This window comes from Rhyacophila brunnea, unplaced genomic scaffold (assembly GCF_057557595.1).
Source record: "Rhyacophila brunnea isolate RB1 unplaced genomic scaffold, BYU_Rbru_1.0 scaffold_62, whole genome shotgun sequence".
Classification (NCBI taxonomy): domain Eukaryota; kingdom Metazoa; phylum Arthropoda; class Insecta; order Trichoptera; family Rhyacophilidae; genus Rhyacophila; species Rhyacophila brunnea.
In genome coordinates, this window is record NW_028233299.1 from 585,451 (window position 1) to 657,539 (window position 72,089).

Consider the following 72,089-nt stretch of genomic DNA (forward strand, 5'->3'; position numbering starts at 1 on the left):
TGCCTTTTATATCCGAGCTAATCACTTCAAATAAAGGATATATATTTTTTTCTGGATTTGTGATATGTATATTGTCCGTAAGTATAGGAATCAAGTTATTTTGATGTCTTTCTGTGTTTTTTGATTTACTTTCGGATTTATCAATATCTCTTTCAATATAGTTATTTTTATCGCAAATATTTTTTCTGAAGTTTGCACTCTTCATATTTTCATTCGTTTCTCTTGCTTTATAACTATTTTCACGTTTTTTTCTATATGCTTGAATATCGGCCTCAGAATAAAAAATTTTAAAATGAGAACAATTATTTTTATACCCTGAAACAGTCCAAAAACTTTCTGTACAAAAATGAACGCCAAATTTTCTGAAAAAATCTTCTTGTGACATTTCTATTTTGATCAAAATTACTGTTGGACTCCATAAATTATCGATTATGTTTATTCTGGCAATTTTAGGCTTTCGGTTTAGCATTACACATATTAAATCATTTTTGTTATAAATTAGAATTTCTGAAAAATCTTGATTTGTTGATCGTTCTATGATGCTTTCGTCATCAATCTTAACATATTTTCTTTCTGTTGGCTTATATGTTCTACTTTTATCCTGATTGAAAGAAGAAACAATATGATTTTTTTTACTGTTTTCAAAATAAAACAAGATATAACTTCCTAAGTGTATATAAAACAAATTTTCAGATATATTTTTAACTCTGGATATCTTTTTAACAGATTCTTCGATTTTATATACCTTCTCGAATACGTCCATGTGGTTCGTAAAGCATGCAAAATCCTTAAAACCCTGTATGATTCTCTCCATATTTTTAATAACAAATTTTTGGTCACAACATAAACTAAACTTATATAGTGGTATATTGTATTTGAAAGTATAGTATAAGATTTTCATTTTTTCTTTTACTGTTATTTCGGACTCATTATAATAGTTCATCATATTCGTTTCATCATCGTGATTTTCACGTGTAAAAGAAATATCTTTTTCAGTATTATTTTTTTTGTATGTTGAAAAAGCATTTTTATTGCTAACACTATCGATATTTTTGTAAAAATTTCCTTTTTTAAAATCATTTAAGAGACATAATATATCCGGTATTTCATCTTCTCTCAATAAAATGTCTTTGAATTCAACAGATTCAAAAAATAAATCAAGAATGCACTCTTCTTTGTAAATAAAATCGATTCTTTCCTGCCAGAGCTGCATGGTTTCATGTGATAGATAGAAATGGGATGCTATTCTACCTATGGGTGTGGATTCGAATGTAAAATCATGATACAAATTTTCAGAATCGGAAGTATTTACGGCTAGATCATATATGGAATTATTTTTGTCGAAAATATATTCCATATTGGTTATTTCGTTCTTTTGGAAAACATTTATAAGTCCATATTCTGCTAGTCTTCTAATACCCAGATTAATGTACTCTTCAATAACTCTATCGGTCATTTTATTTTCAATCTCCTTTTTTGAAAATCCGTATACATGAGGAACACGGCACATCCTTACAAAAAGAAAGGTGCCTTTTATCCATTCTACAGCACCTCGAACATCATGAATTGTGCCTAAATATATTTCAGCGTTTAATACATCAACCACTTTAGCCAATAGTTGGGATTCTATCAAAGAATTATTTTTAATTAAACCCATATAATGATCCATATTTCTTTTTTCGGTAATTAGATATGCGATTCCTAGTCGATCGAATTGTGGTCTTCCAGCTCTACCAAACATCTGGAGTATATCAAGTATTCCGAGATTCTCAATTTGGCATTTCTCAGTATTATAAACTGATGTGCCTTTGATTATTACGGCTCTAGCTGGAAGATTGACGCCCCAAGCTAGGGTAGATGTTGAAACCAAAACATCAATGTATTTTTTTCTAAAATTATGCTCATTTTTGTGCCTTATAGATCGAGGAAGGCCTGCGTGATGTATATCAAAAACAAATGAAGGAAATTTTCCGGAAAGATGTTTAGATAAAAATGATGTTTCTTTTCTAGAAGTGACAAATATTAGGACTTGATGTTTTTCTTTGAGTAAATCATAGAGCTTCTCTTCAACAATTTCATTCATGATGTTATTTGTTTCTCGTTTTGAAATAGGCCGGTGGTTTTCATTTTTTATATCATTTGATTTTTTGTTATGAAATTTTTTACTGCAAGAAATTACTTTCTTGTAATTTTTTTCAGCAGTAAAATAATTATCTTTTTTATCCTTAGTCTCTATTTTAAATATATCTTTGAGGAAAAAATCCTTTTCCGGTTCTAGCTCATTAAAATCTAATTTTTCTTCCATACAGGTTATTAAGCTCTCAGTGTGTTCATTTTTTATTTTAACACCAATTACGCTAACATCCAATCGAACTGGTCTGTATTCAGGTCCAAAGGAAAAGGTTTTTTCAGCTCTTATAAATCGCCCAACATCATTGTAATTAGGTAGTGTGGCACTTAGTCCAACAATGCGAATATATTTTTGATAAATTTCAATATAACGAAACATTCTTGATACAATAGATTCTATAACATGCCCTCTTCCTGGATCTCTCAATAAATGTATCTCGTCTATTATCAATAGCGAAATTTTTAAATTACTCGATAACTTTCTTGTGGTTATATCTATCTTTTCTGGTGTGCATACAAGAATATCAGCATCTTTCAAAATGTGTGAAGCAATTTCTGTATCCCCGGTGTATTCTAATATCTTAAGTTTTCTTTTTTCTGTTATTTTAGAAGGACCCTTTACGTAGTTATTTTTTTTTGGAAACGTTTTATTAGCATCTGTCGTTTTCGATTTATCTAGATCAAAAGTTTCATTTATTTTTTCTTTTACATAATTTTCATCATTCAATTCTGCGTCATTATGGTTTGATATTTTTGCATTTTTCGTTTTTGAACTAATATCGTCTATTTGTATTTTCGAAAAAGATTTGTCAAGGGAATTATTATATTTTACGGCCTTTTCATCTTTGCCAGATAGATTCTCTTTCGTAGATTTTCTATTCTCGAACGATCCATCACTAAGTTTTGTCATGGTATTGTCTTTTAATTTTGAGATATCAGAGTTATCATTTACCAACTCCAAGCAGTTGAGTCTTTTTTCCAATTTTCTAACAATTTCGCTGGCCAAAGCTTTCATTGGGACAACAAAAAGAATTTTCCTACGTTCCTCGGCTTCTTCACTCTTACTATTTTCTTTGAGTTCCCTAAGAATCGCCAGCAAAGCAATGTCTGTTTTGCCACATCCAGTAGGTGCACAAACCAGAAAATTTTTATTGGTTAAATATGCTGTTTCAAACACGGATGATTGAACTGCGTTAAAATTTATGTATGATGAAAACGCACCCTGTTGATAAGCCTCTACATTTGGCTTGATTGGCAACAAATTTTGGTTAATTATTTTTTTTCTTGATGTAGGGAGTTTTATTTCAGTATAAAATTTATTGTCAGTAATTTGTGCGATTTCTTCTTGAAATTCGTTGCATATATCCTCATTTAGTTTTATCGTGTTGTTTTTATCATCAAGTGTAGAAGTTCTATTTATTTCTTCACTTGTCGTATTCAGTTTAAATTTATTCGTATTGTTTCCAGAAACGGAAATAGCCAATTCAGAAACCTTTTTAAGGATATATTTGTCTTCCTCTATGTTATAATTTTTGTTTTCTCCATCAAGAAGATCTTCAGTGATTTTTTTCTCGACTTCAATAGTATCTTTTATGGTTTCAAGATTCTTAAAATTTTTTCTTGTTTTTTTGTGCTGCTTATATTTTATATTTTTATCCTTTCCTTCTTTTAACTTCATATCTGTATTCTTTAGAAATTCATTTTCATTGGTCTTTATTTTCAGTCCACTGAAATAGTGTTGATTTTGAATTATAAAAGCCACATCGTCGAAATTATCCATCCCAAGTAGATTTACAAGTTCATTTTCGTAATTAGAATGGTTCAATAATGATCCAATTAATAAAACTAGCTCATTGCGGGATATTCCAAGTTTTTTTGTGTGTCTTGCAATCACCAGATCCATTTTAATGGATGTAAAATTTTAATCAAAACACATAGATCTCGGATAAATAGAAAGTATTCATTATTTTTCTATATGCATTAAATTTAGTATATAATTACTAATTATCATTTTCTTAAGTAATTCTACTGCATCATTTAAATAAAATTATGGTTATAGCCTATGAAGTGAACAGTTTTTGAATCAAGTATAATTATTGGAGTTGAATTATGGGAAATATTATTATTAATCTATGATATCAAATATATGTACATATCCAAACTATAGGACAGAGGGAAAATTTGAACTAATATGTTTTAAAAGAAGAGAGGGTGTAATGGAATAAAAGATACCCAAAATTAAAAATAAGATATGCTAACGGAGAACTAATCAAATTAACCTTGATAGAATAAATGTAAAGCTATAATAGTAATAATGTAGATATTTAAACTGTAAATGTTAACGCTATAATAGTAATAATAGTACATATTTAAACTATAAATGTTAACCTATTATGATTAAATTATTTTCATAATGATCCTAAAGTCATACATAAATATAATATTAATTTTTTTTTATTAAAAAATGGAATATCCAATAAAATTCGAAAGGAGATAATCTTTGAAATCGAAATAAATTAAAACAAAATTATCAATGGATTTCAATAATTTTATTATTTAAAGATATCTTATTTTTAATGAACGAATTCTTGATTCTTTGGCTCACAATTTAATTAACCAGATATATTGAAAATCATTCTTTAATTTATTTAAAGAAATGGAACTGTAAAATTTACTAAAATCATATCCGTAAAATTATATCACAAATTTATAAAATACATTTTAGTTTTCTTTGTCAATAAAGATAGAAACCCTGACTGATTATAAACGATAAAGGTTTTGAGTTTTTCGCTATCACACCCTTTGAAGTATTTATAAAATCATAAACAGATTTATGGCTTTAATACTGTTTGCTTTGAATTTTCAAGGATAGTTAATTGATTAAAATTGATCCAAATTATCATATGAATTTATTTTAAATTAATTTGATCACAAGAATTTTGTATAATATTATATGCGAGTTTTGTAATAAATGTCACAACATTAAATTTGCTATATTCATCCAAATTTATCGGAATATGTGTATATTTTTGTATTTGTTTAAAAAAATTGCAGAATTACATTGCAAAAAAAGAGATTTGTTTAGAAATTATTTTTAAATGAAAAAAACTCTTTTATTTCTTTGCTAAGTAAATAAAAAATTTTATTTAAACTATTTTCCATCTTTTTGGATGCCTAAGGGTGCAGCTTCATATATTAATAGAGGCGAATGCGGGTCGAAATTTATGAAACACCATAATATTTCTGCATAAATTAGTTTTTTATGTACATAGTAATATTTCCTGAATGAACAGCTCGTCAAAAAGGCATTTCTTTTATTATATTCTTGCAAAATTAGAAAAGCATATTCTAATTTAAAACATTCTGAAAATTATTTCCTGTCCTTTTTTTATTTATAATTCAAATTAATCACAATAAAATTTACTCCAAAATCACGCTATAAATAAGTGCAGAAATTGCCCACGCATCATTACTAAGTTTTCGACCTTTTAAATGTGAAAAAATCAGATCATACAAAATTGATGTTATTTTATATGCTCACGCTACTTTAATAGTTTTCGGCCCTTGAAACAAAAAAAAATCTGATGATACATAATTATTTTTATTTTATATGCCTCGTTTAGTTTTAGAATGCAGAAATAGCAACTTATTTTATTTATTTTTACTCATAACCAACAAAATTATTGAACATAATTGCAAAATAATTTTGCTCCGATACTTAGTTTATACGGGTTTTAATACGTATGGTTCTTTTGCTTATTAATTTCATTAAAATATATATGTGGTTTATTTGTATACTTTTGCTATTATAAATGTTTAAACTACTTATTTTTTTTAATATTTCAGTTACGCTGTGATTAATTCTTTTTATGCGTTAAATATATATTAATCCTAAAGATTATGATTAAAAATGATAAAATAAAAACAATTATGATGTTATATTAAGAAATTCATATTACATATATTTATATTGTAAGTAGTTGTTCTGATTTTTGACGAAAGAGCCTAGTTATAATCAATAAAGATTAATTTACTATCAAACAAAAATATGTAAACTTAAAAAAAAACACTAAATTTTAAAAAAAGTTTCAATAAATAAATATAGGGGAAATATCATGTCTATTTAGAAAATATGTATGTTTAAAGCAGAAAAAAATAATACTATTTTATGGATATAAAGATGAAATTCCATAAAATATAAAAATTTTATGCGATATTAAGTCTAATGTATGTAAAGCGCCTTTATGTATTGGTGAAGTATCTTTTGCCTATCACATTTTATAAGAATATATCTTATAAATGGTTATGGTGATAAATGCAAATAGTTGTTAGCTACAAAAAAATGGTAGTAATAATCTTTCCTCATTCAAACATATATAAAAACTATCAATCAATTAAAAAAATATGTGGGTCTAATTAATAACAATAGAAATAAGTGCGCGAGTCTTATCAGGTAAGCTTAGTTTTACCGTTATAGTGCATTAAATATTCTATTTGGATAAGTAATATACGTAATTCGCGCAAGAGTATTTTATATGAAGCTCCAAGTGTTCTCTTTCTTATATCACTTAACATTAAATGATTTTAAAATGTAATTTATGAAATCAAAACTAGATTCAAACTCTTTGTGACAGTAGTGAAACTTGAATACACTTTTTCTTATATTCGGAAATTTATGCGTAAATAGCTTTAAACGAAATCAATTTGTTCTACTGAATAAAATTATCTAAAATAGATAATTTTAATTAAGAGAAATAAATAATCATGTCATGTTTAATATTCGTTAGAAAAAAATACTACTTAATAAATTTTAAAAATAGTTTATTGCATATAAATTTCATAAATTAGTTAAGAAATATAAAATACGATCATAATATTTAATTCGCGAAATTCTTATTCTCTCAAATTTACAAATTATACCCTATTGTATTTAAATCAGCCCATAAATAATGTCAGTCGATAAATCAATATTTAGACAATATAATATATTTTGCGCATCAATGTGACAATTACTGATGAATTTAAATGTTTCAATTTATGTATTTCCAACTTATTTTCTATATAAATTTATAATGATTTTAATAAGTTTAAAGGCTTCATGGGTCATTATTATCTCCATCTACAGATCTTCAGTTCAGGGTAAATTTATAGAAAGTTTCTATTTTTTTAATAAAAAAATGCTTACCTTCAAAGCGTTATCTTAAAATAAAGAAATATATGCTGGATAAATCAAAACTGGTTTAACCTCATATACCTCCCGACAATAAAGGTTTTGTGTATAAAAATTTGTAAAATTTACTGTGCAACTCATAAAAAGTGTGTTGATTGCTTTTAAATAAAGATAATGCGATTAAATATTTTATAAATGGTGATAAAGTTTCCTTCATATTACGCTAAAAATATCTATCATGATCCATGCTCTTTCAGAAAAAAAGAGATAAAATGATAATTTAGATAATTTGGTTTATACAGACACCTCGAATTTACAATAAAACATTTTGTATCGTCACACATGCTCTAAAAAAAACATAGCCGCTTTTATCTCTCATATGAGCTCGATTACCGTAGATATTGAAAAAAATTAAAAAATTTTGTTGGTTAAATGCCAGAAATTATATTTACGACATAACCTGTTGTATTTAAAAAAATATCCGATAAATTTAATCAGTTTGAGTCAAACACCAGACGACTTTATAGATAAAAAAGCAATGCGTCCCTGTATCTAAATTAAGATAAAAAAATTAAGGGTATAGAATACAAATTATAATGGCAATTAAGTCTATATCTTGGTATATTCACAGAAAATAAGAAATTATGCATCCATATGATTCTAATATACAGCGATTTTTATGATTTTATTTACAATTTTTTTTTAATATGATAATTATTTTTGATTTCAAGATTTTTCATAATGAATTTTGACTTGTGCTTAAATTATCTTATCTAAAATGCTTCATGCTAAAAAAAACTTAAAAATTCTCTTTCAATTGCGTGGAAGTTTAATTATGATTAGTACATTATTTTGATTCTTATCTATATCAAATATTATGATAAATTTATACTATATTTTAATTATTTTTAAGATGTTTATCTAATTAAAACTCTTATATAACTATTAGTGTATTTGATTGAATTAAAGTTGGTTTTATGTATTTTGATGTGTCTAATATGATTTTTTGTCTTTTATTAGTTATTACTGTGCTCTCTATTTTTTGCATTTTTATTATTTATGTATTTGATTTTTTGTTTACGGGTCTGTTAGAATTAAGGGGTGATGATCTATTAATTATTGTAAGACTTTGATAATTAAAAAAAATCAACCATATTTTTTCTTATAAGTATTTATTCATTTCTTACTAAGGCATAGGCTTGAAAAAATAAAATTTAAATCTGAAAGAATACTCTTACAGATACTGAAATCACTAGATTAAGAAAGAGTACAATCACCATGGAAAGCGGTCCTTCTAAAATTTGAAAAGACAACGAGACGTACCTTGTCTTAATAGATGATTTCATGAAGACAAAATCTAGAATATTAAACCTAGATCTTTCAGAGCTCGAATTAAATCAAAAAGAAAGTTTATTGTGTAAAATAAAAAAAACAACACTACATTAAAAAAATCTTCAAAGTGCAAAATAATTCAACGCTAGAAATACTAGTATCATCGAAAGGCTTACAATATGGAACTATAAGACCTTAAAGAAGCTAGGTTCTGTAAAATTCAGGATAGAAACATTATATTAGATAAAAGGGAAGATACCCGGACTGTAACGAATCCTTTAAAGCCGTCAATAACTTGGCAAGCATATGAAAAAAAATACTTGGCCATGACTATACAAGAATACATAACGAAATAGTACCTTATCTTCACTTTAAGCTAGAAAGGAAATAATATTTCTTAAAAAATCTGCAGACACACAGTTCAAGAAATAATGGAAAATGAATTCACGGGGATCAAATTAGATACAAAATTAAAACCCATATAAAATTATCAAACGAAAAATCTGTAATTTTTTATATATTATAAAAAATACAACTGTATCACTCTCATAGAAATCGGTGTGACTATTATTGAAAAGATAAGCATAGTTGAAAACGAAAAATTAGGAAAGTATGGTCTGCTAGCATTCGAGCTGTCATTAATTTACGATTGCACGGCAAAAAAATTCTATATGTTATAAATTGGTACGGTGTGGCAATATAATATCATATATGGTAACTGAAAGAACTCAAAGTAACTAACCAGACTGAGTCATATATACAAACCTTATGATTGATAAAAACCCTTGAATTAATAAGTTTTGAATGGAGGAGAGGCATTAAAGAAGACTTCAGAGAGGAGAAAATAGCCGAAAGCATTAATACGCTGTGCGAACGAGAGATCAAGCATTTAGTGCTCAAGAAAAAAAACCAAAATAATAACGAATAGTTTAGCCCTAAAATCAATAAACGATTTTATTCGTTTCTTCGCTTATATTATTTTATTTGATATCCATATTAATGAGATGAAGACACAAAATTCTCTGAAGGGGTTTTAGTTGATCTAAGAAATTTCTTAAATGATTTGAAAATTATAGCGCATCTGGTATTTTACACATAAGAATAAGCAAACTAAATTAACCAATTTATATCACGCAATTTATACACACTGAAAGTCTACTAGAATACAATTTATATATTCAAATATATGTTAGAATAGGATTATAAGTGTATAAGCATAGTAAAGGGATCGAATCACAACAAACCAAATATCTGCTAAATTATATTTTGATATCGCTACTATCGGTAAAGCTCTTAAAGCAATCTAAAGACATCTTCTAGGTCTTATTTTTTTAGATATAGGAAAAATACCGCCTAAAGATTTGAAGGATCAAAATTATCTTCAAAGAAAGTAATATGTAAGGCAGGCAATAAGGAGTTTTCGTTTTAATATTTGAACGAACCAATGCGATGTTGAATTTTTAATAATGAATTTAAGTAGAAATAAGAAGAACTATTGATACTTTTTAAGAATTTCGAACTATAGAGAAAGCACCTGTAATCGTTTTAATGTTCAAACAGCCGGTCGATTAAAATTATAAAAAACAACTAAATTTATATATAGTTAACATGTTAAAATCATTGGAATGTAATATATAAATTTTTATAATATAGAAATTGAACACATAAGAGTTTATTTGAACCTAAAATAAGTCATGTAGAGATTAATAACACGAGACTTAATTATGATCAAGAAGCATAAATACTTTTACCCATTAATCTAATTGTCTTTTTCATACACCTTCTTGTATATATGCAGACTAAAGTTTTTGTTGCCCGACTTAACAATTTAAGTATGGAATAAGAATCAAAATCAATAAAATTATATTTAATGTACTATCCTATGTTTTCTTTGTCATTTATTATATATCAATGTAGTTTTTTATTTCATCTGTATATTCTACATTGCCCTCATTAAACACTCTCATAAAGACAATCTTTGGCGCTCTAGTTCTATCAAAAAAAAACGGCAGTAAATTTTTTCTAGGCAATGCAAAAATATCTACGAAAAACAAGACCCAGTTTTTATATATTTACCTTTTTGCAATATGACTTAACCTCGTGGTTAAGTATTCTTTCATCGGCTAAAATATTGTAGACAGGCCTCCTATTATAACTATATTTTTGTTTTAATGTTTCGTACTTGGTTTATATATCTCACGTATTAATCGCACAGAGGATATTTATTTCGTGCTAACGATTTCTCATATATTTCTTTGTATATAGCTTTTCTATAGAACAACAAAAGCAATCTTTCAATATCAATTTCAATTTTCTCTGCCTGAAATCTTTTCTTATAGATATAAAAGTGGTGTATATTGCTGTTGTGATTCATAAAAATATAGTTAGTAACATAAAAGCTGTGTTTTGGTGCTTTTAAAAACGATTTGTAACATTGTATTCATACAAAAACCATACAACTTCTATTTATACAAAAGTTTTTTTTTGAAACGAGAAATCAAATATAAATTCTTTTTCACTTATAAATTATTTAACAAAAAATGTGTATTTTTTTGGGTTTTTTAATTCATTTATTGTTTCATAAAGATATGTTGTAAAACTCATACTGCATCGAAAGGAAGTAAACCTTATGAAACGATAAAACTCATGTAATACCGTAATTCTGGGTATGTAGAGGTTGTAAATTAATTTTATACTATACATCTGCCCTGGTTTTATCCATTGGAAAATATAATGAAGATGGATTTGACATTTTAGGGGTGATTTGTGGTTTTTAGAAACAATTGTTCCGATCTTTTAAACACACATTTCTGTATTTGATATGATATATTGTTTTATATAAATAGAACTCTATATAAAATTCCGCGTTTCATAAAAAAAGTAAGCTAAATACAAATAAAATTCATACTAGCATAGATATCTGTGATCCATTGCACTCTTTGATGCATATAAAGTAATTATTTAAGTAGGTTTACATAATATAGAACTAATCATCTACCAAAATTTACAGATCTAATTTAAATTAAACTTAATTGACATCTTTTATACAGATTAATCTTTGGACTCAGTGGGTATCATTTTTTTATTGTGCATTTTTATATTCAGAATTTATATTTCACTATATCTCTAAAAATAATACCATATAAATTTGTATTTTATAGGTAGGTTACGGAATTTTTTAAAAAATAAAAGATTCTTATTGACTAGGTATATCTTATGTCTCAACATCAGAATTAGTAAAAATATATCTTTTAAGATGAGAAGGCACAAGAAAACCGTTAAGTGTTATAAATTTTCACTAGTGGAGCTATTAAAATCCCACAATAATAAAATTGATTTTTTGCCTTTTTGATATTTTATCATCTTATAATGACTTCATAGAATATATATTCTTTAAATAAAGCAAATGTGAAATGAAAAATATTTTTTTTTTGAATAATTTATCAATCTCGACAATTAGAATTCTAAAATGCAAAAATTATAAATAAAAATTAGTGATTTTTTAATAGGAATATGGGTAATTTGTTAATGTTCACAATATATTAATTCTTATATATATTTTCGGGTTTCTGCTTTAAAAAACATCCCCTTCATAACAGTAATGTCTTTGATTAATCACGCTTGCTTCGAGAATCGTGTCAAGTTTTTTTCGGCGCTCAAATAAAGTATATTTATAGGCTGAAAGCTTTTTTTTAACATTTTACAAAGTTTGGGAATTATAAAATAGCCCTGCGTGAGGATAATCCCAATTATAATCAATTTAAATTGTGAATTGTAGTTTCAATTTCTGCACCACTTCTCCAATAAAGTCAAAATGACTTTATTTTTCAAAGGTATACTAAATGTTTAGAGTTTTTTTGATTTGATTCATTATTTTATCTATTAATCAAAGTGAAAGGCATTCGTAATGGTTTAAAACAGAAAACAATTTTTATTTTAAACATAAACGATAAATTTTAATATTTGTGGATAATGAAAGTATAAGTTTTTATTTATTTATTTAACTGCTTATAACATAATTAAAATTTACACTACTTGATTTTCGAACAAATTATAACCCATTCTTGTCTTGTAAAAAACTTATTAATTTCTTATACTATCCTAACTAAAGATACGTTTTCACTATTTTAATTTACTTGACTTTTTTTTATAACTTATTAATTTCTTATTCTACCCCCAAAAAATGTATTTTCATCTTTATATTTTACTTGATTCTTTTATATAACTTATTAATTTCTTATACTATCCTAACTATAGATATGTTTTCACTATTTAATTTTACTTGACTTTTTTTTATAACTTATTAATTTCTTATTCTACCCCCAAAGAATGCATTTTTTTTCATCATTTACATTTACTTGATTCTTTTATATAACTTACTATTTCTTATACGCCCCTATGGAATGTATTTTCATTATTTAAATTTACTTGATTCTTTTATTTTATCATTCTTGGTGGCCCTCTCTTTATAATGTTATTGATTTATCATTTTTATTGCGGCATCCTTCATTTTATTTCTTTCATTAACGAGGTCAATTTCGTCTTGGCAATCCTCGTTTCCGTAGAATTCGTATATTTTCACTCTAAAATCTTTGACGTGATCTCTTAAAAAGAGGTAATTATTTTCGTCTGATAGTAAAAAAAGCCCAGCAACGAATATATCGACTGATTCTTCTGTTACGTTCCTAAAGTTATCTTTAAAAAGTTTTTTTACGAATTCTTTTATAGAATTTTGGTTATTTTGGCCGTTTGGATCAATGTTGATCATGTTTTGGCCTATAGCTCTTGAAACGAGTATGGCCATGGTTTTGCATTGAGTGTCGAGTGTTGATCCTTTATCTTTATCAACAATTACACCGAGGATGTTTTCGAGTGTATCGAACAAATAACTTTTCCAAAAAAAGAAATTCTTGTTATTTGAAGATATTAGCATTATTAGTGAAATGCTTTTGAGGGCATTTTCGCTTATTTCCATTTCTTCGGATACTTCGTTTAAAAGATTAGAGTAAAAGTTTTGAAATAGTTTTAAGTTGCTGAATATTGCGTTAAAAAAGTTTTCTTTGCTGTTTTCTAAGATTGTGAAGATGAATTTGTGGTATGATTTGAGTGTTTCCGTGTTTTTTTCGATTGCAGAATGGTTTTCCAGCGTTTTTTCGATTATGTTTGAGATACAGAACATGTCTCTTTCAAAAATAAATGGGGATGATTCGAGGTTGGTGTTAATGTTATCGTTTATGCTAGTGGTATTGACGTGTTGATTGTTTAAATCCAAGCTAGTGCCAAAAAAACCATTTCTGCCAAAGTTACTTGCACTATTTATATTGTCATTATTTAAACAATTAATGGTATTATTAGTTGAGGCGTTATTTCCAATTTTTCTGGAAACAAAGTTTCTTGGGGTGGTGGCTATTACTATTTCCGAGGCGAGATCGAGATACCCACCATCCATATTGATTTTATAGTCAAAAACCACTCTCGCCAGGTAAACAGATGCTAGATTAGTTAGATCTGAGTAAGAATCGATTTTGTTTTCGCGAATGATGGTGTTAAATACACCTACAATTTCATTTCTCAATAAAATCGCATTTTTTGTTTGAGTATGTTTGATTCCATCAAACAAAGACAGTAAAAGCTGGTTGACCTGGTCAAGATAAACAATTGATTCTGGAATTTTAGTAAACACAAGAGAATATGCTTTTAGAACATGGCAAACAGATCTAGTAAGTGTAGATGAATTGATAATGATGTCTGGTTGAGACATGCACTCGTTGATATTAATTACCAAATTATCTTCATTGACAATATCCTTGTGTATTCTGCTCATTAAGATAGTAATGAGTGTTTTTTTATCCGATTTTATCGATTGAACGGTATTTAGAAAACCTTCATATATCATTCTTTTCTGAAATAGTGATAATGTAGTTGTGTCCGTCACTAAATTATTTTTTAGTAAGAACAATAAGTAGTTTTCTTTTCCTTCCATCAGAGATATTATCACAGATCCGACGCTGCGGGTAATTTTTAGAAATGTGTCGCATGACATTTCTTGTACGCCTTCGTGAGATTCTTGCATGAACTCAAAAAGCTTTTTTATTACAGTTTTTGTGAATTTGTGGTTTGCCAATAGGAATTTATCGAATTGGCCAACCAAGAAAAGGATATTAGAAGCAGTAACTGCCTTATCTTCCTTTTTGTATTTGGATTCACACATGTATAGTAGCTCCCGAAGTATAATTGTAAAGAAGGAAGATTCTTCGTGGTCATCGAATGCATTTGCTAAACACCCAGCGCTCCAACATAGCTTGTTGAGTGTGGTGTAATTCCATTTTCCAGAAGATTCGAGAGAGCTTATTTTTTCTGTAATCATAGTGATAAAATTATTTTTGTACATTCTTCCAAGAAGAAGAAAAACGCTTTGAACATTTTTAATGTATTCCAGTTGGTCGGAATTTGTTACTTTTTCTTTAACGATTTCGCCGAATTCGTTTTGAGTGATAAAAACCTCTTCTGGACGAGGCATCTTTTCAATGAGAATTTCCGCTAGTGAAAACAAAGTGCTTTTAACGTGATCTCTTCGTAATTTAAACGAATTTTGAGAACTTAGGGCTTCCAAAGGTGTTGATGAATCGCCTGTTGGGTATTCTTCAAAAAGAGAAGATACATATTTCTTCCAAAATTCTAAAAGATTCTTGAACATGTTTTCGTTGTCGATTTTTGATATTTTACAGAGGTACTTTAATCCTCTTTTTAAGTTTCCAATATCTTTTTTTTCTAAAATCATGGTGTTTTCATAAAAAGCAACAAGAAGGCAGGAAATACATTCTATAAACTCTTGTTCTATGCGGGCTAGCTTATGAAAAACGATACTGAGCTCGTTTTCTCTCCCCTCAAATTTAATAAAGTATTGATCTAGAAATGAAATTACTGTTTGGTGCATAAGAACGATTCTTTCTTCAAATACTGGAAGATAATCAATATCTTCTTTTGTTAATACAGTGTCATGTTTGTCGTCCAGCTGACCATAAAGTTCGAGAACCATGTGATATCGCTTTTCCGCATCTGATTCATCACCTAACCCTGAAGATTCAATATTGTTGCCAGAAAGTGATAATGACTGAAAATTTAGATTATTATTATAAGTGTTTAGTGGTTGGTTATTAGAACTAAAGGATGATGAAGAAGGCGTATTGCTATTGTTTAAAAGGGATGATGAAAGAGCATTTCTATCGGTATAAGATGAAGTAGGTGTATTTCTATCGGTATAAGATGAAGTAGGTGTATTTCTATCGGTTAAATTGCTAGTGACTTTTATATTCCTTTTATCAACAATACGAGTCAAAACGTTTATTGCCCGAAGAGAATAGCTAGAATTAAGAAGACAAGAGGCCCAATCAAAAACACCGCCTTCACAAAGAAATCTCGGACCCATCCAACCAACAAAATTATATAGAGCATCCAAAACACTTTCCATAAGCGGGGCATCAAGAACAACCGTATTAGAAAAATGTGCCTCTAAAACAGATTTAATAAGATTATAAACATAACTAAACTCACCCCGAAAAGTATTAACCAATAATCGTCTCTTGACTGTAGTAACACTATCAATATCATAAACTGTAACCTCATCATGAAGCCTTTTCAAAATCCTAAGTGAATTAGCACAAACCGACATACCTTGAGATTGACTCGCTGCCACAATATCTGGAATAAACGTAGGATAATTTCTTGGCCAGTCTCTTTTCAGAATTTCTACTAATACCATATTAAACTTCTCAAGAAGTGATCCACCACCCGTAACATCACTCGACCGCGAAAGTATTTGAGAAACGGTGTAGTTTCGCAAACTTGTCTTTGTCTCGACTTCTAATGTATTCCATCGATGCTTTACCGTAGAGTCAAGAACTTGTACCGCTATAAAATGGCTGCGTACATCTGTTGTCGAACTGAGGATCGTGTCTACATAATGCCACGATGTTGCTGACCCAATAAACATTGTGAGCTGCCGTTCACTCTGTTTGTGGTGCGCATTCGTTGGATCAAATGCTGCATTGACAATGCTTTCAAAGGCTGGTACTGAAAAATTCTTTAGAAGATCTATATTTTCTTGCATTTCTGGGTATCGAAAAGGGTATCTTATTAATCCTCGATTTTTCAAGAAAATAAATCTTATAAACTATTATTGATAAAAAAAATTATAAAAATTTTTGGCGATTTTTCTTATTTGGATTTCAAATTATTATCGGAATTATTCTACAAATAATAATTAAATAGCTATTTATATTTGTAGAAGCAAAACTTTAGATGTTTCTATAAGCAGATACAATTATAAATCATACAATCTTTTAAAACTTTCTTTATACATATTCTTCTCTCAAGACCTGATAATTAAGTGTATTATTTAGTTAATTGTAGAATACATTTATTAGGAAGAAAATATAACAAACATTTATTTAAATCTACTATTGATCAATAAATAATATAATTGAAAATTTATTAATATGAAGGTTTATAATCATTGATAAAGCATTAAAACTAAAAATTTTTATCTACAATAAAACATAAACTTATTTTTACTTCTCTGATTATATATATTTCTATAAATCGTATAAATAATAAAAATCACACTAAACCTTACCATTGTTCAAATTTATTTTTATTGTTCATGAATTTCTTATAATAGTAAAGATGTATTAGAACCTAACTTTTTTTTATTTGACTATCGCATAATTTCATGTGGATCAAAGTTATCAAGGCTTAACTTACCATTTCTTAAATATTATTTTACTAAAACTTAAATATATAAAAAAAAATGATATAAACTCATCATTAAGTCATAAAGTGGGATGGCGCGGTCACAAGATACTATACTTCTTATATTGTGGGGTTGAAATACCAACCGTGGCAGAGCCAAGCTCGCAAACAATAGATTTGATGAATATACGTGAAGTAACAAGTCTTTAAAAGATAACGTACGTTGTTGATGCTATAGAGAAGTATGTTATTGAAAGAACTGTTAATATTTTCTGCTTTGTAGAAACATCTAAAGATATGCTTTTATCCAAAACTAACCCATATAATAGATTTTCATGACTAGCTGACATTGTAGAAGCAACTAAAGTATAGTTTTCATAAAAACCAACCCATATAAAATAAATTTTTATGTCTGGCCACTTTGTAAAAACATCTTGAGTTTTGCTTTTCTTAAAAACCAACCCATATAAAAAAATATCATGACTGACTGGCTTCTTAGAAACATTTTAAGTTTTGCTTTTTTCTAAAACTAACCCGTATAATAAATTTTCATGACTGACTGGCTTTTTAGAAACAACTAAAGCATGCTTCCCAAAAGCCAACCCATATAATATATGTTTATATCTGGCCACTTTGTAGAAACATCTTAAAGTATGCTTTTCTCTAAAACTAACCCGTATAATAAATGTTAATGACTGACCGGCTCTGTATAAACATCTAAAGATATGCTTTTCTTAAAAACCAACCCATATAATAAATGAATATTTTCTGGCCACTTTGTTAAAACATCTTGAGTTTTGCTTTCTTAAAAACCAACCCATATATTAATATTCAAGACACAAATATATGACTGGAAGGCTTTATAAAGTTATATTAAGTATTCTTTGCCAAAAAAAGGTAAAAGTAGCTAGATATCACTAATACACAGGTAAAACTAAATTAATTATTACAAAAACATTATACCCCATGCCTTAACATGGAATTTAAGATAACACAATATCGTAAAAGGTACCATAAAAAATTCGTAGTCACGAATCACATTGTGGCATATATTCAAACTATAATATTAAGAGAAAACCTTAAAATAACAGGTCTTTAATAGAGGAAAAGTACTGAAGAATATTTCAGATGATGATATAGCCAAGAGCATAGACATGATGTGCCTACAGTAAATCATGCACGTTTTTTTTATGGATAAATATTGTGTTCCAACCAAAACTATTTATGTTTTAATTTTTTTTATGTACAAAGTATTTATAAATTTATCAATTTCGTTTGCTGCCAAGTTTTTTTGGCTGATAGGTAATAGAGTAAAACCATTCAACGCATCTTTTAATATTTTATCATGATCTTTGCTCATCAACCGCTATTTTTCTCTCAAAGTCTTTGAATTCGAGTTTTTTGTGAAGTGTAAGAACTTGTATTTATCCCTTCAGTTTATCAAATTCTTTCAGCCCATTAGCATATTTTTTATGAGATTTGGAGCAATATATCACAAGCCATTTAATACTGCATATTTTTGGTTTTAACTCTCTATATTAAAGCGATTTTACAAGAAAATTGAACTTATATCATTTGACAGAGGACGAGCGTTTAACGAATATAGATCAGGGTAAGGTGTCAAAAGATGCATTAAGGAGCTGTAAAACATTCCTAATGGGTTGTCTACATCTCAGCAGATATAATTTTTAAAAGAAGAAACTTAACCCATAAATAATAATTTGAATTGTTAAACTAATTTCGTCATTAAGATGTAAAATCTCTTTAATTTTAATTGAAAACCAATGTTAAGATGGTAAATTATGTTATATCTGCTTAATCAGTGTAATTTTGTTTTCTTTTTTACCAAATAAGAAAATTTCCGAATTATGCTTGTGCCAACCTTTATCTCCGCATATTGTCTGAGCGGATCGCTTGAACTATTTGTGTTTTGATCTTTTTGATTTTGTTATCATTCAAGCGTCTTGGTAAAGGAGATATGACATCCAAGACTTCATGTTTAATCCGTGTATAATTTCTTAGATTTTTTTTTGCATCTAGTTCCCTGTAAGTCGATTGTTTTCATCTCCTCGATACAATGTGAAAACTTAATATTCCCACCAAAGAACTCATTCACGTCTGAATAAAACATAATTTTAATCTTCCTTTGGTTCAACACTACCGTCTTTTATAGACCTAGAAAATCTAAAAATCTTGATTCTATACTTTCCTATGGTTGAAATTTTTTAGATAGGGCGTTTTTCTTCTATGTTACACAGTAGATCTACTTGCTGCTTTTTCTTCTGTATATCGAATCATTGATCGTACATTAAATATATTTTTGTGATAATATTCGATTAGACTGGATATTTTTTGTATTATTTTCCTACTTTTTTTGAACTGTCTATTTAACCAGTGGATTATATTTTTTGCTTTCAATAAAATCTACATAGACCATTACTCTAGCGCGGTTCTCTTCATAAATAATCTAAGTTTATTCTTTAATTATTTATTGCACAACCAATTGATTGATATAATCTATAGAGCCATCTTTGGTTTTGCTTTTTTAAAAATAGAAAGAAGATAAAGCTAACACATCAACAATTTGAAATAAACAGACAATCTTTCGGTCAATTTTTATTTATTGGTTATTGTGTTGTTAGATGAGGTATATAATTGAAATCTATTCATCTATAATTGAAAAAGTATAATTACTTCAAATGTTAAAGTTCTTTATATGTAAAATCATTTTCTTCTAAAAAATTTGGGGAATATTAATATCGAAAATTTTCTTATTTGGAAAACAAATTTAAAAACGATTTAGCACACAAATATTGGCCTATTATGTTAATTTGATTTCAATAAAAGCAATTTCTAAAAATGAAAAACAATTAATCATTCTTCTATTTGTATAAAAGAAGTAAAAACTTTATTCAAATAAAATATGTTTCTTTTACTGCTGAATTATATAAAAGGAGGCGCATTATCCTCAACAATTGGAATTGAAAAAACAGCAAACATCGAAAATCCAGAATATCATCATGACGGAATTAATTGTAATTTTTTTAGTAAGTTTCAGCTTAAAGAATACGATGAATTTTGTCGAGAAAAAAAAATGGACGAAATTTACCCAAGCTGCCACAATATTGAAGCTGTTATACATTCTTTCCAAACTAGAATTTCATTTTTCTTAAATTCAATTTATTTTAATGAAATACCGGCAAGCATGTTTCACGCTGATTTGATTGAAGCTCACACGCACTTTCACAACATAAACTTGCTAATGCAGATAAAGGAAAACGTTCAAAGATATGACAACACATTCACATCTCTTAAAAATGATATCAATAAAGTCCTACAAAAGGTTTATATGGCTGTTGGTGTTCTTTATGAATACACTTACGGCATTTTCTGCTTCTCAACATGTAATAATTGTGCGTGGACGGATTTACACTTACCTGTAAATCCCAATCACAACTTCTTACACGACTATACAGATATAGAAACAAAGGTAAGCTCAATATACCCTGATTACCATTTTTATAGGAGAAAAAATACACACTATGGGGTTATTATTCATTCAAGCTCTATTGTTTCGCGAAATTTTTGCTTTGGTGAAAATATAATGATCATGAAGAATTGTGTTATCAAAGAAAACGTTTATATTGGATCTGGAACATTGATAAAAAATAATTGTATGGTGGGTTCTAACACAATTATTGGTGAAAGATGTGTTTTTTTTGAAAATGCCTATGTTGGTAATTTTATAAGGATCAATAATGAAAATGTGATGATGAATAATACACAGATAGGTGACTTCGAATCCTCAGAATACGTTGATTTCATAAACCAAGTCAGAATTCCATACATATATACCACATTGAATTTGTCTCATAACTATACGTATGAAGATTTTAATAACCAGAAACTATATACCTTATATATTGGATCTGGAAACGTATTCATGCCTCACTCTAAAGTAGAAAATATGTCTTATATTATGAATAACAATTTTTTTGGTGATTTTTTGTGTCTTTCGAGTCATTTAGTTATCAAATCTCATAATATTTTCTCTACCTTTATCAAAATAGGTGCCTTTACCCATATAGGAGATACAAATTTATTTGAAAATAGTGTGGTATTGGAAGGTAATGTATTGATTGGTGATTTCGTTGTTCTTAGAGCGTCTACTTTTGTCGAAAGAAACGGGATTGTTCCCTGTTTCTTTTCTAACAAAATACAACAATAAATTTTTATTTGCGTTACTTTCACCTGAGTTGTAATCAACATAAATTTATATTAAAGGGAAATTAATGTGTTTTAATGGTATAAGGTGTGGCTTTTATAGCTTATAAGATACAATCTTCCGTTATTGCATGATTTTTAAATAAAAATACAAGTAATTGCTGCTGTATTTAATATATCAAAATGATTCATCTGAAATTGCCATAGCCCATACCATAATTTTGTATGATATAAAAGTTATGATCTGCAATTTTTTTCAATATATAAAAGCGTATATATTCTTCAACCTCACCCAATACTTTCTTCGTTTAAAAATTTTGACGATTTTAAATTTTCTTTAAAACATTATAATTACAATACAACACAATTATTACGAATTCCAATAAAACCTAAATTTATATTTTTTTATTTAAATTAAACTTTACTAAATCAACGTACTGGGAGTTTCCCAATAATTTATGTTTAAACGTATAATTATTATGATTTCTAAACGTTAACTAATATTTCGTGATTAAATATTTGAGATTTCCAGAGAAAATATTAAAATAACATCACGTGTTTCTTGCTACTATATTGTTTTAATTAATTTATATATTATTCCAAAATGCGTAGTTTGTACAAAATTAATTTTCTTTTTATATGCGTATTCTCAATTTAAATAAATATAATATTATAAATTAAAGGTTTTTGGGTCAATTATAAATAGAAGTTTTTAAAGAAACGATGTATGTGTATATTAATGATATTATTTGTGTTTTAGTATGATATATTCGATATAATGAAGTATTATTCCATATAAAATATAATGGCTTATGTTTATATTATAGGGTAAATTTCAATCCTAATATAAGACAAATTTGACCCACCAAAAATAAATTTAATGATTAAAATTTATAAACTTACGCATAGGAGGTTTTTATTAAACGACAATAAATTAATATTTTAGTTCATTTTTTCTCTAAAAAAGAATCCACCAAAATATTATTATATAATCCTCTTTTTATGGCTTTTTTGCCTCCGATATAGAAAATACCGGGGATAAATTAAGCAAGCCTTAATGAATTGACGAATATTTTAAGTTAAAAATATCTAGAAATTCCAAAATATACTTCAAAAAATTTAAAAAAACAGTTAATAAGGCAGTAAAATGATTCGGAATTTTTATAAAAAATTTTAATTATAAGTTATCAAATAAAAATAATCTGTATAAATACTTGATAAAATGTTGTAATTATTTCTATGTATGGTCTAAAATATAAAAAAATGTTAATAATTAATATTTGTTATAATCAATTCTAATAACATGCCTAAAATTATAAAAGCGAGCCACAAAAAAATGATTTTTTAATATAATTAGCCATATAAATTAAATTATACACGAATGTAATTATGATAAAAAATATTAACGGTATTTATTACGCCGATCGGATCACCGCTACGGTGAAATATCTCCATCATATCAATATGGCTTTTATTACTTTCACTTATGTTCCGGAATCAAGTTCTGTTGTTACGGCGCCACAATTAAGTGTTCTTTAAATCCGAAATTTCTCTATAATGTGGGTTGGTTAAAAGTGTTTGCTGCATCCTTGCTTCTAGGCGACATAATTACCTTTATGGTAATTTACCAATGCCTCTGCGCGAAGAAAATTTGAACGTTCAATCATTTAAATAGAGATCATGGGTCGAGCATACACAACACTTAACTATCAATAATTTTATTTTAAAAATAAAAAACCACAATTTAAACATATTACATTACATTAAACATATAATCCTAGAATTTTAGATTAAACAAAAATTATGTTTCTAATTTTCGAATAAAGAAAAATAGCAGAAGAAATTATAATCTTTGTACTAATAGCTGACTCTTTCGTATAATTTTCATGTTTTTACAGATAATATAGGACTTTCTTCCGTTATTTTAGCAGATAATGCAATTTATTTCTTCTATTTGCTTATGTATAGATCTACTATTAGCTATTTACTTTATTTAGCATCCCGGCTAAGCTACTTTTAGCATAATAATCATCTAAGATCTAATTTAAATGATATGAATTAAACTTAAGCCCATATAACCAAATATTTTTATAATATAATTTAATTTTTCTGTAGAAATTAATCTAAAAAACAATTTTGAACTTTTTTTATACCTTAAATTGCTTTTATAAATATGTATGTATTTTTACTTACTAGCGTATTTACATAATTTATTGCTAATATTAAAAGTAATTTTAATAATTAAACACGATTTTAACTATATGTGTGCGTATAAATATAATTTCTTTGGTCTAACCTATTATTTTAAGTCCCTTTTTATTTTTTTGAAAACCAAAGTTGGACTCGATTCAAAATATAATATAAAGCTATCTTTAATTATATTTTTTTAAATTTTTTTACATTCTATTAGTGCTGGGTCAAAAATAAAAAGAAGTTTTTTTTTAATAGAAATTAAAAAACAACATCAAAATTCATTAAAAGTTTATATTTAATGTAATTTATAGTAGATACAGTACGAAAATGTAAGACCGATTTTCTTCGTATACGTATGGAACATATTTTTTTAGGAAAAACCATCACGTAATCACTATAGGGAATAATTTAAATAGGTTGATCATATGCCGCCAAGATTCATAAAAATAATTGGTCTCTATAATTTATGAGGAACAATGATATACTAAGATATACTCCCTCTATTCTATAAAAAATGCATTAAAAAAACAAAGAAAATCCGCAGTACTCAGTACAGGACGATATGGAAAATATATACTCTGATATAAGTAGATGCATGAATTAAGGTCGTGATTAAGTTTTCTGTGACAGATCTGATATATTCGTATATTACAAAAAAAAGTAACACATTGATATAAATCTAGGTAACTAGTATAGATTATATAAACATGGTCAAAAATGAAAGGTTAAGAAAGTGTGAGTTACCAGGATTTGAATTTTCATTAATTTCAGGTATAAGACAACGATAATGGCATATGTCGTAACATGGTGTGGAGTAGTAACACGTCATAATAAAAAGTATCTGTTAGAACTCGAGGTCACAATTAAAATCGAGGCAGTTATCTTACCTATAAGATTTCTGAAAACTCTTGAACTAATAGTTTTTAAGAAGCTTAGAACTATTGAAGAAGAATAAGAGAAGAAAATATAGCTAAGAGTATAGATATGATTTTCCCGGGATATAAATCACGTCATGCTTTAAAATAAGGTTTTAAATCACAATACCAAAATTAACCCTTAAATAAAACGATTAGTATTTTATAAAATAAACTAAAATTTATTTAAAAATTAACACGGTGCTATTTCTAGCCTATAAATGTTCGAAAATTATTTTTTAAATGATCTAATATTACAAATTTAAATTTGCATGAACATCACAAAAATTTTTTTTTTAATTATGCTTCAGATTTCACTATACGTTTCCTGGGTAAATCGATAATATTACGCAAGCAGATTTTATTTCGATTGAAAATAAGATGCTCGAAGAGAAATCAACAGCAAAAAATACTTTAATTTTATAAATTATAAATACTGGAATAATTAAAAACAAAATATTGCTTCCACCATTTTACCTTCATATAATTTAATTTGACAAAAAACTTAAAGATACTAAAAAAATAAAATCATATTACTTCATTTACAAATTCATGCGGAAATTTTATGATGATTTCTATTGGTTGCAGACAATTTGTATCATACAAAAACTTTGATTCCAAATCAGGGATTTAATGAAAACCTGGGATCTGGTAAAAGCATTACATATGGTGTTTTCTTTTTGTCTTCTATTAATTTAGATGTGATAGAAATTTAGAATGACAAAACAAGGAATAAAAAGAACAACTGGTGGTAATTAGGAAAGAAAAAAATATGAAACCAATCCTTTAGCGATAGATCAAAGGTATGGCAAAATAATACGTATAAACACAAAGAATCACACTTCCGCTCGCATCACGCGTAAGTAAAGGTATAATATAGCTATGAATAAGCTATAAAATTGACTAAGAGAATGCAAATAAAGAAAATATACGAAAAATTTATTCTTATAAAAATTAAAATCAATTGATCTGAATAGATCAATCTAGTATGCAACAATACTTAAATTTTTTTGCAAAAAATCAATAATTCACATAAAAAATTCCCAAACACTTCATAAAACACAACAATAAATAGCTATCTCGATAATTTTTTATTTAGGTGTTGTATTTTAGCTAGAAAGAATTTTAGCTTAATGTGTTTATGGTGAGCCCATTTTATCTATAATTTATACATATCTCGTTCCTTTCATTCTCTACACTTTTCTTGGAATATCAGTTCAAGATTTTAATATGAATATAGTAAACAGCAGTTGTTCTAAAGGCTATTGAGGGATAACATCAGGTATGTAAATGTAAAAAATGTTACCTCGCATAATATCATACATCAAAACATAATAATAGTTCAAAAATAATGCATTAAGAATACCAATAGTTATTAAAAATTGATTATAACAAAACTATTTATATAAGCTTCAAATTAAATCACTATTATATAAAAAAATTTCAATCTTATTTGTAAATGATTCCTAATTATACAAACGATACATGTTAAACAGTCTTAATACATAAATAAGGACATTGGTTCTGATATATAATAAATTGTAGTTTTTTGGGGTCTTTGCGCTTTTATTTGGCTAAATAAATGAATATTTAGATACTTTAGATTTAATTATGCCTATTTTTACATGCAATTTAAGTTTATTTCATTTATTGATTACCCTAAATATCCCTCCAATCTGATGCGATTCAAATAAAAATAAGTAGTAATACTATAAAATGATGGAATTCGATGTCACGAATCTGATCAAGGTATATATACAAACCTTGGGATTGAGAAAACCCCTTGAATTAATAGGTCTCTAAAGGAGAGAAGATATTGAACAAGACTTTAGAGAAGGGAAGATCTCCAAGAGAGCAAAAACTAAAATTATAGCCCTAAATTTAGCTCATAAATAAAAAATACTGATAAAATGATTATTTAAGAATTTAATTCATTGAAGTTTTTCAAGTTTTTTAGATCTACCAGAGATTTTTTCAGAATCTACTGTGTGTAATTCCAGGATCTTACAATTAAGGCGATTTGATTTATGTATTAGAGTCTGCCCGTTTATTTTTTTGAGGAGTATCTAGAACAATAAAGTGATTAATAAAACCTAAATGGATTTTAAAGAATGTTTGTATATCAAAATTTATTTATTCTATATTTTTTTAACCTCTGTGATAATTTTAATGCTGCAAAAGAATATTTAAAATATATTCATCAACAGGTATTTTTCGCATTCTGAAAACCTATTTCAATAGAAAAAACATGCTTTTCTGGGAAAGAGAAGGAAAAATAGCTTTTTTGATTTAGAAATTTTCTTCTATTATTTCCAATTGTTATAAAAGACAATTAAAAGAAGACGGATTTTATATAAATAAAATATTAGATAAATATATAGATATTCGACTAATTTTCTTTTTTGAATTATATTATCGGCTTTAATTAATTTTTTTACTGGTTTATCATAGATTAAACTCATGATATATTAGCATTTATGAATATTTGTGTTCTAAATTCATACATTTTTTGTTATACACATGGATTAAAAGCATCTTTTTTAATAATAATTCGTTCTTGTGATATTTATCTTTGGCGATACCTTTCACATTAAAGAAATAAGCACAGTATAAATTCATGCTGCTCAAGTATATTTTTTTTTGACAGTATTATTAACCATCAGATACATATATCTTAGTATTTGAATCAAAAAAATTTTCATATGAAAATAAAGCAAGCTATTCTTACAATATAATTTTATAGAAATGTATTAAATAAGATGATAAAATGATTTTAGGCTATTTTATTGCTTTTTCTGTTTATATAGCAGTTTTTATGCATATAAAAGTGCTAATTTGAAACATAGATATCGATTTAATTAATTTCTATACACGTTTTATATTTAATATAAGAATTTATTCGGACAAATCTTTGCTTCAGTTTTTTATAAATCGAGCGCTTATTCTTAAAATTAAAACAAATACTGTTTGTTTTAAAAATAATAGCATACTTAGTGTTAAATTTATGTTTTTATTATAAATCTTTTTTTGATTTTAGCTTCAGAGCTTTTTTACATAAAGTTTTAGCCCGTGATCCTTTTGATCTTTATGTAATTATCAAACAGCCGACATATTACTTATGGTCACTGTAAGATTTACCATTTACTTTATTTTACATTAAAAATTTATACAAATGTATAGCTATTTTTATCATATATTTTGAATTTTAAATGTTTTTATTTGGATTATTTTTTCATAAAAAAATATTTTATGCGAATTTATAATATCTTTGTATGCTTATCACGAAGAAAATTGTGTATTGTTATTATTTTTTTCAAAAAAGGCATCGTTTCAGTAGATTAAGTTAAATTTACCCAAGCTACTTGAATGAAAACATCAAATGTATATTTTTATCAAAGTATTTCGGCTTTCATAAATTTAAAAAAGATGGGTGTAATACCGATAATTATGATTGTATCTCTGTAAAAAAAACCTTTTATCCTACAATTTACCAATATACAGTACATTGTTTTCCGACTTAGGCTAGATCTATTAAACAAAAATCGGAAAATTTTTCTATTTTATTTAAAATTATTAGGTTTTTACAATTATCTTTAGAATGCAAGTACAAAAATCCAATAAAAGACTCAAAGTGATTATTTTAACATCTCTTAAATATGTTTTTATGTGCTAGGATTACTTGTGATACATAAAAAATATTTTTAGGTTGTATCGTGAAAAAAGCAGGACCCTACAAGATTTAATGATAAGTACCCGTTTATTTTTTGCATTAAATTATTCCTTATTTCATAAATAAGTGAATACTAGGATACTACATCATAATAAATTACACATAGAAATCAAATAATACCGTCAAATATATATTATCCAAACGATTACTTTTTCAAAAATAGCATGGGGAGATCCGTTTAATTTTTGAGCATCGCGACAATAATTATTTATTGCCCTTAAAAATGCAGTATAAAAAACCGAAAACAAGGGAACTTAAATCAATTGTTAATGATTTATAAAAAGAAAGTGGAAAAATGCAATTAAAGCAGATAAAAATAATAATAAATTTTTAAGACGTGATAATCAAATATTCTGAATCATTATATGGACTTAAATATTCATTATCGTGAAATACATTATTTTTTAAGTCCAGAATGAAAGAAATAAAGATTTTTCGAGTACTAAAGCTATTCATTTCAAAGAGTCTTTTAATTTAATATCATATGTTTGCGAGTTTGATAGAAAGATTGTATGGAGAAGGTATCACGAATTTTAAAACCAAGATATTATGAGAAATCAGAAGTGATTCGTTCTGCATGCAAAATAATAGATAGATATGAGTGTGCATTTAAAAAGAAAAAAAAATACGCAGGATATTCGGTCGATGTTGTATATGTTTTTTGTATAATTGATCGCTTTGGAGATATAAAAGCATACTTAGCAGTTTTTGATGACCGGACTAAAACAATTTTAAAGAATAAACTTGAAGAAAATCTAGATAAGGTGAGCATATCCTATTATGATTTTTGGAAGTATTTTAGTGAGCTAAAAATAAGGTTTGCAGGACATTAAACAGTTAATTACACCCAAATTTCAAAGATTTACAAAACTCAAGTACATACCAGCTTAATCAAATTAACTTGCTCTGGAATTGAGATACATGCTCTAATAAGTAAAAAACATGGAAAAATGAATTTTGATTTTGTGATTATATGATTATTAAGCGAGTCTGGTTATCCTTTTGTAAATTTAATTAAATTTATTTTGATATACAAAGTAAATGACCAGATAGAGCATATGTAAAACCTTGTTATTGAGAAAAATTCTTGAATTAATGAGTCTTAAACGGAGGAGAGGTATTTAAGAAGACTTCAGAGATTAGAAAAAGCCGAAGTATTCATACGCTGTGCGATTGAGAGATCAAGCAAGTGTGTTGGAGAATAAAAACTAAAATTATAACGAACAATTTAGCCCCAAAATAAATAAATTTCGAAATAGATTTTAGGGACGAACAAAAATTTCAACATATTTTAGATTAACGAGGTTCCATGGGCCCGTTAAAAGCGATGATATAAAATTTCTCAGTTTACATGAAAATAATTTGTTTTTGAAGCATTTAAACTTTCATAAATGGGATCCAGCTTAACCTGTGCTAATATCATTAGAAAATACACAAATCTATATAGTTAAAATGATTCTATTTCCTACGAATAATAATTTTGAGGCCTTTAGGTGTACAAATATACTAAAACTGGTCTGTATAAACTAAAAATCGGATAATTTTCAAAGTTTGAATAAAAAATATATTATTTTCATGAATTATATCACTTGATTTATTTAGAGAAAATGTAAAAGTCCATCATTATAAGAAATCCTACTAACTACTTCAAAAAAACAATCAATTTACATAATAAACATAATGTTTTTAGATAACATATTTCAGATTTTTATGTATGTTTATAAGTGTTTTATGAAATCGAATTTCTGTTTCTATTATATTTTAAGTCAAAACGAAAAATTTCTGTGTGTATTTTGATAAATTTAATATATTTAGTATGTTCGATAGCTATAAACGACCTTGATCTTATTTTATTATCCATTATATGAAGGCAATCACAATATTTTTTTTAAAGGGTTTAAACCATGTAATCACAGAGAGTTATTGTAAAAATAGCAAATATTATTTTTACATTTTTATTTATGCAAACCTCAGTAATCAAAGCCGCAAGATATGCTGGGACTGTTTCCTCCGATTACGTTAATAAGGAAGGCCGTGAAAGGGGTGATTTTTTTGCTTTCCACCAAACTCTAGAGAGTTGGATAAGGTTGAGACCTTTAATAAAAGCATTTTTTTTATGTATGTAAACGGTATTATATTACAGGAACAAACCCATTTAAAGGATATTTAAGCTCCATTATTTAAATACAAATGTAATGATCTAAAATATGATATTTTTTATTATTAATTTATACAATCAAATAATCGTTTACTTGAATCATATTATTAATCCATAAACTGTCACTAGTAATTTGTACTGTTCGAAAAAATAAGATTCTTTAATTTTTGGATTGCTCAAAATGAATGTCATAATTTTTTGTGTTTTCTATAGATGCTTTCAGAATTTATATGTCTTTAGGTAAATTTAGGTTTATAAATTTTATAATCCGGGATAATATGAATCTATTAAAGCTATTCTTTTGTCAGCTGTATTTCTATTCATTCCTCAAAATTATTCCTAAGTAGTAAAAATATTACAATATTATATTAATACTCTGATGATATAAACACAAAACATTTTTTGTATTTTTTAATTTTAAGTTCTTTCTAAGGCAATTGGTGCATAATAAAGGAGCAAATTTTTTAGAAAAAATTCCTATGAATTCCAAATGCACGCTTTTTGTGCGATAAAATTAGTGTTGTATATCAAATGCACATTATTCATCTTGAGGGTTAAAAAAATTATGATTCCTTTGCGAAGTTTTATATACTTAATATATAATTTTTTTGAATTGGTTTTTAACTATGTTCTCAGACGACGAAATACTAAAAAATATTTGTAAGAATGAATATATGTTACACTTGATTAAAATACCCAATTTTTTGAAACTAATTTCTAAAGACACATATGGTTTAAAATACATAGAGAAAAAATAATTTTAAAAAAATATGATAAACTAACTACCTAATCTTACTAGCTTTTAAATTATGGGATATTGACCCGATAATATGATTTTTTTATAAAATGTGAATTTTACTGATAAATAACTTGATATGAGCGTAAAATATATATTAGAAGCTAGCATTTTTTTATTTAAAGCATCATAGCCTTTTACTAATAAAATTCAAATCAAGAAATATCGTAAAAATTTAGACATATAAATTAAAATTGATTCCTGATACATACTTCACTTTTAACTAAACTACAATCCTTGCTTATAATAAAGACACTAAGATATATCATTTCGAGTTAAGGCATTTTAATTATCTAACAGACACCATTTATGCTATTTATATCATATTCATGTAAATGTGTCAAGGATATTTCTTTAAAATCTAAAACCCTCTTTACTTCTGATTTATAACGAATCGCTATTTATATTTATCAATGAAATTTTAATTTCTTATTCTGGAATAGTCCGTCTTTTTTGAGTCATTGAAATAGCGATTTTGGCTTTTTTAAATTTAAAAGTTGAAAAGCCTTAGGTTTCTCTATACGTAAACTAAAAGCACAGAAATAATTACCATTATAAAGATATTATTCTACGTATGACAATAAATTATGTTGAAATCCTCTTATGAAGTGTATTTAGAACTAAGTTTTCATAAAACGTCAAATAGACAATTTAAGTAAATAGGAGAAAAGAAAAATATATTTGAAACACACTTGATAAAAAAAAAATTTATATATTTTATGTTCCACATTGAATTTTTACAGTCTTTTATTGGTCTTTTTTTTTATAGAAATTAATACCTCATTTGAACTGTTTATTACGATAAAAAGATAAGAATAACTACAAAGATGTATAATTTCTTCAACAATTTATTCAAATTCAATGCTCACTTATTAGAGTGTTTTAAATAAAAATATAAGTAAATGTCATTAAAAAGGCAGAAAACTAATTCATATGCGGGTACACGCTTCAACTAGATTTTAGAGCACAAAATTTCAGACATCGTTTTTGGGCGACATACTAATGCTTTTTTAAGCAAAAGATAGTATACGGATTATTAGTTTCATCAATATTTAAGTTTCTGAAGCCCTATTAAAATTAATAACTTTTTTGAAAACTTAAACAATATTTTAGGTTTGGTAAATTTTGTTTTGTATTCAAATTTATATTCCATATACTTTTAATATAGTTATTCTGCAACTAAGTACGTAGGCTATTTATTATTTTTCCTGGTTTTTATTTTTATCACAGCAATGTAATATTTTACTAGCTCCTAGAAATAATTGTGGCCGAGGTGCTTAATTTACAAAGTTATATTTGTTTTGTTCGTCGTAAATGTTTATTAGAAATGATCAGCCCAATTTATCCACATATATTTTCTTATTATATAATACTTATTTATATAAAACAGGATTTTTTGATTACTCATATATTCTATGTAAATATTTTCATTGATAAAATCAATATTCGATATGGAATAATTTAATTTAAAATTATAGATATAAAGTGACCCCGAGATCGAAAAGAACAAAGATAATGTCAAATTTTGCAATTTTAAAGAATAAATATATAATAGAAGCAAAAACATTAAGAATCAACACTTTCAAAACAAAAATATCATCCTTACATAGTTATTTACATTTACAAGATGAAGAGAACTCTTTGGTTACTAAAATATGCCGTGATCCAAAATTTATATTACAATTAAATGATAATTCTTTGAGCCTGCTCAAACTATATTGTGCATTCAAAGACCATATAAAAAATAAAAAAAGACAAAGCAAGCTGAGTATGAAATCAAAAGCCCAACATAATTTAAGGAAACAAAGGACAACGAAACCTGGCTCAATTAGAAATGGGAAACTTGCTGAATATTTTTCTGATTATGATTTTATTGACAAGCGGGCACGTTTTATATCGCAGCTTCTTAATTTTCAAAACGAGGCTTGGAATAGATTAATGACAGAAGATTTGATGGGATTTTCCAGGTTATCGAAAATTCTTGGTTATAAAAAAATGCAAAATTTACCGATTGAACTGAAGTATAAAAAATATATTCTAGAGTTTCAAAAATCGAATCGAACAGCGTATAATGAAAACTACACACATGATACATATTATGTAGATATGCTTGAAGAATATATTAAAACAAAGGATCTGCCGGAAGGTTTTTTAAAAAGGGTTTTATTCGAGCTAAAAATGCATAGGACGTTTTGCTGCTCCAATATAAAGGAGTTATTTGGGTGTGGAATCACGCAAATAAATAAAGAATATGCAAAGATGATTTTACAAATTCAGGAGGATTGCGTTTATGTCAAGTGTAAAATTTCAAGTAAATTCTACCCGGAAGTGCACCTGTTCAATAGTTATATAGATATCCTTAGAACAGGTGCGATTCCAGATAAAGGAATGGCGCTTTCATTTATTCCAAAAACACCCAATGAGAAATACATACATGACTATATACTATCGAAGATAAAAGAAATCTCTAGGAAACCTAGAAGCATGTTTTCATTGAAAGGTTTCTTTAAATTTACATAAGATTTTAGATTAGGAAATAAATAAATAAATCACATTAACCATGTTAATTTATCAAAATTTTTTCAATAAAATATTCTAATTTGTGTTAACTCCGTGCACGATTCGTTTGTCTTTCTAACACATAATATACTCAAAAATAGTCTTTTTTAAACTAAACCAAGTGTATCATATCATGGTGCTGTAAAATTTATAAATAAATTCTTTAAAACTTATTCGATATTAAACCCCTGTTAGTAGAAAAATAATTTAAAAATTGATATCAAGGGTGATTTAAAAAAAAAATATTTTCAAAAAATATTATCACAAATACTAATTAAGTTTTATTATAATTTAAAGTTGTTTTACTCTTATAAATATTAATCCCAAGCAATAAATCACAAAATACGATCTTTATTTAACCCGGTCTGGGAAAATTTGGACATAACAGATAATATTACATTTTCAATAATTGAACATATTATGGATATTTTGATTTTAAATCCTTTTTAGCTTATGATCCCTTTAAAACCCCCAAAATTTACTAGTTTTCAAATAAATTTATTCAATTTCTAGAAATAATATGAAACTATTTTTACAAAACATGCGGAATAAATAAAATAAGCCATATTGTAGGTTAACTATTTTAATTCAGCTTATACATATTATCCTTTAGGATATTACCAATTTATTTTATACAAGGGTTGAAACCCGAATAAATATTGATTTTAATCTATGATTTTTGAGGAAATGTATATGTTACAATAATATATTTTAAAAAAGAAGCTATAATTTACTTTGAAATAAAATTGTAAAACTGTTTTATTAATTCGCATTTAGGGGTAATTTTCGCATTTACACACATCTATTGATTAATAATCAAAAATTATAAATTTTTTTTTATAATTTTTTATACTAAACGAAGATTTAGAAACCGTGTTATGTGGATTCAATCACAAATTGGTAAGAAAATAAAAACCTACTTTAAGTTTAAGACCTCTAAAGGTTTTAACTCAAAAATTGGCTTTATGTAATAGTTATCTAAGATTGAAATAAGGAAAAATTTATTTAAAAAATATTTTTTTTTCTTTATATATCTGAGAAATATAGTTTTATAAAATAATATGAAAATAATGGATTATAACAATTAAACCGAACAACTATTTCTCTTTAATCTATCCAAATAAAAAAATCAAATCTTTTATGCTGAAATTTGTTATATAAACCTTATATTTTATGTGCATTATTGTTTATATATAAAAATCCTATGTTTTTATATATAGAGAAATTATGGTATTTATATATAGCCGTAATAAAACTTAATATACTCAATATATTATAGTTTTTATCGTTAAAATCATGTTTTAGTGTATTTAATTTATATATTCAATTATACGAATACACATTTAAATTCTGTTCTTTTATATTTCAAATCTGGGATTTTAAATAAAAAAAACTAAAGTTTGAAAAATTAAATATAATACTTTCTCATAAACCAATTTCTAAATGATTATTATTTATTTCTGCAAGTTTTTATAATTAAAATAGACTATAGATTTTCAGTATTTTTCAACATAAAAAGGTTTATCACGTCAGATTTGATTTTTTTAATTTATAAAATATTGATAAAAACCTTATAAATTTTTATTGTGCATTAATTACTATATTATACCAAAATAAACCAACTTCAGTCTAAAAAAGTAATATTATTGAATAGTAATTTTATAATTCATTTCAGACTTTACAATTTTTTTTATTTTAATTTTGTCAATTACAAAAGCATACATCTGAATAGTTTCTAATATATAAAACAAATATTCATATTCTGATAAAGATTAAATATATTTAAAATTCATCAGAATTTTTTCATGTTCCTGAAATAAATTCTTTAGCAATTATTTCTGCGAATTTCTTCGTCTAGTATCTAATTTTTATATTTATAAGCAAGGGAAAAAAACAGAAAATATTTAAGCTCTTAAAAACACTGCATACTAAGTTCTAATTGCTATAATGATTTTTCTAGAATATATGTCGTATGTTTCATACAATCCATATTATTTTAATGCCAAAAATTTGTAAGTACACATATTAATTTTGTGTATATATTCGAACTATCTAGGTTCATAATGAACAAAGCTACTATCCATTTAAGATGAATAATATGATGTACGACATGAGAAAACGTATTTGCGACAGAATTTATGCTGTAAAACGAAAGAGAGTGACGCACGAGAATTATGGGAACATCTAGTAACAATATTGTTGGGGTTGTATTCGCGTCTCAAAAGTTACAACATTTTCATCTTATCTTAAGTTAAATAATATATAGCATATTATTATATGTAATTTCATTTTTTTATAATATAAGTATCCAATTTTTTGTATTTTTATGTTCATTTTCGATTTATTTGTTTTCATTATTGAATATAAAGCGTTTTAGATTTATTAAGTCCTCCAAATCTTATATCGAATCATATAATTTCAAGATCTATAATTTTTCTTTTGAAAAAAAGTTATTAGTCTTCAAAATTTATATAGATTATATCGAATTTCATGTGAGTTAATGTATTATTTTTATGCTAGAAATATTTTTTATATTTTTTTGTTATTTACATAAATTCGATAACTACCGCCTCTTATTCATATAATAGAGGTGATTGGCTTTTCGTTTTACGATTTTATTGGATCATGTATTTTCAATTATATTTACCTCAAAAAATTCTGCTAAATTTGGCACATAGGATATTTATTTCGAAATAAAATACAGCGATTTTTTATGTTTAAATTTTACTTTTAGCTTTTTAAATTTAATTTTGCATAACTTAGAATTGCTCTATAGAAAATATTTGATTTATTTTTTTAAGACCTATTAATTTTGTAATCCCCCTATATGATTTCTTTGTTTTTTAGACATTTTAATTCAAGTGTTTCCTAAATACTATTATTTGTGCGTATAATTATTCAACGTGTGCACGTGTAACACCCTAATATAAGACTTATGTATTTATAAAACGATAACATGATTTTATGCTATATTTTTCTCTAACACATAAAAATGCATTCGTGTATATTTATGTATCTTTTTTTTTCTTATTGATGATTAACAATCCACGGCTTCCTTGCAGCTCGTGATATAAAATGTTTTGAACTGTATAGATCTAAACCCTGCATTGTATTTAATATAAAAACAACATTTTCGCTAAATTTGTATAAAAAATATAAAAAAAAGCTGACCATCATGAAAATTAAAAGATCTTGTAAAACGAAAATCTGTTTTACGATATCTTTTAGTCAGATAAAATCCCTTTTTTATGTTGAAATAATGGCTTTTTAATGCTAATATTTTAAACAAAATTATATATAAATATTTACATCTTTTTAATATCTTATTTTTTCTAACTAGTTTGAATAATGAGGATTTAGATGTCGATACACTACTTTCTTAAAAAAAATGTACGCATTTTTGTAAAATATGCATGTATAAATTTTCCAAGTCATATAAAACAAAAGTAAAATCATCAATAAAATACTTTTTGTTGTTTTATGCCACAAGTATTATAAATTTGATATTCAGTTATTAACAAGAAAAAAAAACAATAAACTTTATGATATCAAGAAATTTATTTTGTCTTACAAAAAAGCAGTATAAAATGTGTCTCTTTAAGTATATAAAAACTGTTTCTTTTAAACTTTGATACAAAGCAGCCGTGTCTAAGTTATAATGTTATGAAATAATGTTTATGAAAATGTGTGTTTTGAGATTAAGATAACATTTCTCTTGGTGATACAGTTAAATCAAAGAATTGTATGAATTTTATATTTAAAACAAATTATTAATCTATTTTTATTATTTTTTAATTTTAAAATATTAAGCTCAAATAAATTACATATTTTAGCTGGATTAGTTTATTGAAAAAAAATTAAGAATAATCCAGCTCATGTGATATAATTATTCTCTTTTAATACATTCGTAGAATAAATATTTTCAATAAGCGGATAAAATTATAGATTCAAGATTTTTTGTTATAAACATATACAAATAACTAGTATTTTTGAGGGAAAATAAAATAAGAATCAGATCAAAATGGGTTGTGAATTATATATTTGGTTGTAATAAGCTAATGATGTGGTAGTGGGAAAAAAAACTTGATTGTTTTATTTGGCATCTTTTTGACAAACAATCCTTCCACCCATTAATTTATTGTCGAAAATCAGACTCTAATAATTTTGACTTAGTTTTATATTATGAAATTTATTTTAATATATTGAAACTCCAATAAATTCACGAAATTTTAAGCTAATAAAAACAAAATAGACATAAAAGCACTGTAAAACTCACAATATAGGTTTATTGAATTTAAAAAATACGAACTAGAAAAAATCGGACGAAATTTCATCTGCATAATATTATTTTTTTGCGGGTTTTTTTAATGAGTTTAAGAAAACAAATTTAAATGAAATTGATATTATCTAAGCCAGATAAAATTATAATACCTTATTGATAATCTACAAAGTAATGATTGAAAATGTGCTAGATGATATTTTTTATTTAGAATTAATATTTCTATCACATATTGATAAAATCAGAATAAACTATAATAAATACCGTTGAAAAAAATATAAATAAAAAATAGCATTAGTGGTATTAAGAAATTTACGTATGAATATATCTATGATTTAGTTATATTTTCCGGATATATTGATGTGGTAGTTACGTTTAATGATAATAATGGCATGTTTTCATTTGAATAAATGGTATAATTTAGTTATATTTTCTGGGATATATTGATGTGGTACATCACCTTTTAATGATAGTACTGGCATGTTTTTATTTAGATAAATGGTTTTGTTTATGTAAAATCATCAACATATTTGTTTGGTCAAATAAAATCGTGTTTAAAATATGTTTTTTATCATACACCTCCCTTAAAAACCCGTAAAATCCCATTTCAATACAATAGTAAGTTATTAAAGATAGATTAAAGCTTTTAGGTACAAAAATAAACGACTCTTTTTATAGTATATTATAATGCCGTTTAATATATTTTATTAAGTTTTTTAGAAATTTTATTATTAGTCATATTTGATGGTTTTATAAAATAAAGAAAGAATATTGTTTTAAAATTTTCAATAGCTGAATTTCCAAACGCATTAATTTATTCTTTAATTTCGTAAAACAAATGTAGATCAAAATCAACTCTACTGAAGATGGTATTGATTATTTTTGTATCAATATCTTTTCCGGTTTTTAGTTCCTTCCATACATCACCTTCTTTATAATAAGAGATCCTTTTTATTTGTAGATCATGAAAATAATATCCATTGAAAGAATTCAAAGCATATTCAATGTGCCCATCGAAAAAAATATTGTTGATTTTTGATGGGTTCAAAAGTTTTCGACCCTCTGGATTATAGCGATTTAGTTCATTTACATAGAATATTGCATATTTTGGATATTCAGATATTATATTTTCGGGTTCTTCTTTTCCCGGTGTGTTCGTTGCGCTGTTTTTCTCTGGAACAAAGCATTTCGTGTAATCCAAAAATTCAACTCTTTCCATATCTTTTGAAAATACGCTTGATAAAAAATATCCCTTGTTTCCTTTGTGATAAAACATTGAGCAAATATTTTCTCGAATGAATTCACCAATCTCAAGTATTTTGTTTTCTGGGTCGAAATTGAGCTCTTTAGATACATTTTCGATTGTTGGATTTTTAAGACGTATAAAATTTTTAGCCTCTTGTATTATACTGTTAATTATCATATAACTGAAATTGGCATCACAAATCTCGAATTTGAATGCACTGACATCTCTGAACATTTCATCTGTAATTAACATACATCCCAGTCCCTCTTTATCAATTTTTTTAAAAATATTTTTTAGCCTTCTACCCAATTCGAAATGTTCATTAAAGTTAATTATAAAGTTTCGGAACCCTTTTAGTTGATAAAGATTCAGAAATATATGCTTATAGTCATGTAGAGGTGTACAGCTGTCTCTTTTTACCTGCATTGATGAGGTGGCTATTTTCTCATACATCTCGTCCTGATCAACTAAAGAATTCATTTGCTCGTTATTGTTCTCATTTATAGATAGATTATCTTCAAGAGTGGTTTTCCTATTCGAGTTAATTATATAGTATATTATGCTTAAAACCAACACGACAGCAGCAATAATAATATAATTTTGATATTCTATTATTATATCAAAAAATCTCGACATATGGGCATAAAAATCAATAAAAAATATTCTTAAAAAATTTGTGCTGATCAGTCTACCCTCATAATGCATCAAAAGTTTGAAAATCATGCGTAGATTATTATCAAAGTTTTCTGGTTATTAATCCTATACATTCATTATTTATTTGATGTATATTTAATAATTTCGCTCTATCACATTTTTTAAAAACAATAAATTATAACACTAAAAAAACAATCATATGAAAATACATAGATAATTCTTTTATGATTTTTTTGTTTATGAACATCCTAAATTATATTTTAGACATAAATCTTGAAAAAACCAACACATAATGTAATACTCAAATTTAAATAAAGCCATGCAAAAATACATATTCAAAGATCAATCATTTTGATTCAAATTGATATTAAATAATTCGAATCTAAAAAGCTCTTAAAATAATCCACTCGAAGATATAATATACCTGAATACATTATAGCAAAAATAAAAAATCTTTCGTACTTTTAATTTCTCTACTAGAATAATTCAAACAATTTTCTGCTAAAAACTTTAATAAATCGGGTCAAGGCAGATTTTATAAGTAATATAGGATACCCACAAAAATTCTACTACAATAAATTTAAATCACAAAAAGACATTTAAATATCATATATTTTAAAATTCGCTGATTTTTCTAAATTAAATTTAGATTATAAGTGTCATATTTTCTTTTGAAGAACCATGGAACTAACTATTCTTTTTACTATCTAATTTGTAAAAAATCGTAAGTTTTAATTTTAAAAACAAGAAAAACATTCAATTATATATAGAAGTGCATATTTGTTCACAATTACAATTTTTAAAACAATTTAAATGAGATAAACGTTTTTTTATATGCATAAATATCCAAAAAAACACAAGGTTTAAACTTGCCTCTTCCTTAGAACATAAAAATTTAAGCTTCCTCCAAAAAAAACATTATTTATCAATAAAAACCAATTGAAAACGCTATGAAAAGATTAGAAAAAGAGCATTATTAAAGGCTAAATTTTGCACACATCAAGTCTGCATACGCTACTTTAATATTTTCATACAATCGATCAAATAGTCTATGCTTTTGATGAAGAAGTTTAAGAAAACATTGTAAATAAATATAATATAATCAAGCAGTGGATATATCATGCAATATTACAGTAATAATTATCCATAAATTAAATTTTTAGCCAGAATTTGGGGTCAAAACTTGCGGCCGTATTTACTTCATTTAATTTTTTATAGAGTATAGAAAATATCAGCTTTTCCTAGATTAGTGATTAAATTCTAGGTTTTAAGAAAGAATATATGATTTAGCTTACAGACGATATAATGTTGATTCTAAACTAAACGAAAAAAGCATATTTCGTCCAAAGTTAATATTAATTCTATACTTAAAGCACAAATATGAAGAAAGGCGTGCAAATTTAACATTCCCCATTTATACATACAAATCAAGATAAATTATATTAGCTTAATTATTAGATTGATGTGGTTTTTCTAGTAGGTAAATTATACATTGTAAAATTACGAAAATAAAATTGCAATTCATATTGTATCTATTTTAAAATTACATATGCCAAAAGACCGAAAAAGATCGCTCTATAGTCATTTTTATTTAAAAAAAGGTACTAGCCACAATAAATATAACAAACTCGCAGATAAATATATGACGATATCTATTTATTAATCATACATGATTGAAGTTTAAACGACAATAAATATTCAAAATATTGTTTATAAAAATAAAACAACAACAGTTCTGTGCCATTTTTTAGCGATTTTTATTGTTTAGATATTTATTATTGAATTTAAAAGGCGATAAACTATAAAATATATTCTAATAAATCTAAATTTATGAAAATTAATTATTTTTTATGATAAATGCAAATATATTCAAAATTATATATTAGCACTAGATTGAGACAAATAACACATATTTAAGACTTTTTTCTTATGAAAAGAAGTCGTTATTTTTGATATGAATTGGATTTTACGCGAGAAGAACTAGAAGTCGACCATAAAGCACTTCTAGGGGCTCCAATAAAAATTATTTAGGCTACAATTTATAAATACATTCCAAGGATTTTTTTCAATATGAAAAAATATACTATGTATTGTAATCTAGATTTTATCTTTTTATTCGATCTATACTTACTTTTCAATATCTTGTATAATTGGTATTCTTTGACTTCAACGTGACTACAGTGTATTTAAAATGAAATATAAGTATTAGTTTACTTTCTCAGTACAGTAAAAGAATTTTGAGATTCATATCGTTAAAATTGTTTTTTTTTCTATTTTTATATAATCCCAAAAATTCAAACGCAATTTTTTTCTATATATTTTAATTTAACGCCAAATACACTATTTTTAATGGTTTTTAGGGTTCTACCAAAAAAATTTCAGCCACATTATTCAATATACTTTCATTATTTCTACCTAGTTTTGTAAAATCTTATTTATTTTTTTGACTAATTGTGCTATCTTTATTCAGACTATATATTTTTGCAAATTTTTTTTATGCCTATAAATTTTATTATACATAGTTCATTTTTAAATTATATTCTATATATATTCATCTATGGATCTCTTTGCATACCAATGTGGGCTTGGATGATATATATCACAGCATATTTTTACGAATCAAAAGCATAAATAAGTATTATATGTATGGTTTTAATAGATATTCGGAAAAAGAAACTTGGTTGATAGAAAATATCTTACAGTTAATATTATTAAAAATATTGGTCAGGCTACTTTTTCATTTGATATGTATTTTAATTAAAGATAAAAAGACGTCTACTATTTAAGGTTATTATAAGTTTTTATAAAACGCACATAGTTTCAAATAATAATTACATCCAAAATACGTCTACTGTTTAAGGTTGATATAAGTTTTTATAAAGCGCATATAGTTTCAAATAATAATTAACTCCAAAGTACGTCTACTATTTAAGGTTATTATAAATTTTTATAAAACGTATATAGTTTCAAATAATAATTAACTCCAAAGTAAGTCTACTATTTAAGGTTGATATAAATTTTTATAAAAAGCATATAGTTTCAAATAATAGCTAAATCCAAAGTGCGTCTACTATTTAAGGTTGATATAAGTTATTATAAAACGCATTAAGTTTCAAATAATAATTAACTCCTTAGTATATTTATGTAAACACAATTCAGCTTAATAATATTTTGATTTTAACGTATAGCGCATCTCGAGATATTAAGAAACTTGAAAAATAGGTTTATTAATGAAAAAATTTATAGTTCTAGAGGTTAGAAAGATAATTTATTGCTATTTTTAGCTGACATTTTAATTTAGAGATAAACTTTCGCGTATAAAAATTACAATGTATCATTCAAAGTGATCATTTTTGATACAATAATGATAAAATTTGATTTTTCTGTGTAATGATGCAATATGAAATAATTTTTGTCTTAATTTAGGCTGAAATACTGATAAATTTTTACTAAATTGCGTCTCTTTTTCAAGTATATTTTTATGTTTATTGCACATTTTTATGGCCATAAATCTTATAAATATTAGTTTTTTGTGTTTTCGCTGAATTTAAAACGATTTATGTTGATTATTCAAGTATTATAAGATTCGCAGACAGACAATATATCTTTTTAAAGATGTTTTTGTAACATTAGAATATTTTTCAGACTTTTTATAGATTTCTTGATATATTTTTTAAAATTCCAAATTATTATACTAGCTCAAAAATCTATATATTGCTGTTTTTAAATTAATTCTTAGAAAAAAAATTTATTTTGCATGTTACATCAGATATTTTTATTCAAATATCGATTTCTTACATATAAATTCTTTGCTTGAATTATAGCAGGACGGTCGCGTAATTACCAAAAATATCAGATTAAATGGATTTAAAATGAAATTCTAAGATTCTGAAGGAAATAAATACAAGAAAATATTGAATTTTATTTCTTAATATTGAAATTTTCTTGCATTAAGGCTACAGTCTTGACATTCTATTAAAACCTTTTTTTGTGAAAAATTGTTATTGATTATTATTTGAGCATATTTCCTATAAATTTCCCATTGAGGGTTTTAAATTGACTATTTTTATAAAAAAATAAAATTTGAAGTATAGATAAGTGATTTAAGAATATTATTCTTGAAATTTTATATTTTAGATAAATTTATTGTGAATATGCTATGTTTTATATTGCATTATAGGTTTAAACCCACTAAATAAGCGGCAAATATTTTGCATTCAGAACACTAAATAAATCTAACATGTTTTATTTACGTTTTAAATAATTCATTATGGGTATTCGGAGTGATTCAAACATATTCACTAAAAAAATTAAAAAATTAGCAATTTTTTTTTTGAAAAAAACCCAAATAACTGTTATTTGCAAGTATTCTAGCCTCAATACTTATTTTTATGACATTTTTTAGGACTATTAAAAAATTTTGATAAAAAAATACATTTCTTTACAAATATTAAATTATGTTGCTGAACCATAGTAATTTTCGAAAAAGATTGGTGATTATATGAACAATTTACTCGAATTCAATGTGTATTTGGATTGGTGAAACAATGAAAGTATGGAATTTAAATTTTAAATTAAATTTTACTGCATGTTTTTATTATTTCAAATATCAAATTCTAAAACAAATAAGTTGTGGTTAGTTTTTCGGGATAGTATATTCGGGTTTTACATCCATAGAAAAAGAATATAGAATATCATTATACAAATATTTCCTGGTATTTAACGATATATAAATTACAATGGGAATAAGTTATGATAAGAGTTTTGGTATATTTTTAGCGATAATATAATGGTTTTTGACATCCATAGAAAAATAATACAGTATATCATAATATAAATACTTCTTGGTATTTAAAGATATTCAAATATTAATGCGAATAAGTTATGATAAGAGTTTTGGTATCTTTTTAGTGATAAATAAATGTTTTTGACATCCATAGAAAAAGAATACAGTATATCATTATATAAATGCTTCGTGGTATTTAACGATATATAAATATAAATGTGAATAAGTTATAATAAGAGTTTTGGTAGCTTTTTAGCGATAATATAATGGTTTTTGACATCCATAGAAAAAGAATACAGATATCATAATATAAATACTTCTTGGTATTTAAAGATATTCAAATATTAATGCGAATAAGTTATGATAAGAGTTTTGGTATCTTTTTAGTGATAAATAAATGTTTTTGACATCCATAGAAAAAGAATACAGTATATCATTATATAAATGCTTCGTGGTATTTAACGATATATAAATATAAATGTGAATAAGTTATGATAAGAGTTTTGGTAGCTTTTTAGCGATAATATAATGGTTTTTGACATCCATAGAAAAAGAATACAGATATCATAATATAAATACTTCTTGGTATTTAAAGATATTCAAATATTAATGCTAATAAGTTATGATAAGAGTTTTGGTATCTTTTTAGCGATAATATAATAGTTTTTAATATACATATAAAAATAATACAGATATCATTATATAAATGCTTCTTGGTATTTAAAGATTATAAATATTAATGCGAATAAGTTATGATAAGAGTTTTGTTATCTCTTTAGCAACGAGTATTCGTTTTTGGCATTAATAGAAATTATTGTAGTATATACATATAAAATCTTACCGTTTCGTAAAAATAATAAATAATCAGTTAGTGCATATTGAATATGAATAATATAAAGAAAATGTTGATTACATTTAAAATTACTAGAATTGATAAAATGCATTGCAATTCCTATTATTTATACATATTTATTTAAAAATTCACGTGTATTTTACTTACCTAATAGATCAATATATTCTTAACACAATTAATGCATCTTTAATTTAGTTTTGTTTTTAAGGCGCAAAACAGTAATTTATTTTATGATAAGGAATTATACCGAAACAATATCTGAATATGAATAGATTTTATATATTCAAAAATAGAAGGTTTTTTTTTAATTTAATAGCATCCTAAGAAAAAAGGCAAAAAAAATATATTGGTAATTATTTGTTTGTAAAATATGCGAAAGTATTTTAATCTTTTAGATATTTCAGCAATTCAAGACTGTTTTTATTTATAAATAAATTTTATTTAAATCAGAGTCGAGTCTAAGAATAAAGGCCTCAGATTTAATCATGCATTAAAATCAATAAATATAAATATTGAAGTATTTTATTTATATCAGAAAAATCAAATATTTTGATTTAATTATTTTTATTAGATATTTTTAAATTAAATATGCAGATTTACTTGTTATTAAAATAGTTCCAGATACAATTACAATTATTTATATTGAAAATAATGAAGATTAAGATATAATTTCTTTTGTATAATATTTAAAATCAATATTTAATTATTTTTATTAGATATTTTTAAATTAAATATGCTGATTTTATTGCCATGAAAATAGTTCAAGATACAATTATTTTTATTTAGAATAATGATTTGAATACAAATTAAGATAAAACCTTTCTATAATATATAAAATCAATATTTAATTATTTTTATTAGATATTTTTAAATTAAATATGTTGATTTTATCGTTATTAAAATAGTTCCAGATAAAATTATTTTTATTTATATCGAAAATAATGATTAAGATAAAATTTCTTTTGTAGAATATTTAAAATCAATATTTAATTATTTTTATTCGATATTTAAAATTAAAGATGCTGATTTTATTGCCATGAAAATAGTTCAAGATACAATTATTTTTATTATGTTTATTTATATTGAAAATGATGATTAAGATAACATTTCTTTTGAAGAATATTGAAGGACATGATTTAGTTATTTTTATGTAATAATTTTAAGATCTAGATTTTTCAACGACGCAATGTTGGAATTATAGCATTAAATGGTTCGAATTGTAGCTTTTTTCTGATTTTATCGGGAAATAGTTATAAATATTATTTAGACATTCTAAGACCTTTTTGGAATAAAAAACAAGTAATTCCATTTTAAAATACATTTTAATACCAATTTTGGGATATTTGAATAAAATCCAATTTAATTTTAAATTGATCAGTATCTTTTTTTATTTTTTAACTTTACAATTTAAATTTCCAGATCGAAAGATTAAATACATTGACCCACCCAAGACGCAAAACAAAACCCATTCGAGAAAAAGAATGCGCGAATTTCTTACTTCACCATCGAATCCAAGTTCAAACAAAATGAACGATAATATAAACCACGATTTGATTGTTCACAGAGGCGATACTTTCTACAAAACCGAGTCTTCGAAGTATACAGTAATTTCAAAACTTGGATGTGGAACTTTTGGCCAAGTTTTTAAGTGCCGTTTAAATGGAAAAGAATACGCCATCAAAGTTATCAAAAATGAGAGTGCATATTTTAATCATGGTTATTCTGAAGTAAGACTTCTTAAAGTTTTGAAAGCGAGATCTTCTGTTCTACATATTTTTTCTGAATACATTGATGATTTTATGTACAAAAATCATCTTTGCATCGTTATGGAACTTCTCGGTAAAAACTTATTCGAGATTTTGAAAATGGGTGGATTTATTGGGATCGGCCATTTTGTATTGAAAAGAATAGTTAATCAGTTAATGGGTGGGCTGCACACATTAAATAGAATGGGAATCATACATTGCGATCTTAAACCAGAAAATATTCTTGTTAGTGATCCTGAAAATGTCAGAATAAAAATAATCGATTTCGGTAATGCGTTGGATAACTGTAAAGGGGCTAATTTTTATGTACAGAGTAGATACTATCGAGCTCCTGAAGTCATTCTTGGCTTTTCTTATGATTTCGGTGTGGATATTTGGAGCCTAGGCTGCATAATATATGAACTTTTTATGGGTATTCCGCTTTTCCCCGGAAAAAACAACAACGACATGATCAATAGAATGGTTTGTTTGTTGGGCGATCCTCCTAACTTCATGGTCGAATACGGTTGTAATTCAAATATGTATTTTGAAAAAGATATCCCATATGTTGAAAGTAATTCATTGGATGTTAAAGAAGACGATCCTTTCAATATTTCTAAAAGACATTGCTTTGAACACGATAATTCTTTTAACTTTTCAGATGACCAAAAAATCTACAATAATGAATCTAAATACCATAAAGATAATGAAAATTGCTTATATTTTCAAAATAAGCATGAAATTGCAAATAAAAATCTTTCAAACTATGGAGAATATGAAAACCATCCAAATTTATCAAATATAAATCCAAAAAACAACGCTCAGAATCGATATCAAAAAGATAAATTCGAAAACCATCAATATAATAATATCAAAGAAAACGAATATAACGTATATTCCAATGAAAATACACCTGATAACTTTCCAAACTGTGCTAATAATGGAAAATCACAAATTAAAAGCAAAAGAAAAAATTATAAAAACAAGTATATTCCAGATAGGTATTACATAAAAATGAAAACATTGCAAGATGACTACATAGATCCTCCAATATTTCAAAGAAACATATTCTCAAAATCAGCAGAATTTCAAGAAAATAAAAAACTCTTCCATCTCCTAGACTTTATGCTCAAAATAAACCACCTCGAAAGACCCCTCGCCATTCAACTATTAAACCACCCTTACTTGATTGAAGAAAATAACAACGAAAGTTCACTGGAATTAAATAGAGAAAACGGTATGGTCGTTGAAAGAAATCAACCAAATCCACCTCCATGTGAAAAACTCATACGAAGGTATTCTATTCCAGATTCTTCTGTCACCGATAACCCCAATCATCTAAACAGGGAAAGAAAAAAATCTCTACACGATGTAAAATATAGGAGCAATAGGTTTTCGTATGATGAAAATAAACATGACAATAGATGAAAATATGGTTTATTTGTATATAGAAATTGCCTTAAAACTATTCAATAAAAGTTTTAATAATCTTTTTTTATCTTTTTAAAATATTATACTTGTTATAACCATAACCTTTCTGCTATATATATCAAGGTGTTGGGAATCCAATACAAACAATATGATTGAGGAAAAAACTTCGACTAATAAAACTTATAAAAATGAAGTATTAATTATAAACTTCTTGTTATATATATCAAGGTGTTGGGAATCCAATACAAACAATACGACTGAGCAAAAAACTTCGACTAATAAAACTTATAAAAATGAAGTATTAATTATAAACTTCTTGTTATATATATCAAGATTTTCGGAATCCAATACAAACAATACGATTGAGGAAAAAACTTGAACTAATAAAACTTATAAAAATGAAGTATTCATTATAAACTTCTTGTTATATATATCAAGGTGTTAGGAATCATATACAAACAATACGACTGAGCAAAAAACTTGGACTAACAAAACTTATAAAAATGAAGTATTCATTATAAACTTCTTGTTATATATATCAAGGTGTTGGGAATCCAATATAAACAATACGATTGAGGGAAAAACTTGAAAAATGAAGATGCATTTTAAAGATAACGAGACTGGAAGAAGTATTTTGCAAATCTGTTCTATAGAGAAAACATAAACAGTTAAAAGAAAAATTAGCCCTTAAAATAAAATAAATTGTATTTAATATATTAAGTCGTTAGAAATGCCTGCCAAATATAATAGTATGTACAAACAATAGGATTGAGGAAAAAACTTGAACTAATAAAACTTGAAAAATGAAGTATTAATTATAAAGATAATGAGACTGAAAGAAGTATTTTGCGAATCCGTTATACGCGCACATCTAAAGTTTTGCCTTTAAAAAAAAGTAATATACAAGACAAAGCAATATATAGATCTAAAATGAATTTTCGTTTCAATCGTAGTTTTTTATAAAATTTAGAGATTGGTTCATTTTTTGAGATAAATTTTAGAAAATCTTTGTGCATAATTTTAAGTTAATCTTTCATTTAATTGTATTGCTTTTTGTGTATAAATCTATCTAAAGGTCGTTTCATCCTCTATTGTTTTTAATTTAAGGGTTTTTTGCACTTATTTTTAACTTTTTTAATTTGTATTGATTATAGCTATTGAAATTTGTTCAAACAAACTTTAAATTCCTCTATATAAATGAATCTATCAATAGTTTTTTTAATCTCATCATCTTTAAAACTTTCCTCTATCATGTTAATACTTCCAAAACAGATAAATCTAAGGGGTTTATTCTTTCTATTGTTTATGAATATTTAACTGCTCGCGTTAGAATTCCTAACTGCTTAAAAAAAACTTGTGATGCTTTGTGTTCGAATATCCCCATTTGTATACTATGATATTATTGTTCTTATTTTAGCGTCTAGGAAAGTTAATTTATATATAATCTTATTATTAAAGTTGTTTTATTTTCTATATAGTGTTTATTAATCCGTTTAGGTCCCTTTTCCATCAATTTAATCTAGAATATTTTCTTCTATGGCCACTAATATAAAATAGGTCGTTCACGCATGGATTGAATATTTGATTTTAAACCAGAAACTACTTTTATTTAATTTTTTGTTTAGAATAATCTCACAAGCTTAGTTACTCCTCGTTTTCTTTAATTATATATTTGAACTTTCTAGAAATCAAAATGTATTTTTTTTACCTAACCCTTTAATCATATTGTAATATCTTTGCATCCTTCAATTTTTATACATATTATTATTTTTTTAACCATACTTTTTTTATTACACTATAAACAGATTTCTTTCTTTTTCAATTTTTTATTGTAGTTGCTTGAATAACAATTTTAAACAACAATATAAACTGTTTATCTTTTTTAAGCATATATATTTCTTTTTAAATCTTATTTTAGAATCACGCTTTCTACAGAATTCTTTTCTTGAACCAATTTAAAAAACAAAAATTTCTAATTATATAATATAAATAAAATAGAAAATATCAATAAAAAGATATTAAGCTATGTAAATGTTCAAAAATTTTTTTATCTTATATTCATCTTAATTAATATGAACTTTTGAACCTCTTCTACATAAAAATAAATCCTCTATGCCATTTAAATTTTATATTTTGATGTTTGTCATGACTTTTCATATTTTAAATACATGCGAACTGCTAATAAATCCAAACATCTGGAAAAATATGGAAATGTTCGTGAATTGTTCAGATTTTCGTTTATTTTTTATCTTACTAGGATACTATTTACATAACTTAAAGTTTTTTGATATAACAAAATGACTTTTCTGGCTTTTAATAGCGAATTTCGCATTTAAAAAACATCCACCTTTATCCATATTTTATTCTGTCATTAATATGCCAATATAAAATCACGAAATACGCAAAACTAAGCAGTTAGCGGTCATATACTTACACATATACCACCCATATTAAAGATTCTTTATATGTGTTTACAATATGTGGGATATAGTTAGAAGATCTGGGTAAGCGTGCCTATTTACTGAAAACCCAATATTAGTACTTTATTTTTTTATAAATGAAGTTCATTATTTATTATTCATTAAATATTTATGTCATCGATGCATAAAATGGCCTATCTTGTATCAAATCAGCCATATGACAATAATTTAAATCTACTTTTAACAAAAAAAACGTAAAAATATAGTTCACCTTTATTATTAAGTTAAATCCACATCATTCGTTCACCTGGGGAGATCATTTATATCAGAAAAATATCAAAAGCAACAACAAAAAGTCATTCGTGATTAGTTTGTAACATAATACAGCAAAACACATAAAAATAAACACAAATGAATATTATGTATATATAAGAAATTGAATGATATACCAAATCTTTTTTTTTGCAAAGTTTAGGATAAAATTATCTATAAAATAAGTTAATATTTGCTACTTTTATGCCAATCACTGGCTTTAAAAACAAAAAAAAACATACGTGAATTAACACAAGACTTTGATAAAATTAATTGACTGAAAATATATAAAAATAGATAAAATATGTATTTTTGGAAACTTAAAATATACCATTTTAGTTTTACATGTGTGTTTTCGCTCTGCACTAAAACGTAACGGGCTCAAATTAGAATAAAATCTGGTTTTGAATCATAAAATACCATTTATAGCATCTTAAAGCGATAATATAAATACATAACAACTGTAAATTTTAATATTAAAGTGCAGTATCTGACTTATAATCATCCAAGATGCCTTTTACCAAGTACAAAAATAATCGAAAATTTCCACTATCTTTTAAAATATTGATTTGCGTAGAATTGGAAAAAGAGAAAAAAAAATAGAAAATGTGTTCTAAAACTTATCTTTCATGAATGCAGCAATAAAAAGCTTTCTTTATTCAAATTTTTTAATTTATATTTTTGGGGGAATATGCAGCTATTTGGAAGATAAATCTTATTTGAACACCAAGCTTAAGCTTATTGAAATTTTTCATCAAATATGTTTCATAATAGATAAATAAATTATACTATAAATAATCCCAATGATAATATGTATCTATACATCAATTAAAATGTGTTATTAAATCATATTGGTTGAAAACGCAACACAATATAAAAAAATTTCTAATAATACAAAATACTACAATATTAACGGTATTTTATTGGTAACCACTCAGTGGTTTAGCATAATTAGTATGTTAATGTGCCGATATCAAAGATATTTAATGGTTTATAGCTATTTCTATGCTTATGTGTGTATTTGATTCGATCGGTAATATATTTAACTTTATAAGATTTATTTTAAAAAATTTATCTAAGAAAATATGTTTAAGATAGTATCATTAATTTTTGTTTTTTCCTGTCCAATCAGAATATATTGTTTCAAATTTTTCTAAATAATAGCTTGGAAATATTCCAAAGAAATTTTTCTATATAAATCTTTTAATTAAACATCCTTTATTCTTCTTCTGAAATATTTATCTTCCATAATTATTTGTAAATGCTTGCCCAATATTTTGTTTGACTATTGAAACTTTTCACCTTAAAAACACCTTAATCTTGTTAGAAAACTGATAATTCCGATAAAATTATATCCTATCTTATGTCTCATAGTTTATAAATATTACTCTGGTCCTTGAAAACAATATGATCTCAATTATCGATAAATCATGTCTTGAACTTTCTCAGTCGAAGCAGCTTTCCAGTTATACCTACACATTATTTCTATCTATATAGTTTAATTATTTTTTTATTTATAAAGCAAATTAAAATATTGATAATGGTTCAAAAAGTGCATTTTTTAAAATTTATTAAAATGTGGTTCACCAGATTTTTTTTTATATACTCCAAGATAGCAGAATTATTATCGAAATCAACAAAAAAATCGAGTATAAGAGATGTTAAGATTCCGACCAAAAAAATAAAAATATACTCTCAATTTTTTTGGTGCATTCTATCAAATATATAGATGTATTAGAATACAAAATATTAGCTATTTTACTTGCTATTGTGAAAAACATTCAGCACGGAGATGGTGGTGATGAATTTTGAGAGAACACGACGTTTTTAACTAGAACATGACACTAAAATAAACTAATATCTAAAAAATATCCTTTATAAAATAGGTCTATGAAGAAAGGGATATTCTATCCCTGTAAGTGGCAATAAAGAGAAGTTTACAGAAATAAAAAACATTAAGAAACAAGATTGCAAAACTGATTGAATCAGCCAACAAATTGAAGTCTATAAAATCAAATTCGATTAGATAGGTCAAAAAGCCAAAATATAGATATATAAAAAAAATCGTCTTATAATCTAAATTTGTATTATTTAAAAGAAGGAAGATAAGGGTGTTATCTGGACGCAAATGATCTATGCCCGGCTGAAATTATAATTTATAAGGTGTGTCAGGGGGTAAAAAAATAGAAATGCGTATTCGAATATTCAATAGAATAATAGATGTAAAGAAATTCTAAAGCTAAAAAAATTAATGGTCTTTTTCATTACTAACTGATGATCACATAAAAGTTGCACTAGAGCTCTATAATATATGCCCAAGTTCTAAAAATTCTGTGTAAGAAATTATTTAGCACCTTTTATTTCAATTTCTATATTTTGAAGATGCTCATGGAATTTTTCCAATGATAAATACCCTTTTATTAGGAGCTGTTTATTATAGATTAAAATAATCATACGTATAATATTCCTAAAGGTTGGCAGCTTCGCACACGAAACTTCATGAAAAAATCAAATAAAATCTCTAAAAATACCTGCTATACATATTTACAGCGAGACTGCATACGCTTAGCAGCTTCTATATAAACCCAAAGTACCCGTAGCTATAAGGTTCAATGGTAGTATAGCACTCGAGTACTGAATAAATAGTGATTTTTGAGGTTAATTTTATCTATTATTTCACTAATATCGAGGCAGCCTAGGGTCTAGAGGCAGAAAAATGTTAATTATGGTACTGTTATTTTTTTTAAAAATAACTAATTGAATTTTAATCTATAAAAGATCAATGTATTTCCTAAAATGGTATATAAAATATTTATAATGTGTTGAGTAGAAAAAGAGTTACTTATTGAATTTGATTTTAATTCCGGGAAATTACAACAACCTCGCTTGAAAAGTAAACCAGCAACTCTTTACAAATATACTAAAGGTTAATTATAAACATGTAAACTCTAAAATGTGTATTATAGAGTAGATGGGCCAATTAATTTCATTCATATAGATATTTTATTGAATAGTTGTGATGTATACTAACACATTAACTGTCTAGATAAAATAAAATTCCAAAGGTATTGATATTGTTTATATTTACAGTTTAATAACATATTATGCCAGTAGTGATTTTATTTTTTATGTGGGGCATGGATTGTGCCAATGGGCAGCCATGCCAGTGCCATAATATATTATTTATAACTTAATTTGTATTTTAGTAAGTTTAAATTAGTTAGGCCAAAATTTAGATGCTCAAAAGAGAATTCAGCTTATTAGTTCCATTTCATGTCATCATCTTTAATATCTTCATTTTCATATCTTCTTTTTTTAAGACTATCTAATTCAATTGTTTTACTTAATTAAATTCTTTTGTTATTTTACACATGTATCGAAATAAGTTTAATGAGAGCGTAATTCATATATTGATATAAATAATAGCTCTATCAATGTTTTTGTGTCTACTATTTTCAGTAAATAGAGAATTTCAATACTTCAACACTGGCTATAGCCCCAATCATACTTGTAATTTTTTAGTATCCCTAAAAAATTTAATATAATTAGATTTTAATTTTATATAATACATATTTTTGAATCTTACATATATGAATAAACTACTTGATAAAGTAAAAAGGCACATATTGTATTATTTTATGATTGTGATAATATATTATGCGGTCATTTTCTATTTTCTATTTTTTAAAATCATATTTGGAAATTATCAATAAGAATCATGGTAGTTTCTAATATTTATAGCATACCTTGTCTATATATTCTGTATTTTTTAAGCCGAATTAACAAACCCCAAGTCACGAAAAAAAATTGGTTATTTTTGAATAACACAAATAGTCATTATTGATGTTTAATTTTCTATACTAAATTTTCGTATGTATTAAATTGTTCATGTGTTTATCACATAAATGATATATCAGGGAAGATCAATGTTTCTAATCTAACTTTTTTGTTGATTTCTTAATCTTTATAAATTAATTTATAAAAATGACTAATAATATGATTTAAAAAAATATGTTGAACGTTTCAAGAATCAAATTCGAAGGGCTTTTCATGTTCAAATAGTCTTTTATTAAATTATTATAGAATTTATAAGCGATATTATTGATATTTTTCAGATTATTTTTTGCATGCATCACCAACAAATAAATTTGTTATGTGCATGGATATTTTTTAGTTTAACAATATATTTTAGGCGGGATTCAAAGACTTACAAAAATTCATTTTTGATGAAAAAGAGTTGGCGTATAATTAATGTGGACGCTTATCAAATAAAATATGTATATAATTACAAAAAAGAAGGTTTTCAAAATAAAAAATATCTAATATTTTGATTTTTAAGCATAATTATTTAAAAAAAAAGTAATCTAGAAACAATTCAAGATGCAAGGCGAAACTTGCACATTAAAAATTAGTTTTTGAATAAAAAAGAGTAAAATATATTGTAAAGAAAAAAGAATAAAATATGGTTAATAAGCAGGTTTATTATAATAACCAAGACTTAAAATCCTTGGGATATTCGTGATTTGATCAGTAGAAAAATATTATGGTCATATTAGAGACACCGATATATTACAGCTCAAAATTATTTATATGGATGACCTATTAAACATATTTAAAAATTTTTAGCCGCCTGAATTTATTTAAAAAATATTTTCATTCCAGTTGCTTAAGCATAGTTTTAATTTTACCCAATATATATAAGTAAAATTTTTCAATAGTCTATATGATAACAACGTTATCTATATTTAATTAAGCTATATTGAAGAGATAAAAAAGTGTGATATGTGCTTTTTAGAATATTTTGTACTTAAACGGGTTTAACCGCGAGACTGGGACAAATGTGTGTGCTATTGACCAAAAAATAACATTTTCAGTAGTAAAAATCCGATTTAGTTTACTAGGAGCTTAGCGTGGATATTACAAACACATAAATTAAGATTTTCCCGTTAATATACTATGCAAAAAAAAACATACATTAAGCGCTTAAAATAATTCTTAAATTGGATCAATTATTAATGACACATGATAATCGTTCGAAAAAATCAAAGAAACTTATATTTAAATGTTGAACGTATCTAGGTCATTAAAGAACACCACTATTTAGCAAACATACCAATAATTAATAGTATTTCAGCATTATATCTTTTTCATGTTAACTAATGAAATATTTAACCAACGGATGACAAAAAATGACAGATAAATTAATTAACACAAGTAAGCACCAATTCTATATGTAATTTTCTGAAAAGACATATAAAAGTAAAATAAAATATTGCTGCATCTGTGAAAAAAATAATTTAATAAAATAACAGAGATCTAGAAATAATCAAAATTACAACAATAAAAGAAACTTGGATAAATGTTAATCCTTTATTTCACTCTAAAAGAAATTGGAATTCTCGAATATCTCTAGTCTATAAACTTATGTGTGTAAAATCACAATTGTTTTTTTATGTTTTTCTAAAAACACAAATTTATTTAGCACAAATTTATACATTTTTTTAAACATACAAGGATTACTTTTCGCGTATCATAAGTAATTCTATAATTTAGTTTAGATTAAAGGAATTTTGACAGCTCAAATCTAAGAAAACGATTTGATTTGATCTATCGATTTTATGATCTTATGTTTATTTGTATCATACTAAAATAATTGCGTATTTTATATTAAGTTGCGGAATTTTATCAATTTAAACGAACTCTAACTTTTAATTGAATAAAATTCGAAAATATAGTTATAAAATATTTTCTATCGATAAATGCGTTTTTAAATCGTATCCTATGGTACCTTGTTGTAAAATTTATCCATATGACATATATATCTTAATATGTTAGATATATAGTTTCATATAGATGTTCGGAAAATTATTTACTAACAATAGTATTTTTTTGCGTTCTTTTGATTTTTGTGGGATGTCTTTGCTAAGGAAAAATTTTGGCATATCTCAAGATTGAAATATATGCTAAATTTTAGAAAAAGAGAAAGTATTTATTTATATTATATCTGTGTATGCTATTTAATATAAATAAAAAGAGGTCAAGAGGAATATAATTAAGTTCTTTTATTTCTTTATTTTTATCCTAAAAATATTATGCAAATTAATTATAGGTTTGTAATATTTTTTGTTATAATATCCATATCTTATTGGATGCTTAATCCAGAAAATGATTTTTCATTGACTGAAACAAATAAAATTTTTTTAAAATTTTTTTTTTATACTTCTGGCTTGTAAGAAACATATTGCAAAAGGAATTAATATGGGGTATTTAGAAAGTTTGAATACGTTATGTCGTATAAAATCATAGAATAAAGTATTTTTTGATTAGGATGGATATGTTTATAATGTTTTTAAGATTCTCATAGATAAATTTAACATGTCAGAAATGTATGTGAGCCATTCTATGTGGCGAATATAAAACTTAAAGTTATATGTTGATAAATGAAATACAATATGTACAGAGGCCTCAATCCGATTATAAAGTTTTAAAAAATTTATAGTAATAACGAGTTGCAGTGAAGAGTAATTTTAAACGACGAAAAATCAGTTTAGAAAAAGTCGTGTGGGTAATAATATCGCTTAAATGTTTGATAGAAATTCGATTTGCGGTGAAAAGAAATTTTATAAAAAGTCGTGTGGGTAGTAATATCGCTTAAATGATTGATAGAAATAACAATTTGCAGTATAAAATAATTTTAAACGGTTTAAAAACATATTTAAATCGGCGTTTTGAGATAATGATCTTACAAGCTTTATTAACTTTAAAGGATGGAGTACTGAGATATATTTTTGAAGAAAAGTAATAATTAACAGATTTAACTATAGTGATTAATAACCAAAGCATGGAGGATAATAATGAGGTTCTAAATACAATCAATCTTGATAAATCGAGTATTTAAATCTATAAAAAAAATTAATCATGTGATTTAAAACAAATTTTGAGGAAATACCTTTTTGCCTTAAGGAGATAATTCAAGACAATTCGCCTTTCTAGAAATATTAGATCACTAAAATTTATAGCATACATTTTCTTCTTAATTTTAGAAATTAAGTGTGTGTAATATACATATACAGCAAGGTTCTATATTTTGGATAAAAATATTAAATGAAATTGAATGCACTGGCAATCAAATTTTATTACTATAATAATAGTATGCACCAAAGAAATGAATTTTTCAAGGTACAGATTCATGCGTATAATTAATGATCAAAGAACATGGAAAAATAATTTTTGTACAGAAAAAATATATTTTTGGCGCTCTTTTTTTTCGCTAGACGAAGCAATGAAAAAAATCATAATTTAATACACTAGTGTAAAATTCTAATGGGTTTTAAATTCTGATGCTAAAAGAATCCCCTAGCCTAGAAGTTGTTTGTTCAGGTTTAAACTAATTTTATCATTTTCAAATTATAATTCAGATAATTTTAAGATACTTAATTATATAAAAGGGTTTTTTATTGGAAATTTACACATAGTTATATTTCCAGCTAATCAATACTTCAACTTCTTTAAAGATATTCAAAAATAATAGAATTCCGACCAATTGAAAGGTTTTAAAGTATAATTATACATGATGATAGATTTCAAAAATCCAAAAGTATAGTTTTACGTCATATATATCACAGTAATTTCGAAAATTCAAATTTTTAATTATTATACGCACTCTAATATTTCCTCAGTTCAAAATTTATAAGTATAATTTTACACAATAATTTCGAAAATTTGGATTTTAAATACAAATATTAATAGATTTCCATAATTCCAAAAATTTATAAGTATAATTTTTCACATAGAAATGGGTCAAGTTTTTTTATATCAATTCCATCTATTGGGAATATTGCATAACTCCTTGATACATCTTTTAACACCTTCCCCTAATCTATCTTCATCAACTGCATAATTCCGCACAATAATAGATTGTCAGAAAGTACAAAATTATACTTTTACATAATAATAGATTTCCATAATCCCAAAATTTATAAGTATAATTACGCACAATAATAGATTGTCAGAAAGTACAAAATTATACTTTTACTTAATAATAGATTTCCATAATCCCAAAATTTATAAGTATAATTACGCACAATAATAGATTGTCAGAAAGTACAAAATTATACTTTTACTTAATAATAGATTTCCATAATCCCGAAATTTATAAGTATAATTACGCACAATAATAGATTGTCAGAAAGTACAAAATTATACTTTTACTTAATAATAGATTTCCATAATCCCAAAATTTATAAGTATAATTACGCACAATAATAGATTAGCAGAAAGTACAAAATTATACTTTTACTTAATAATAGATTTCTATAATCCAAAATTATAATAACTTAATGATGTATGTCATTTATGGCTTAATATGGTTTGTAATCTTCCAAATTTGTAATAAAAAAACTTTAGATTGCTCTATGGAAAAATATTCTTAATACTTCTTTCAGCCTCATCATTTAAAATCTTGCACAATGTATCTTTCTCCTTCTTCTTGCAAAACTTATTAATTCAGAGTTAATACAATCCTATTTTTTGAGCGTATAGCGTATATGCTGACACATTGGCATTTCTGATTTCTAAATAAAAATGTCCAAAATAATATAAAATAAAGGCATGAAAATTTATACAAATATTTTTAATTTTTTTTTCATGCAGATTTAGATTTAGTCTGAGTTTCGATAGAAATTTTTCTTTTTTTGCCTTTTCTGATGAAAAAATCTTCAGTGTCTTCTACGTATTTAATTTCGAAGGATACTTTTTTGACCATAATTTCGAGGCCGCACTTTTCAAACATTTCATTTTGATTTTGATTTTTTTGTCTTTCTAGAAAAACCTTATTTTTGATTAGGGTATTGTTGATATTCATTTTGATAAAATCTTCCCCATATTTTTTTAGTTCGAGGTCTTCATTATCTAATTTTGAAGTTATATTTTTTCGATTGATATTTTTTGACTCTTCATTAGGCTTCTGATTTACTAATTTTGTGTCAATATCTTTTTCCTTTACAAATTTTGTATCTTCGTTTTGTGTCTTTTCATATTTATTTTCGGTTTTCTTTTCCTGAATCATAATGAGGTTATTGTGTTCCGATTGTTTTGTATCGTTATCTTCAACCTTGTTTATTTCAAATATATCTTCGATTTCGTTATCTGACTGTTCCTCAATTTCAACAATTTTATTGAATTTCCATATCTTGAAGAGTGTGTCGTTATTAACCACACTTTCAGCAAATTTTCTATTCATTCTGCTGTCTCTTAAAGACATAAAGGTTTTAGCGACTTGATTATTTAGGACCGTGTTAATTTGTTTTTCGATTTTTCCCATCAGTTTTTCGATGGTCAGTATTTTGTATCCTTTGCAATCTGTGAGTATTCTTATTTTTTCATCAAATTCGTTGTTATCTATTTTGGCACACAAGTTCATTTTTATTAAGGTGCATACTTCGTTGTAAATATTTTTGGCGTGGTCTTTTCTGTATTTTTCTGAACTGGCAAGTAATTTTAACTTTTCAGCGACTGTGGTTTCGGTGTCATTTTTTTCAATACCTTTATCTGATTGGTTTTTTTGATGAGATATAATTGTTGTTTTATCTAGACTTATTGAATTCTTATTTTCCTTTTCTTCATTCGTGTTTTGTTGTGTTGCAGTATGGTTTTTATCACTGATTTTCTCTTTATTTCCTTTATTTTCTTCGTTCAAGGCTTGTTTATTTGGAATGGATTTTTCATGTTCAGATGCATTTGAGTTAATTATTCCTGAATTACAAATTAAAGCTTCGCTACTGCTCGTAAATGGAACTTGGGGTGTGCTGTTGTTTATCTCCTCAATTTTTGTATTTGCCTCTTCTGATATTTTCTTGATTTCTTCCATTCTTTCGTAGAGAACGAGGATGTATCTCATTAATGCGGCGAAGCAGGTGATGTTGTAAATTCTGAACTGTTCACATTTGAGTAGATCAATGCAAAAACTGAATACTTCCGTTGAGCTTGTTATTTTCTTGCAGCTTTCGTTGTTCTTTTCAATTATAAGTTTTTCAGCTTCACTATTTACACTTGGAGTTCTGCTATTTTTTCCGTTGGTTTTTCTTCCGGGTTTAACATCTTCTTTTACAGTAGTGGTTCCCATTTCTTTAACAAATACATGGTAAAATTCTTCGATGTCGTTGAGTATTATTTTATCATTTATACAAACCTTTTTTTCATTTTTCTTTATAGAGAGGGTTTTTTTTTCTTTGGTCTTAAAAACTGTGCTTTCTATATCTAGAGCCTTATAGAAATTTCTTTCTATTGTTTCATTCCATAAACTTTTCTTGCTTCTTTTTTTCTCTTCGCTGTCTTTTAGAATAAGATTCATTCTGTTTAATACGATTGGGATGGCTTCTCTTGGTTTGGTGAGAATACCTTCAAGAACTTCAAATCCTTTATCGCCGTATGCTTCGCTGAGAATTTCTTGGACAACACCAGCAGACATATCGATATCTTCGATTGTAAAAACAATATTAGAAGCATCATCGTATTCCGAAACGAGTTCTTCTGTGTTGGTGTCCTTTTTGCATTTTTTCTTGGGATGGTCAATTTCATTCGAATTATTATCACTTTCTTCTTGAATATAATTCAATGATTTGCCTTTTTTTCGTGAAATATTATTTACTTTATACAGTAGACCAGTAATGTTTACGCAGAATTCTTCGCATCTATATTTTATAAGATCATATTCGTACCGTTCGTCTTCGACTCTAAAAAGATTTTCTTCGTATATACTTTTTTTGCTGCTACAGAAAGTAGATTCTTCTGAGCTGAGACTGGGTGCCGATACACAAAAGAAATTAAGCACTTCTTTTGCTATGCAGCTTTGTTTATTGGTATTGTCAACGCCATTTGCTCCCCTTAGTCCACTATTCAAGACACTTCCTAATGCTCTATACTTTTCTGGTAGTATTCTGTAAGAGCCTATTCTTTTATACTCATTTACGTTTTTAAGGATGTATGGTGCGTTATCAACTTCTTTATAGTTGATGTAGTCTTTAAATGTGTCGAGAAGCTGGTCGTCTCTAAGAATAGGATCTATTAATGCCACTAGGTCTCTTGAAGATACTAGATTCTGGTTGTACATGTTCAGTAATTTGAGGAAATTATCGAGAAGGAATTTACTCTTGAGAAGATCTACGATTTGGGTAAACATTGTATTTGTTTTTGGGGAGATGCTTCCATAATTATTTCTGTCAGCCTCAATCGTTTCTTTTTGAATTGAATTGCTATTTGCTTGTGCAATGTTGTTGTTCATAAGATGGGATATATCGACTGCCCCTCCCTTGTTCGAGAATGTTTCTTTGTTTGTGTTCGAATTATAATTTGATTTATCGTCGTCCTTTGATTGTTTATTGTATATTATGATGTCAGATTCATTTACCTCGCCTTGTTTTGGAACAAATTCGACAAATTCGTCTAGTAAATCGTCGTGACCAAGTAAGATGCTTCTTAGTTGAACCATAATACGGTTTGGATCACCTGGTGATTTTTGGTATTGTTGTAGAATTTCGATAAATGATCGATATGCTTCTGGTTTTTCAGTGAGCCTTCTTTTTACTTTTTGTACGAAGTTGAGTGCTTTTCTTTGTTTAGAGGCATCCTCTGGTCGCGGATATCTGTATATTGAGTTACTTGTGATTGATTGTGGTCTTTCGTTGTGATTTTGTGGTTGTCTTTCATTTATATTAGTGGGATGTCTTTCGTGCATAGGTACTCTTTCGTACAGTGGTGGTATGCCCCTTTCTATGCTCCTTTCATGTATAGAACCACGATCCAATGGTCTTTCACCGAGAGTTCCCCTATCAATGACTCTACCAGATCGATCATTGATATTCAATCGATCATTTTTGATACCCATTCTTAAGTCACCTCTGTCATGAATTGAACCTCTATCATTAAATCCTGGTGGTGGTCTTGCATATCTTGGATCAATTAAATCTCTTTCCCTTTCTCTTTCTCGGTCAATTAGTTCTCTTTCTCTATTACGATCAATCAATTCTCTTTCTCTTGTAATCATTGTATCATCGATTCTGTATTGCTTTGGTAGAAAATTGTTGAATCCATCCACAAGATACTTCTTCCCTTTAAATAGACTTGAAACAGCTTTTAAAACTCCGCCTGCATCTATCTTTGCTTGTTTATAATCCCTCATAAGTTCTAAAAAATTATCATATATGGAAATATCATCCTGAAATTCATCCTTTACTTTTGACAAATAGACCATAGCATCGGAAAGATCTGGATCATCTGCTTTAGATCTAACATGTCTTTGATTCGCTTGCATATCTCGACTAATGATATTTTGTCGGTTAGTTGCTTCATTTCCTGGCCTGGGATAAATTTCTGGTGGGTTGATTCCCCTTGAATTTGATTCATAGACTGGCCTGGGATAAACTTCAGCATGTGTTCTTTTTTCAATTTCATCTCTATTAGTGTTTCCTGTACGTAATTGAACTTCTCCATGATTCCTTCGAACTAAACCATCCGCTCCGATATTAACCATGGATCTAGGATGGGGTTCTAGATGCTTTCTCATACTAGGATCTTCCCCTGCAATACTAACATTTAATCGTGGGTGTGGCTCTAGAAGCTTTCTCATGCCAGTATCTTCTCCTCCTGTGTTACTATTTAATCTAGGATGGGGCTCTAGATGTTTTCTCATGCCAGGATCTTCTCCTCCTGTGTTACTATTTAATCTGGGGTGTAACTCTACATATTTTCTTGCATTACTTTCTGTGCTGATGCTATTGGCTGATCTTGGAAGAATATCCGGAGGTTGCCTGTTATTAGTTTCATCTTCATTGCTCTTAACATGTCTAGGAATTTCTTTTTTATTGACATTACGCGGATAAGTTTCATTGCTATTAACTGAAGATCTGTGGTCTCTAGGGATAACTTTATGATTAGGACCCTTTTTTCCATTTATATCCAAACCCGAATCTGTAGGGCTATTCAATCTCAAAGAGTTTTCTTCTGTATACCCTCTGGAATGATGGTTATGACCCCCCTCTTTAGATGATGCTAAATCAGACAGTGTTCCTTTATATCCACCACCAGTTGTGTGCCTATCAATCAATAAATCCTTTCCTTTGGAAACAATATTTTTTGTTGTATCTCCATCATCAACATACCCACGTCCTTTATATAGATTATTATTTTCTGGAACATGTTCTTTTTTTATTTTAAGTTGATCATCAATGCGCATTGAATCTCTGCGGCTCCTATGCAAATCATCAACTTTATTCCGCATAAAATCTTTTTCTGGATGAAGAGACGAAGAATCCTCCTTCCATAAATTATACCCATCCCGAGAATGCATCTCAGAAACTTTATTCGACGGAGAATAATAATCTTTCCTACTATCTGTAACCACGTGCCTACGTTTTAGTGAAGAATCATCATACTTATTCGAAGGATAAATCCGATCTTCCTCAGAATCCATATCCACTTCACCCTTGGCCCTGGAAACAAGTAAATCATCCTTAAAGCTTTTAGTCTTCGGGCCGTGGAGTGAAGCTAAATTCTCTGCATCACTACGATTGACTATTCTCTTAGAGGCACTTCTTGACCCGTAATAATCATCATCATGGACCCTAAAACCATGCACACGCCTCTCATCATTTTTTCTAGTGTCATCTCCACGCTCGTATTTCTCCTCGTTTCGTCCTCTATTTTCATGCACCCTATCCTTTTCACGCACTAACCCGTCTTTCTCATGCCCCATATCTTTCTCATGCATCAAATCCTTTTCACGTATTATCCTGTCTTTATCATGCACCTTATCTTTCTCACGCATCATATCTTTATCACGCACTGTTCTGTCTTTATCATGTCCCACATCTTTCTCACGCACAAACCTATCCTTTTCACGCATTATCCTATCCTTTTCGCGTACCATTCTCTCAGTCTCATTTCTTATGCTATTCTCATGTTTTTTCACATGCATACTATCCTTACTTTCATCCTCATCGCCTACTTCAAAACCTCCACTAATCTTATCATCCTTTGCTTTTCTACCCTTCTTTACTTTATCTTCACTACTACCATCAACTTCTTCCACATTTGACTCATCATAACTATCGTAATCACTACACTCCTTAGCATCTTTTCTACCTCGCCAACTAGACTCTTCACCTCCTTCAAGACTAGTCTCCTCAGGTTCATCATTCCTTTGCTTATCCTTCTTATTTCTTTTCACAAGCAATTTATGCTCATTTTCTTCTTCACTAACTCCTTCCTCTCTCATATTATACTCATCCTTGTCCACAACATCAGATTGCGGTTTATCTCTTTTATTCTCAGCCATTTATGTAGGGGATCGTTTTTATTTTTTAAAACTACAAATCTATATTCACTGGTCGGTTTCGGATAAATAGTTTGTAACATTAAACAAGCTAATTAAAATTTAACCTTTACACAATAACAAATAAAATGCCCTGGCATAAGTATCAACCCACACTCCTAAATAGCAACATTATCTTACTCGTCGCCTTTCATAAGAGTAAACCAATATAGATAAAGGAGACTATTTTGTATACAAAAACCACAACCGGGTCCACATTAATATAATTTAAATTCTACAATCACAATTTTAATCTCTGTGTATTCAAGATCTAAAGATCAAACAAATAATATTCTTTAAATTTTAAATTAACACAATATACAATATTCATGCTTAAATTATAATATCAATTATAATTTGAAATACATGATAATATTATACAATAAACAATAATATTCTATAATGAATAATAAACTTTGAAAATTAATGATATTATATGATGCATAATAATATTCTATAATGAATAATAAACTTTGTAAATTAATCATATATATTAATCAATTATGATATAATAAATAATGATTTTCTATAATGAATTATAAACTTTGTAAATAAATAATAGTATATACATAATAATATTATACGATAAATTATAAACTTTGAAATTAATGACAGTATATAATTCATAAAGATATTATACGATAAATTATAAACTTTTCAAGCTAATCATATATATTAATCAATTATGCTATAATAAATAATGATTTTCTATAATGAATAATAAACTTTGCAAATTAATGATAATATATGATGCATTATAATATTAGAAAATAAATAATAAACTAATGAATTAATTATATATATTAATCAATCATTCTAAAATAAATAATGATATTATATGAAGCATCATAAACTTTTCAAATTGATGATAATATATGATGCATTATAATATTAGAAAATAAATAATAAACTAATAAATTAATTATATATATTAATCAATCATTCTAAAATAAATAATGATATTATATGAAGCATCATAAACTTTGAAATTTTTGTTATATTTTAATCAAACATTCTATAATAAGTAATGATGTTCTATAATGCAGATGGAGTGGTGACACATTATCATAAAAATCATCAGAAAGAACTCGAAGTCACGAACCAGATAGAATCATATATACAAACATTCGAATTGAGAAGATCCTCGAATTAATAGGTCTCAAAAAGAGGAGAAGATGACCGAAAGTATAAATACGCTGTGAGATAGGAAATCAAGTAAGTCGTGCTCGAGAATAAATACTAAAATTATAACCATAAATTTAGTTCTACAATAAATATAATAAATTAAATATACTATAGAATATAGAATATAACAAGGCTTATTTAATAGTTAAAAATTGCAAAAAAATAGAATATTAATATAAAAAAATATTGTATTCAAAAAAAATAAACACGGAATTCCCATATTTAAGTATCAATAATCTATGTACATATCAAAATACCATATGGAATTTCTAAAAATTATTTTTTATTTAAATTTCACATTTAATAACATCTAAACATTATCAATTCTAAGCAAATTATTTAAAAATTTAGACACGGTTTTTTTCATACAAGACATAATGGTTTTTCGAATTTATTTCTAATGTCTTCAAAAATCACGATTCATTTATTTCTCTTGATTTCGAAAAAACCCCCTCTTAATAATTTTTAATCCCGCCCATCATTCCAATTAACTACAATATCCCTTAAAAACATAGTCTTATAAACGAATAATGTCATTCATATGCATTAATCGTTATTCACTTATTATTTTTATATTTAAAAATACAAAAAGTTTCAATCTTACCACAATTTTATTTTTAAAGACTCTATTCAATATATTTTAGCTCTTATGCAATACATTATTTTTTATAATAAAATTATATATAATAAGAAATATTTATGTGATATTTTTGGGACTCATTTGAACTTATTTGTTTTTTTTTTGTAGGTGATATAGTATATACGACTTAAACTATTAAACATTTCTTTTTCAACTTTATAGTATTTTTTATATATAAATAAAAAGGAGTCAAAGTATTGAATTTTCTTTTGCTAGGAATTTCGAAATATCTGTATTTTTTTACAAAAATTATGTTAAAAGGCTTTATAAACAATTTAATTACTTAGATAGATTGCATAATGCCACTAGTGTTTTAGAAAAAATTAAACCTCTCTGACCTATTCAATTTTTGTATCTTAGATAAAATTAAATATCAGCAAGAACAATTACAAAATTAATAAGTTTTTTGATTTGAATCTTAATCAGAATCCAAATTTTAAATATGAAAATCAAAATGTGAAATATACCCTCGATATTTTATTTTTAACTACCAGATAATTTTTTTTATTGAATAAAGAACTTTTTTTTGCTCATTTAACAAATACCCTCTTTATTTCTGTTAAAAACTGATGCTGTATTGCTACAACTTATTGAAAATGTATGGCTGGAAAATTTGTGCACAAAGAGTTGTAAAAAACTACTAATTGAATAATTTATCTTGTCATTAATTTTATCTTTAAAACTCGGATTGGGTTATTCTAATTTTTTTATGTTTATGTATTTCCTTTATTTTTTTTGAATGTTGACTTAATTACTAATTATTTTCAATATTCACCTAAAAGTCAGTGCTCTAATTTATTGATCATTTATGATTTTTACCTTCATCTATATTTGTAAAAAAATAATAACTGTCTCGTACTTTAATTTACATTTTCTTTCAAAGTTCAGTACCCCCACAGGTGGTGAAAAGCATATAAAATCACCACTATAAACATTTTATACGTTTAGTACTAGGTTTTTGCAGACCTATTATATCTCACGGCTTCGATTATTTATTTTGTTTTTTCTATGCGTATATTCCTTATCTCATACTTAGTTTTATATTTTCTGTATATTACTTTGATAAGTTCACAATTATTTTTTTTAAATAGAAAATATACAAAAAATAATGAAATTTTTTTTCTGTAGTCTTAATATTTTTAATTCTACTTTGAAAATTTGTAACTATTGCTATACTATAATAAGAAATTATTTTACACATTAAATATATTAGGTATATATATTTTTATAAACTTTTTTTTTCAACTATCCATGTTTAAATTCATTTTTATTTTACTTTAAAATCACTTGTACATTGAACGATTTAATCTTTGGGAATTTAGATCGGTTTGGGTATTTGGTGTTCTAATGAATAAACACATTTTAATAAATTGGTGTAGATAAAATTTATTTTTCACCTGAAAATAAATACTGCCATATTATTAAAATTTAAGTCATTTGATTGTATTTTATTTATACTATCACACCTTTGTGTCTGTTTTAAATAATTATTTTATTTAACCACTCTAATCCATTCCCAGCTATTTGAACCATTATTAGATAATTCAAACGGTGGTTCTTTAAAATTGATGATCATAGTTTCCAATAAATATTTTCCTTTTTACCCAGGAGATTATGGGCCTTTACACCATCAAAATGATCGATTGTGATTCCTATACACAAACAAAACATGTTTCATATCATATTATATTGTTTAATTTTTTTGATTTTCACGTTTCTTTGTTTTTTTAATCTTCAAATCTTTGTTGGGATTAAATTTTTTTATTAAAAACAGCAATATGTATTTCTTTTTAAATTTTCTAATCTTCGGATTACTTGGTTTTTATGCACTCCCAATCTTTGTTTTGATTTAATTTTTTTGTTGAAAATAGGAATTTTATATTTTTTTTCCTAAATTTGACAAATTTAGCGGTTTTTCAGGGTTATGATCAAGCTATTTTTTGTTTCTATAATTTTTCCACTAATTTATTAAATATGAAAATTTAACATTTACATCACAAAAAAACATAAATTTAAATATTAATGAGCAATCGTACCAAATACTTCAAACGTCTATAAACCCAAAATAGCATATGATTTTCCTTTCTCATAAAAAAACAAATATTATGCTTGTAATCAGTATTTTATATAATATTAAAGCTTGTACTTGACGTGATAATTGTTTATCAAAAAAATACTGCATATATTCTCTGAAATTAAGCCATACTTTTCTCTTTTGGCATAATATAAATGAAAGACGCGCAAATATTTTTCTTTTATCTAGAAAATATAAAATCCTTTATTGAAATTCAATTAAAATTGACAATAAAATAATTTATGAGAATAAAAAGCCAATTCTATTTAATTTATACAAACACACATAATGAAATTTTGTACAGTATAATATGTGGTACAAACTATAATGCATATAATTTATTTTTTCTTGGGGTTCTTTTGCGTAAAATGTGTTCTTTTTCTCTTAAAATTACTTGATTTGACCAGTTCAAAAATGAAAAATTGTGTTTCTTGCCTTCCGCAGTCTTCTAGATATACCCTGTTTCCATTTTTACCACTATCAAACTGTAAAACAGTAATACATTTTTCTGTATCACCAAGCGATATATCAAAAAGACCGGCTTTCTTGTTTCTGTTTACTTTCCAATATATAAGAGGCTCTTTTTCTGTACATGATCTTACTTCATTCTCATTATGTTTATCTCCACACAAATATCGCTCGCCTATTCTAATTTTATATCTCGTTCTTCCTTTATCATATATTGCAGTAAGCAGTGCAAGATCACTAATTGCAATTGACTTTGCTCTGACCACATTGAATAACGTGGCACGAACCTCTTTGTCTTCAATCGTCAGATACTTGGCTGGATTCGTATTTGTAATTATATTATATAATGAACCATTCTCGAGATCTTGTGTAAATACATTTGTAAATACCTGTAAAATCATCAGTCGTAATCGCATTCCGAAAATTGGTTTCAAACATTTATACTTTCTTTGTATATTTTATTTACATCTTTATCTATCAGAAACATTAGATTTTATACAAGATGTTTCAATAAATATAAGAAGCCGAAAGCCTATTTTTAGATTCTTAGTCAATAATCACAGAGGAAAATATTTCCCGAAAATAAATTTCCATATTATACAACATCGAATTTTCATATAGTGCAACTGAAATTATAGTAATATGGTGCTTTATAAAAAATCTTTATAATCCAAAAATATAAGATAGGGGCAAATAAATACTTTATAACTAATAGGAACAAATATAAATACTATTTAAGCTAGGTAAAACCATTAAATTTCAAATAAAACCCTGCCGTATATCTAAGTTTTGGGATTTTCAAAGATATACAGATTAATAATTTCCGTAAAGTACTGTATCGAACACAATTAAATTATAAGTAGAGGTAAATTATAGATGCTTAAGCAATATTTTTTCTCACTGATTCCGATGATAAAACAAAATTAAAACTCGCAGTATATTAGATTATAATTTATTTTGTTAGAAAAAAAATTATATTTGCTTAAACATACCTTTAGCGCTTTTAATAATACAAAAAGTGGGCATTAATTTTGACTAAAATGCAGCTTTGACCTATAATTTCATTTTTTAAATTATTTATCTATGTATTTTTATCATTTTTTTTCGTTTTAACGCTTAAATCTACAAAATAGCCAATCTTTAGGCACATTATAAGATAAGATCAACACTGTAATATATATATGCTTTAAAAATATTATAGACCCAGATTTTGTAAAAAAAAGTAATCAATTATAAAAAGCGCAAATAGAGTGATTAAATTTTCTTCAAATTGATTTTCTTGTGTAAAAAAAAGTAATGTAATGAATAAATTGTGACATAAATTTCATTTCCTTAATTTAAAAGAATGAATTGGGTTTTTATGTCCTTAAATAATTATAAAAAATAAATTGGCAAACATTTTTTAATATTTTTTTTATCTTTATAGACTTATTTAATTTTTTCTTAAAAATCTTCGGCTCTGAAATCCGAAAAAAATATAGAAAACATTTAAAATATTATTATAATGTTTTATTGTAATTTACAAATTAAAACATATTTTATAAATCTTTTCTTTATATTTTCTATTTTTACCTCATCTTTTTCTGATTTGATTTACCGCATATCAAAGACAACTAGATTTTTGAAACAAAAAGCCTTTATTTGCATAAATTATATATTAAAATGTTATTT